The 72,089-nt window shown below is 44.0% G+C and overlaps 1 protein-coding gene and 1 pseudogene across 1 annotated transcript; both read left to right on the top strand.

Annotated features, from left to right (window-relative positions):
• Positions 1–59,906: 59,906 nt before the first annotated feature.
• LOC123450360 lies at positions 59,907–60,926 on the top strand (annotated as a pseudogene).
• Positions 60,927–61,750: 824 nt separating this feature from the next.
• Positions 61,751–69,101, top strand: LOC123446251. Its single transcript, XM_045122925.1, has 6 exons — positions 61,751–61,870; positions 62,150–62,258; positions 67,852–67,937; positions 68,064–68,228; positions 68,592–68,696; positions 68,894–69,101. Exons 1-6 carry the CDS (start codon positions 61,751–61,753, stop codon positions 69,053–69,055), a joined length of 747 nt encoding a protein of 248 aa, XP_044978860.1. The 3' UTR covers positions 69,056–69,101.
• Positions 69,102–72,089: the final 2,988 nt, after the last annotated feature.

Here is a 72,089-nt window from a genome sequence, read left to right as displayed (position 1 = left end):
ACTTAATACACTAGATGCATGCTGGATAGCGGTCGATGTGTGGAGTAATAGTAGTAGATGTAGACAGTATCGGTCTACTTGTCTCGGACGTGATGCCTATATGTATGATCATTGCCTTAGATACCGTCATGACTTTGCGTGGTGTTATTTGAATTGCTCGACAGTAATTCGTTCACCCACCGTAATATTTGCTATCATGAGAGAAGCCTCTAGTGAACACTATGGCCCCCAGGTCTACTTCACATCAAATTTTTAGCCCTACACTTTTACTTTGTTGCACTTTCCGCCTTCAGATCTCACCTTGCAGTTAACCGCGAAGGGATTGACAACCCCTTTGTAGCATTGGGTGCAAGTTTGCTGTTGTTGCGCAGGTACTTTGGAGTCTTGCCTTGATACTCCTACTGGATTGATACCTTGGTTCTCAAACTGAGGGAAATACTTACTGCTACTGTGCTGCATCACCCTTTCCTCTTCAAGGGAAAAACCAACGCAAGATCAAGAGGTAGCAAGAAGAATTTCTCGCGCCGTTGCCGGGGAGGAGGATCAAGTCAAGAATAGTCTCCCGTCAACGTGCCAATTTCTGGCGCCGTTGCCGGGGAGCGTCAAGTCAAGAATAGTCTTCCTCCAGCGTGTCAATTTCTGGCACGAGGGATTATTCTAAGTGAAGCTTATCCAAGTAACTATCGCAAACTCATCTCTTGCATTTACTTTTTTGCCTCTCGTTTTCCTCTCCCCCACTTCTGAAAAACAAAAATTACAAAAAAATATTTTCCTTTTTCGTTTGCCCTTTTCTTTCGCTTGCTTTCTGTTCGCTTGTGTGCTTGTGTGCTTGCTGAAGTCACCATGACTGAAAACACCAAACTTTGTGACTTCTTGAATACTAATAATAATGATTTTATTAGTACTCCGATTGCTCCCGCCACTAGTGCAGAATCATATGAAATCAATGCTGCTTTGCTGAATCTTGTTATGAAAGAGCAATTCTCCGGCCTTCCTAGTGAAGATGTCGCATCCCATCTTAATACCTTCATTGAGTTATGTGATATGAAAAAGAATAAAGATGTGGATAATGATGTGATTAAATTCAAGCTATTTCCGTTCTCATTGCGAGATCGAGCAAAAACTTGGTTTTCATCTTTGCCCAAAAATAGTATTGATTCTTGGAACAAGTGCAAAGATGCTTATATTCCAAGTATTTTCCACCGGCTAAGATTATCTCTCTCCATAATGACATCATGAATTTTAAGCAACTAGATCATGAACATGTTGCACAATCTTGGGAGAGAATGAAATTGATGATTAGAAATTGTCCCGCTCATGGCTTGAGTCTTTGGATGATTATACAAATCTTCTATGCTGGTTTGGATTTTGCATCTAGAAATATCCTTGATTCCGCCTTCGGTGGAACTTTCATGGAAATAACATTAGGAGAAGCCACAAAACTCCTAGACAATATCATGACAAACTATTCTCAATGGCACACTGAAAGGCCACCTACTAGTAAAAAAGTGCACGCTATAGAAGAAATTAACTCGTTGAGTGCTAAGATGGATGAGTTAATGAAATTGTTTGCTAGTAAAGGTGCTCCTTTAGATCCAAATGATATGTCCTTGCCTACCTTGACTGACAGTAGCAATGAGAGCTTGGACGTTAATTTTGTTGGTAGGAATAATTTTGGCCACAACAATGCTTTTAGAGGTAACTATATTCCTAGACCTTTTCCTAGTAATCCCTCTAATAACTTTGGCAATTCCAACAACAATGCTCATGGACATTACAATAAATTACCCTTTGATTTAGAGAGTAATATTAAAGAGTTTATCAACTCGCAAAAGATTTTCAATGCGTCCATATAAGAAAAACTACTCAAAATAGATGACTTGGCTAGGACCGTTGATAGAATGTCTCTGGACATTGATGCTTTGAAAGTGAGATGTGCTCCTCCCAAGATGAATATGGATGAAACTTTGAAAGCTATGTGTGTTCCCATGAATGAGAGTAAAGAAAGAACCGCCCAAATTCGTGCTAGACATGAATGGCTTAAAAAGGCATGTTCTCGTGATGAGAATCACGAGGATCTTAAAGTGCTTGGTGTGACTCCCATTGAATCCTTGTTTTCTAGTGTCAAACCTAATGATGACGGGGCTGGATATGAATCCACCTTGGTTGAGAAACGCCCCAATGATTCTGAGTCTATCTATCTTGATGCTAAAAGCATTGAAAGTGGAGTAGAGGATATTAAAACTTTGAGTAGTAATGAAATTACTACTTTGGATTTCAAGGAATTCAATTATGATAGTTGCTCTTTGATTGAATGTATTTCCTTGATGCAATTCATGCTAAAATCACCACACGCTTATAGCCAAAACAAGGCTTTTACCGATCATATCGTCGATGCTATGATGAAATCTCTTGAAGAGAAACTTGAGTTGGAAGTTTCTATTCCTAGAAAACTTCATGATGTGTGGGAACCTACTATCAAAATCAAGATCAAAAACTATGAATGCAATCCTTTGTGTGATTTGGGTGCTAGTGTTTCCGCGATTCCAAAGTCTTTATGTGATGTTCTAGGCTTCAATGAGATTGATGAGTGCTCTCTTAATTTGCATCTTGCGGATTCTACTGTTAAGAAACCTATGGGAATGATCAATGATGTTCTTATTATTGCAAATAGGAACTATGTACTTGTGGATTTCATTGTGCTTGATATTGATTGCAATCCCACATGTCCCATCATTCTTGGTAGACCTTTCCTTAGGACTATTGGTGCTATCATCGATATGAAGGAAGGGAATATTAGATTTCAATTTCCATTAAAGAAGGCCATGGAACAGTTTCCTAGAAAGAAAATAAGATTGCCTTATAAATCCATGATGAGGGCTACTTATAGTTTGAGCACCAAAGACGACGATACTTGATTCTATCGCCTTATGCCTAGCTAAGGGCGTTAAACAATAGCGCTTGTTGGGAGGCAACCCAATGAATTTATCTTTGCTTTTTGCTTTCTGTTTTGTTGCATCCACACCATCATAATTCTGTTATGATTGTGTTTTTGTGTTTCTTTCTGTGTTTGAGCCAAGTAAAACCTTATGACTAGTTTTGGTGATGGTTGTTTGATCGTGCTGAAAAAGACAGAAACTTTTCGCTTACGAAATCATTTTTCATTTTTATCCAAAAAGAGATTTTGAGTTGATTCTTTTTGCTACTGGTTGATATGCCAATTTCCCTAATTGTCGTAATTGTTCAGAATTTTGAGATACCAGAAGTATACGAAGTATACAGATTGCTACAGACTGGTCTGTTTTTGACATATTCTGTTTTTGTTGTGTTGATTGCTTATTTTGATTAAACTATGGATAATATCGGGGGGTACTAGCCATGGAAAAGTGAGAATAAAGTATTATAACACCAATATAAATAGAAATCAAGTTTGCTATAGTAATATAACACCAATATAAATAGAAATCAAGTGTGCTAATGATATCATGAGTTTCTGTTTAAGTTTTGTGTTGTGAAGTTTTCAAGTTTTGGGTGATGTTCTCATGGACAATGGGATAAAGAGTGGAAAGAGATCAAGCTTGGGGATGCCCAAGGCATCCCAAGCCAAATTCAAGGACACCAAAAAGCCTAAGCTTGGGGATGCCCCGGGAAGGCATCCACTCTTTCGTGTTCAATCCATCGGTAACGTTACTTGGAGCTATATTTTTATTCACCACATGATATGTGTTTTTCTTGGAGCATCATGTATCATAGGAGTCTTCTATTTTTGTTGTTTCACAATCATCCTTGCTGCACACGTTTTTGAGAGAGACACGCACACATCTTGAATTTGCTAGAATACTCATTGAGCTTCACTTATATCTTTTGAGTTAGGCAATTTAGCTCGCATGTGCTTCACTTATATCTTTTGAACTAGATAAATTTGCTCTAGTACTTCACTTAGATCTTTTTAGAGCATGGTGGTGTCATAATTTGGAGAAATAATAACTCTCGATCTTCACTCATATCTTTTTGAGAGTTCCCTCTTTGAGTAACTTGGTAGTTGGCTTGTGCTATGAAAGTAGTCCTAAAGATGATAGGCATCCAAAGAGGATATAATGAAGCTTCCATATTCATGTGCATTGATTAGTAAAGAGAAGTTTGATTCCTCTCAATTAGTTTTGAGACATGGATTTGGTAATATTAGAGTCATGTTAGTAGGGTGTTGTGAATCTAGAAATACTTGTGTTGAAGTTAGTGATTCTCGTAACATGCACGTATGGTGAACCGCCATGTTAGGAAGTCGGAACATAATTGATTTATTGATTGTCATCCTTTGTGTTGCGGTCGGGATCGCGTGATGGTTAACACCTACCAACCCTTCCCCTAGGAGTATGCGTTTAGCACTTTGTTTCGATTACTAATAAAACTTTCGCAATAAGTATATGAGTTCTTCATGACTACTGTGAGTCCATGGTATAGATGCACTTTCACCTTAAACCATTGCTAGCTTCTCTAGTGTCGTGTAACTTTCGACGGTGCACAAAACCACCATATACCTTCCTCAAAACAGCCACCATACCTACCTATTATGGCCTTTTCATAGCCATTCCGAGATATATTGCCATGCAACTCCCGCCGTTCCGTCTCATGACTTGTGTCGTCACTTACATATTGCCATTGCATGGTCATAAGATAGCTAGCGAGATGTTTCAACGTCATATACCAAGCTAGATCGTTGCACATCCCGGTACATTGCCGGAGGCATTTCCTATAGAGCCATCATTGCTCTAAGTGTTGAGTTGTGAGTAAATAAAAGTGTGATGATCATCCTTAGCATTGTCCCAAGTGAGGAAAAATGAAAAGAGGCCAAAGATGCCCACCAATAAAAATATATGAAAAAAGAGGCTAAAGAGCCCAAACAAAAAAAAGATAAAAAGAGAGAAGGGACAATGCTACTATCTTTTTCCACACTTGTGCTTCATAATAGCACCATGTTCTTCATGATTGAGAGTCTCTTGTTTTGTCACCACCATATACTAGTGGGAATCTTCATTATATAACTTGGCTTGTATATTCCAATGATGGGCTTCCTCAAAATTGCCCTAGGTCTTCGTGAGCAAGCAAGTTGGGTGCACACCCACTAGTTTTCCTTTTGAGCTTTCACACACTTATGGCTCTAAGTGCATCCGTTGCATGGTAATCCCTACTCATTCATATTGATATCTATTGATGGGCATCTCCATAGCCCGTTGATACGCCGAGTCGATGTGACCATCTCCTCCTTTTTGCCTCACAACCTCCACCACACTCTATTCCACCTATAGTGCTATATCCATGGCTCACGCTCATGTATTGCATAAGAGTTGAAAAAGTTTGAGAAAGTAAGAGTGCGAAAACAATTACTTGGCCAATACCGGGGTTGTGCATGATTTAAATTCGTTGTGTGGGGATGATGGAGCATAGCCAGACTATATGATTTTGTAGGGATAACTTTCTTTGGCCTTGTTATTTCTAAAGTTCATGATTACCTTGCTAGTTTGCTTGAAGTATTATTGTTTTCATGTCAATAGCAAACTATTGTTTTGAATCTTACGAATCTAAACATTCATGCTACATGAAAGAAGTTGCAAAGGACAAATATGTTAGGTAGCATTCCACATCAAAAATTCAGTCTTTATCACTTCCCTACTCGAGGACGAGCAGGAGTTAAGCTTGGGATGCTTGATACGTCTCCAATGTATCTATAATTTTTGATGGTTCCATGCTATTATCTTGTCAAACTTTGGATGTTCTGTATGCATTTTATATCTTTTTTGGACTAACTTATTAACTCGGTGCCAAGTGCCAGTTCCTGTTTTTTCCGTGTTTTGACCTTTTTCAGGGGAGAATATCAAACACAGTCCAAACGGAATAAAACCTCCGAAAAGATTTTTTCCGAAACAGAAGATATGCAGGAAGCTTGAGAACCAAGGCAAAGGCTCACGGGGGAGGCCACAAGCCCCCTAGCCGCGGCCTGGGGGGTGATACGTCTCCAAAGTATCTATAATTTTTGATCGTTCCATGCTATTATTTTAAAACTTTGGATGTTAAGTATGCCTTTTATACTTTTTTGGGACTAACTTATTAACTTAGTGCCAAGTGCCAGTTCCTGTTTTTTTCGTGTTTTTGACCCTTTTAAGAGGAGGATTTTAAACGGTGTCCAAACGGAATAAAACTTCCGAAAAGATTTTTTCCGGAAGAGAGGATACGCACAGGACTTGAGAACCAAGGCAGAGGCCACCAGGGGACCCCACAAGCCCCCTAGGCGTGGCCAGGGGGGCCGCGCCTAGCAGGCTTGTGGGCTCCCTGTTGCTCGTCTGCCCTACCTCTTCCGCCTATAAATTCATGAAAAATCCAAAACTGCCGAGCAGATCCACGAAAATACTTTTCCGTCGCCGCAAGCTTCTGTTTCCGCAAGATCCCATCTGGGGCATGTTCTGGTGCCCTGCAGGAGGGGGGATTCGGATACAGAGGGCTTCTTCATCATCACCATAACCTCTCCGATGATGCGTGAGTAGTTCACCATAGACCTTCAGGTCCATAGCTAGTAGCTAGATGGCTTCTTCTCTCTCTTGGATCTTCAATACAAAGTTCTCCATGATATTCATGGAGATCTATCTGATGTAATCTTGTTTTGCGGTGTGTTTGTCGAGATCCGATGAATTCTGTATTTATGATCAGATTATCTATGAATCTTATTTGAGTTTCTTCTGATCTCTTATATGCATGATTTCATATCCTTGTAATTCTCTTCGAGTTGTGGGTTTTGTTTGGCCAACTTGACCTATGATTCTTGCAATGGGATAAGTGCTTGGTTTTGGGTTCATACCGTGCGGTGACCTCACCCAGTGACAGAAGGGGTAGCGAGGTACGCATCGCGTTGTTGCCATCAAGGGTAAAAAGATGGGGTTTACATCATTGGTTTGAGTTTATCCCTCTACATCATGTCATCTTGCTTAAGGCGTTACTCTGTTCATCATGAACTCAATACACCGGATGCATGCTGGATAGCGGTCGATGTGTGGAGTAATAGTAGTAGATGCAGAAAGTATCGGTCTACTTGTCTTAGACGTGATGCCTATATGTATGATCATTGCCTTAGATATCGTCATGAATTTGCGTGGTTCTATCAATTGCTCGACAGTAATTTGTTCACCCACCGTGATATTTGCTATTTTGAGAGAAGCCTCTAGTGGACACTATGGCCCCCGGGTCTACTTCACATCCTATTTTCAGCCTTACACTTTTACTTTGTTGCACTTTCCGCCTTCAGATCTCACTTTGCAATCAATTTTGAAGAGATTGACAATGCCTTTATAGCGTTGGGTGCAAGCTCGTTTGTGTTTGCGCAGGTACTGTGGACTGCTACTGCGACAACATACCTTCCCTGGAAACGGTGCCAGGAATCCTTCTGCTACGGCTACGCCTATAGGGACTTCCTTGGAAATTTGCAAAGGATTTCCCCGCGGCCTTGGAGCCTTGCGTTGGTGTTCCCTTGAAGAGGAAAGGGTGATGTAGCACAGCGGCGGTAAGTATTTCCCTTAGTTTGAGAACCAAGGTATCAATCCAGTAGGAGGAGCGTTCAAGTAACAAGTACCTGCACAAACACAAAGAGCTTGCACCCAACGCTGTGAAGGGGTTGTCAATCCCTTATAGATTGTTTGCAAAGTGAGAAATGAAAGCAAAGAGTAAACAAAGCAAAGTAAAAGTGAAAGTGGAAACGATAGTTGTGAATAGACCCACGTGCCGTAGTGTTCACTAGTGGCTTCTCTCATGAAAGAAACTAGACGGTGGGTGAATGAATTACTGTCGAGCAATTGATAGAACCGCGCAAAGTCGTGACGTTATCTATGGCAATGATTATATCTATAGGCATCACGTCCAAAACAAGTAGACCGATACTGTCTGCATCTACTACTATTACTCCACACGTCGACCGCTATCCAGCATGCATCTAGTGTATTAAGTTCAAAAGAACAGAGTAACGCCTTATGCAAGATTACATGATGTAGATGAAAAATCTCAAATCTATGATGAAATTCCATCTTGTTACCCTTGATGGCAACAACATGATGCGTGCCTTGCTGCCCCTTCTGTCACTGGGAAAGGTCACCACACGGTATGAACTCAAAACCAAGCACTTCTCCCATTGCAAGAATCATAGATCTAGTTGGCCAAACAAAACCCAAGACTCGGAGAGACTTACAAGGATATCAAATCGTGCATATAAGAAATCAGCAAAGACTTAAATATAATTCATAGATAATCTGGTCACAAATCTACAATTCATCGGATCTCGACAAAACACCGCCAAAGAGGATTACATCGGATAGATCTCCTTGAAGATCATGGAGAACTTTGTATTGAAGATCCAAGAGAGAGAAGAAGTCATCTAGCTACTATCTACGGACCCGTAGGTCTGAAGTGGACTACTCACGATTCATTGGAGAGGCGATGATGTTGATGTAGAAGCCCTCCAACTCCAAAGTCCCCTTCGGCAGGGCACCGGGAAGGGTCTCCAGATGAGATATTGCGGAAACGGAAGCTTGCGGCGGCGGAAAAGTGTTTTCGTGGATGCCCTGATTTTTTCTGCGATTTTAGGGAATATATAGGCCAAAGAGCTAGGGCAGGGGAGCGCCAGGGAGGCCACAAGCCTGGTTGCCGCGGCAACGGGGCTTGTGGGCTCCCTGTGGGCCCCCTGCCTTGGCCCTCACGTCCCCCGATCTTCTTCTGTTTTGGAAAAATAATTTCGGGGATTTTATTTCGTTTGGACTCCGTTCCAAAATCAGATCTGAAAAGAGTCAAAAAAACAGAAAAACAGGAACTGGCACTTGGCACTGAATTAATAAGTTAGTCCCAAAAATGATAAAAAAGGTATATAAAACATCCAAAGTTGACAAGATAACAGCGTGAAACCATCAAAAATTATAGATACGTTTGAGACGTATCAAGCATCCCCAAGCTTAACTCTTGCTCGTCCTCGAGTAGGGAAGTGATAAAGAATTAATTTTTTATGCTTTCATGCTACCTAGCATAGATGTCCTTTGTAACTCCTCTTATGTGACGTGAATATTGAGATCCATTAGATTCAAAACAATAGTTTGTTATTGACGTGGAGACAATAATACTTCAAGCAAACTAGCAAGGTAATCATGAACTTTCAAAATAACAAGGCCAAAAGAAAGTTATCCCTACAAAATCATATAGTCTGGCTATGCTCTATCATCCTTGCACAACGAATTTAAATCATGCACAACCCCGATATTGGCCAAGTAATTGTTTTCACACCTTTACTTTCTCAAACCTTTTCAACTCTCACGCAATACATGAGCGTGAGCCATGGTTTTAGCACTATAAGTGGTGTGCAGTGTGGTGGAGGTTGCAAGACAAACAAGGAGAAGATGGTCACATTGACTAGGCATATCAATGAGCTATGGAAATGTTCATCAATAGATATCAACGTGAATGAGTAGCGATTGCCATACAATTGATGCACTAGAGCTAAGAGTATGTGAAAGCTCTTAAAGAAAACTAGTGGGTGTGCATCCAACTTGGTTGCTTACGAAGACCTAAAGCAATTTTGAGGAAGCCTATAATTGGAATATACAAGCCAAGTTATATAATGAAAATTTCCCACTAGCTATACGGTGGTGACAAAACAAGAGACTCTCAATCATGAAGATCATGGTGCTTAATATGCACAAGTGTGGAAAGGTGGTAGCATTAGCCCTTCTCTCTTTTTCTCTCATTTTTTGGTGGGATATTTGGCCTCTTTTTATTTATTTATTTTTATTTTGGTGGGCATCTTTGGCCTCTTTTATTTCCTCACATGGGACAATGCTCCATCAATGATGATTATCACACTTACAACTCAAAACTTAGAGCAATGACGACTCTATATGGAATGCCTTCGGTAGTGTACCGTGACAATGATGTAGCATGGCATAGACATCTATGAGAACATCATGCTAGCTATCTTATGATCATGCAATGGCAATGTAGAAGTGGTGGCACATGTCATGGTGGTAGTTGCATGGCAATGTATCTCGGAATGGCTTTGAAAAGGCCATAGTAGGTAGGTATGGTGGCTGTTTTGAGGGAGGCTAATGGTGGGTTTTGTGCATCGGCGAAAGTTGGAGGGCACTAAAGAAGATAGTGATGGTGGAAGGCGAAAGTGCATCTAAACCATGGACTCATCATTAGTCATGAAGAACTCGTATACTTGTTGCAAAAGTTTTAGTAGTAATCGAAACAAAGCATTCAACGCATACTCCTAGGGGAACGGTTGGTAGGTATAAACCATCGCGCGATCCCGACCGCCACACAAAGGATGACAATCAATATACTAATCATGCTCAGACTTCATCACATAGCGGTTCACCATACGTGCATGCTACGCGAATCACTAACTTCAACACAAGTATTTCTAGATCCACAACACCTTACTAATATAACTTCAATATTACCACAACCACAACTCAAAACTAATTGAGATGAATCAAAACTTCTCTAACTATTCAATGCACATGGAGGTGGACGTTTTCATATCCCTTTGGATAAATACCCCTTTTGAGACTACTATCATAGCATATGTCAACTACCAAGCCACGCGCTTCCGTGCTCTAAAAGATATAAGTGAAGCACACAGAGCAAAATCAACTAGCTCAAAAGATATAAGTCAAGCACATGTGAGCTGAATTGTCTAACCAAAGGATATAAGTGAAGCTCGACAAAATCACGGTGAGTGTATGTCTCTCTATCTAGGTGTGCAGCAAGGAAGATTGTGACACAACAAAAATAAAAGACTCCTATGATACAAGACGCACCAAGCAAAACACATAACATGTGGTGAATAAAAATATAGCCCCAAGTAACATTACCGATGGATTGAAGACGAAAGAGGGGATGCCTTCCCGGGGAATCCCCAAGCTTAGGCTTTTACGACATCCTTGAATCAACTTTGGATGCCTTGGGCATCCCCAAGCTTGAGCTCTTGCCACTCTTTATCTCTTTGTCCACAAGAACTTCACCCAAAACTTGAAAACTTCACAACACGAAACTTAAACAGAAACTCACTTCCTTAGGTACAGTAGCAAACTTAAATTCTACTTATGTTGATGTTGGGTTACTGTATTTTCAATCTTCCATGGCTAATACCCCCCAATACTATCCAAAGTTTCATCAAAATAAGCAACCAACTCAACAAAAACAGAATCTCTTAACAACAGACCAGTCTGTAGCAATCTGTATACTTCGTGTACTTCTGGTACTTCACAAATTCTGAAACATTACGACAGTCTGAAGAATTTGCGTAGCAATCAGCAGCAAAAAGAATCAACTCAAAATCTCTTACAGAAAAAAATGAAAATTATTTTCGTGAGCAGAAAGTTTCTGTCTTTTCCAGCATGACAAATGATCATCCCCAAGACTAATCATAACGGTTTTGCTTGGCACAAACACAAAAAGAAACACAAAAAACACAATCATAACAGAATTATTAAAGTTTGGAAAACACAAAATAGAAATAAAAAGGATAGATTCGTTGGGTTGCCTCCCAACAAGCGCTACTGTTTAACGCCCTTAGCTAGGCATGAGGTGATGGAATCACGTATAGTCATATTTGGTGCTCAAACCATAAGTAGCGTGATCATTTATCATCTTAAGATTTTCGTCTTTATTGGATGACTCACCACTAGCTTTAGGAACAAAAACAGAATTGACGGTCTTTTTGAGAGTGAGATTCGGAGTATTTTTCATAGCGGCAAAAGCGGAACCCAAGTTGGTTATGACATCTTCTAGTTTGCCAATTCTAGAGGAATTGTTAACTATAGGTTCCTTCTGCCTTCAATTTTTCGAAACCATTCCCACTTTGGATCCGTACTGACTGATTTGATTGTGGATCTTTCTATCCAAACTCTCAATAAGTTCAATTGTGGCAATTTTGTTTTCAATAGCGTCAAGCCTTTGCATCACGTGTTCCAAGGTCAAGGTAGTTCCATTAACCATGAGCGGGGTGAGCCTACCAAATTCATGATAGCTCCATAGGAGTCAACAGTATGGCTCCCCAAAAAATTCCCGCCTACGATGGTATCAAGAATATACCTATTCCAAGGAGAGATTCCAACATAAAAACTGCGAAGAAGAACGGTAGTGGATTTCTTACGAGCAGATCTACTTTGAGCATTGCAAATCCTGTACCAAGCGTCCTTTAAATTTTCTTCCTCAACCTGCTTGAAATTGAGAACTTCGTTCTCAGGGGTATCGTTCGGAGTGGTGGGTCTAGCCATTGATGGACTATCCCACACACAAACGAGTAGGAAGTAAGCGAGTGAAACGGGCAAAAGAGAACGACAAAAGGCAAAAGAAAACGGCAAGGGAGAAAGGCAAAAAGGGCAAATGAAAACGGCAAGGGAGAAAGGCAAATGAAAATGGCAAATGTGAAGTGGGGGAGAGGAAAACGAGAGGCAACTGGTAGAAAAGGTAAATGCAAAAGATGAGTTTGTGACACCTACTTGGATAGATCTTGACTTGATCTCTCCTCCCCGGCAACGGCGCCAGAAATCCTTCTGCTACTGCGACAACAGACCTTCCATGGCAACGGCGCCAGGAATCCTGCTGCTACGACTACGCCTATAGGGACTTCCTTGGCAAATATGCAAAGGATTTCCCCGCGGCCTTGGAGCCTTGTGTTGGTGTTCCCTTGAAGAGGAAAGGGTGATGTAGCACAGCGGCGGTAAGTATTTCCCTCAGTTTGAGAACCAAGGTATCAATCCAGTAGGAGGAGCGTTCAAGTCACAAGTACCTGCACAAACACAAAGAGCTTGCACCCAACACTATGAAGGAGTTGTCAATCCCTTATAGATTGTTGGCAAAGTGAGAACTGAAAGCAAAGAGTAAACAAAGCAAAGTAAAAGTGAAACTGTAAACAATAGTTGTGAATAGACCCGGGGGTCGTAGTGTTCACTAGTGGCTTCTCTCATCAAAGCAAGTAGACGGTGGGTGAACGAATTACTGTCGAGCAGTTGATAGAACCGCGCAAAGTAATGACGTTATATGTGGCAATGATTATATCTATAGGCATCACATCCAAAACAAGTAGACCGATACTTTCTGCATCTACTACTATTACTCCACACGTCGACCGCTATCCAGCATGCATCTAGTGTATTAAGTTCAAAAGAACAGAGTAACGCCTTAAGCAAGATGCCATGATGTACATGAACAATCTCAAATCTATGATGAAAGCCCATCTTGTTACCCTTGATGGCAACAACATGATGCGTGCCTTGCCGCCCCTTCTGTCACTTGGAAAGGTCACCACACGGTATGAACCCAAAACCAAGCACTTCTCCCATTGCAAGAATCATAGATCTAGTTGGCCAAACAAAACCCAAGACTCGGAGAGACTTACAAGGATATCAAATCATGCATATAAGAAATCAACAAAGACTCAAATATAATTCATAGATAATCTGATCACAAATCCACAATTCATCGGATCTCGACAAACACACCGCCAAAGAGGATTACATCGGATAGATCTCCATGAAGATCATGGAGAACTTTGTATTGAAGATCCAAGAGAGAGAAGAAGTCATCTAGCTACTAACTACGGACCCGTAGGTTTGAAGTGGACTATTCCCGAGTCATTGGAGAGGCGATGATGTTGATGTAGAAGCCCTCCAACTCCAAAGTCCCCTCTGGCAAGGCACCGGGAAGGGTCTCCAGATGAGATCTCGCGGAAACGGCAGCTTGCGGCGGCGAAAAAGTGTTTTCGTGGATGCCCTGATTTTTTCTGCGATTTTAGGGAATTTATAGGCCAAAGAGCTAGGGCAGGGGAGCGCCACGGAGGCCACAAGCCTGGTTGTCGCGGCCCCCCTGGTCGCGGCAACAGGGCTTGTGGGCTCCCTGTGGCCCCCCTGCCTTGGCCCTCACGTCCCCCGATCTTCTTCTGTTTTGGAAAAAATTATTTCGGGGATTTTATTCCGTTTGGACTCCGTTCCAAAATCAGATCTGAAAAGAGTCAAAAACACAGAAAAAACAGGAACTGGCACTTGGCACTGAATTAATAAGTTAGTCCCAAAAAAGATAAAAAAGGTATATAAAACATCCAAAGTTGACAAGATAACAGCGTGAAACCATCAAAAATTATAGATACGTTTGAGACGTATCATGGACACCTAGCTTGATTCTCCTAGTGGATTGATACCTTGGTTCTCAAACTGAGGGAAATAGTTACTGCTCGTGTGCTGCATCACCCTTTCCTCTTCAAGGGTAAAACCAACGCAAACTCAAGAGGCAGCAGAAGGATTTCTGGCGCCGTTGCCGGGGAGGATCAAGTCAAGAACTCATCCAAGTAAGTGTCGCAAACTCATCTCTTGCAATTACTTTTTTGCCTCTCGTTTTCCTCTCCCCCACTTCTGGAAAACAAAAAATTACAAAAATATTTGCCTTTTTCGTTTGCCCTTTTCACTCGCTTGTTTTCTGTTCGCTTGTGTGCTTGTTTGCTTCCTGAAGTCACCATGACTGAAAACACCAAACTTTGTGACTTCTCGAGTACTAATAATAATGATTTTATTAGTACTCCGATTGCTCCCACCACTAGTGCAGAATCATACGAAATCAATGCTGCTTTGCTGAATCTTGTTATGAAAGAGCAATTCTCTGGCCTTCCTAGTGAAGATGCCGCATCCCATATTAATACCTTCATTGAGCTTTGCGATATGCAAAAGAAGAAAGATGTGGATAATGATGTGATTAAATTGAAGCATTTTCCATTCTCGTTGCGAGATCGAGCAAAAACTTGGTTTTCATCTTTGCCCAAAAATAGTATTGATTCTTGGAACAAGTGCAAAGATGCTTATATATCCAAGTATTTCCGTCGGCTAAGATTATCTCTCTCCATAATGATATCATGAATTTTAAGCAACTTGATCATGAACATGTTGCACAATCTTCGGAGAGAATGAAATTGATGATTAGAAATTGTCCCGCTCATGGCTTGAGTCTTTGGATGATTATACAAATATTCTACGTTGGTTTGAATTTCGCTCCTAGAAATATCTTGGACTCCGCCTCAGGTGGAACTTTCATGGAAATCACATTAGGAGAAGCCACAAAACTCCTAGACAACATCATGACAAACTACTCTCAGTGGCACACTAAAATGTCACCTACTAGTAAGAAGGTACACGCTATAGAAGAAATTAACTCATTTAGTGCTAATATGGATGAGTTAATGAATTTGGTTGCTAGTAGAAGTTCTCCTTTAGATCCTAATGACATGCCCTTGTCTTCCTTGATTGAGAGTAGCAATGCGAGCTTGGACGTTAATTTTGTTGGTAGGAATAATTTTGGCCACAACAATGCTTTTAGAGGAAACTATGTTCCTAGTCCTTTTCCTAGTAATCCCTCTAATAACTTTGGCAACTCCTACAAAAATACTCATGGAAATTACATAAAATTACCCTCTTATCTAGAGAGTAATATCAAAGAGTTTATCAACTTGCAAAAGGATTTCAATGCGTCCATAGAGGAAAAACTACTCAAAAATGACGATTTGGCTAGGAGCGTTGATAGAATGTCCAGTGATATTGATGCTTTGAAAGTTAGATGTGCTCCTCCCAAGATCAATATGGATGAAACTTTGAAAGCTATGCGTGTTTCCATGAGCGAGAGCAAAGAAAGAACCGCCAAAATTTGTGCGAGACATGAATGGCTTAAAAAGGTGTGTTCTCGTGATAAGAATCACGAAGCTCTTAAAGTGCTTGGTGTGAATCCCATTGAATCCTTGTTTTCTAGTGTCAAACCTAATGATGACGGGGCTGGATATGAATCCACTTTGGTTGAAAACGCCCGAATGATTCGGAGTCCATCTATCTTGATGCTAAAAGCATTGAAAGTGGAGTAGAAGTTATCAAAACTTTGAGTAGTAATGAAGTTACTACTTTGGATTTCAAGGAATTCAATGATGATAGTTGCTCCTTGATTGAATGCATTTCCTTGATGCAATCCATGCTAAACTCTCCACACGCTTATAGCCAAAACAAGGCCTTTACCGATCATATCGTCGAAGCTATGATAAAATCTCTCGAAGAGAAACTTGAGTTGGAAGTTTCTATTCCTAGAAAGCTTCATGATGAGTCGGAACCTACTATCAAAATCAAAATCAAAAACTATGAATGCAATGCTTTGTGTGACTTGGGTGCTAGTGTTTTCGTGATTCCAAAGTCTTTATGTGATGTTCTAGGCTTTAATGAGATTGATAAGTGTTCTCTTAATTTGCATCTTGCGGATTCTACCGTCAAGAAACCCATGGTAAGGATCAATGATGTTCTTATTATTGCAAATAAGAACTATGCACCCGTGTATTTCATTGTGCTTGATATTGATTGCAATCCTACATGCCCTATCATTCTTGGTAGACCTTTCCTAAGGACTATTGGTGATATCATCGATATGAAGGGAGGGAATATTAGATTTCAATTTCCTTTAAAGAAGGGCATGGTGCATTTTCCTAGAAATAAAATAATATTGCCTTATGAATCCATGATGAGGTCTACTTATGGTTTGAGCACCAAAGACGACGATACGTGATTCTATCGCCTTATGCCTAGCTAAGAGCGTTAAACAATATCGCTTGTTGGGAGGCAACCCAATGAATTTATCTTTTTCCATCTGTTTTGTTGCGTCCACACCATCATGATTCTGTTATGATTGTGTCTTTATTGTTTCTTTTTGTGTTTGAGCCAAGCAAAACCTTTATGATTGGTTTGGTGATGGTTGTTTGATCCTGCTGGAAAAAGACAGAAACTTTTTGCTCACGAAATTATTTTTCTTTTTTATTCAGAAAGAGCTTTTGAGTTGATTCTTTTTGCTTCTGGTTGATATGCCTTTTTCCTAGTCTGTCGTAAATTGTGAGAATTTTTGAGGTACCAGAAGTATATGAAGTATACAGATTGCTACAGACTGGTCTGTTTTTGACAGATTCTGTTTTTTGTTGTGTTGGTTGCTTGTTTTGATGGAACTATGGATAGTATCGGGGGGTACTAGCCATGGAAAAGTGAGAATACAGTAATCTAACACCAATATAAACATAAATCAACATTTCTACAGTACCTAAAGAGGTGGTAGTTTGTTTTCTTGTGCTAATGATATCACGAGTTTCTCTTTAAGTTTTGTGTTGTGAAGTTTTCAAGGTTTGGGTGATGTTCTCATGGACAAAGGGATAAAGAGTGGAAAGATCTCAAGCTTGGGGATGCCCAAGGCATCCCAAGCCAAATTCAAGGACACCAAAAAGCCTAAGCTTGGGGATGCCCTCGGAAGGCATCCCCTCTTTCGTCTTCAATCCATCGGTAACATTTCTTGGAGCTATATTTTTATTCACCACATGATATGTGTTTTGCTTGGAGCGTCTTGTATCGTAGGAGTCTTTTCTTTTTGTTGTGTCACAATCATCCTTTCTGCACACCTTTTTAGAGAGACATGCACTCATCGTGAATTTGCTAGAATACTCTTTGTGCTTCACTTATATCTTTTGAGTTAGGCAATTTTGCTCTATGTGCTTCACTTAGATCTTTTAGAGCACGGCGGTGCATAACTTGGTAGTTGGCTTGTGCTATGAAAGTAGTTCCAAAGGTGATAGGTACCCAAAGAGGATACGATAAAACTTCCATCTTCATGTGCATTGAGTAGAAAGAGAAGTTTGATTCCTCTCAATTAGTTTTGAGATGTGGATTTGGTCATATTAAGAGTTATGTTAGTAGGGTGTTGTGAATCTAGAAATACTTGTGTTGAAATTAGTGATTCTCGTAACATGCACGTATGGTGAACCGCTATGTTAAGAAGTCGGGGCATAATTGATCTATTGATTGTCATCCTTTGTGTTGCGGTCGGGATCGCACGATGGTTAACATCTACCAACCCTTCCCCTAGGAGTATGTGTTTAGCACTTTGTTTCGATTACTAATAAAAACTTCCGCAACAAGTATGTGAGTTCTTCATGACTAATGTGAGTCCATGGTATAGATGCACTTTCACCTTCCACCATTTCTAGCCTCTCTAGTACCGCGCAATTTTCGCCGGTGCACAAACCCACCATATCCCTTCCTCAAAACAGCCACCATACCTACCTACTATGGCATTTTCATAGCCATTCGGATATATATTTCCATGCAACTCCCACCGTTCCGTCTCATGACTTGTGCCGTCACTCTCATATTGCCATTGCATGATCGTAAGATAGCCAGAGAGATGTTTCAACGTCATACGCCAAGCTAGATCGTTGCACATCCCGGTACACTGCGGGAGGCATTTCCTATAGAGTCATCATCGTTCTAAGCTTTGAGCTGTGAGTAAATAAAAGTGTGATGATCATCATTATTAGAGCATTGTCCCATGTGAGGAAATAAAAAAAAGGCCAAAGTTGCCCACAATGAAAAAAGAAAAAAAGAGAGGCCAAAGAGCCCAAACAAAAAAAAGAGAAAAAGAGAGAAGGGACAATGCTACTATCTTTTCCACACTTGTGCTTCATAATAGCACCATGTTCTTCATGATTGAGAGCGTCTCAATTTGTCACCACCATATACTAGTGGGAATCTTTATTATATAACTTGGCTTGTATATTCCAATGATGGGCTTCCTCAAAATTGCCCTAGGTCTTCGTGAGCAAGCAAGTTGGATGCACACCCACTAGTTCTCCTTTTGAGCTTTCACATACTTATAGCTCTAGTGCATCCTTTGTATGACAATCCCTACTCATTCACATTGATATATATTAATGGGCATCTTCATAGTCCTTTGATACGCCGAGTCAATGTGACCATCTCCTCCTTTTTGTCTCACAACCACCACCACACTCTATTCCACCATAGTGTTATATCCATTGCTCACGCTCATGTATTGCGTGAGAGTTGAAAAATGTTTAAGAAAGTAAGAGTGCAAAACAATTACTTGGCCAATACCGGGGTTGTGCATGATTTAAATTAGTTGTGTGGGTTTGATGGAGCATATCCAGACTATATGATTTTGTAGGGATAACTTTCTTTGGCCTTGTTATTTCGAAAGTTCATGATTACCTTGCTTGTTTGCTTGAAGTATTATTGTTTTCATGTAAATAGCAAACTATTGTTTTGAATCTTACGGATCTGAACATTCATGTCAGATGAAAGAAGTTACAAAGCACAACTATGCTAGGTAGCATTCCACATCAAAAATTCAGTCTTTATCACTTCCCTACTCGAGGACGAGCAGGACTTAAGCTTGGGGATGCTTGATACGTCTCCAACGTATCTATAAATTTTTATGGTTAGATGCTATTATCTTGTCAAACTTTGGATGTTTTGTATGCCTTTTACGTCTTTTTTGGGACTAACTTATTAACTCAGTGCCAAGTGCCAGTTCCTGTTTTTTCCGTGTTTTTGACCCTTTTTAGAGGAGGATTTTAAACGGTGTCCAAACGGAATAAAACTTGCGAAAAGATTTTTTCCGGAACAGAAGATACGCAGAGGACTTGAGAACCAAGGCAGAGGCCACCAGGGGACCCCACAAGCCCCCAAGGCGCGGCCAGGGGGGCCCGCGCCTATCAGGCTTGTGGGCCCCCTGTGGCTTGTCTGCCCTACCTCTTCTGCCTATAAATTCCTGAAAAATCCAAAACTGCCGAGGAGATCCACGAAAATACTTTTCCATCGCCACAAGCTTCTGTCTCCGCAAGATCCCATCTCGGGCACATTCTGGTGCCCTTCCGGAGGGGGGATTCGGATACGGAGGGCTAATTCATCAACACCATGACCTGTCCGATGATGCGTGAGTAGTTCACCATAGACCTTCGGGTCCATAGCTAGTAGCTAGATGGCTTCTTCTCTCTCTTGGATCTTCAATACAAAGTTCTCCATGATCTTCATGGCGATCTACCCGATGTAATATTCTTTTGCGGTGTGTTTGTCGAGATCTGATGAATTATGGATTTATGATCAGATTATCTATGAATCTTATTTGAGTTTCTTCTGATCTCTTATATGCATGATTTCATATCCTTGTAATTCTCTTCAAGTTGTGGGTTTTGTTTTGCCAGCTTGATCTATGATTCTTGCAATGGGAGAAGTGCTTGGTTTTGGGTTCATACCGTGCGGTGACCTCACCCAGTGACAGAAGGGATAGCGAGGCACGCATTGTGTTGTTGCCATCAAGGGTAAAAAGATGGGGTTTACATAATTGGTTTGAGTTTATCCCTCTACATCATGTCATCTTGCTTAAGGCGTTACTCTGTTCGTCATGAACTCAATACACTAGATGCATGCCGGATAGCGGTCGATGTGTGGAGTAATAGTAGTAGATGCAGAAAGTATCAGTCTACTTGTCTCGGACGTGATGCCTATATGTATGATCATTGCCTTAGATATCGTCATGACTTTGCGCGGTTCTATCAATTGCTCGACAGTAATTTGTTCACCCATCGTGATATTTGCTATTTTGAGAGAAGCCTCTAGTGAACACTATGGCCCCCGGGTCTACTTCACATCCTATTTTCAGCCTTACACTTTTACTTCGTTGCACTTTCCGCCTTCAGATCTCACTATGCAATCAATCTTGAAGAGATTGACAACCCCTTTATAACATTGGGTGCAAGCTCGTTTGTGTTTGCGCACGTACTCTGGACACCTGGCTTGATTCTCCTACTGTATTGATACCTTGGTTCTCAAACTAAGGGAAATACTTACTGCTCCTGTGCTGCATCACCCTTTCCTCTTCAAGGGAAAAACCAGTGCAAGCTCAAGAGGCATCAGGGGCCACGCCTAGCAGGCTTGTGTGCCCCCGTGGCTCCTTTGCCCTACTTCTTCCGCCTATAAATCCCTGAAAAATCTGAAACCACGAGAGAGAGCCACGAGAAAACTTTTCCGCCACCGCAAGCTTCTGTCTCCGCAAGATCCCATCTGGGGCACGTTCTGGTGCCCTGCCGAAGGGGGGATTCGGACATGGAGGGCATCTTCATCAACACCATTGCCTCTCCGATGATGCGTGAGTAGTTCACCACAGACCTTGGGGTCCATAGCTAGTAGCTCGATGGCTTCTTATCTCTCTTGGATCTTCAATACAAAGTTCTCCATGATCTTCATGGAGATCTATCCGATGTAATCCTCTTTTGCGGTGTGTTTGTCAAGATCCGATGAATTGTGGATTTATGATCATATTATCTATGAATCTTATTTGAGTTTCCTCTGATCTCTTATATGCATGATTTCATATCATTGTAATTCTCTTCGAGTTGTGGGTTTTGTTTGGCCAACTTGATCTATGATTCTTGCAATGGGATAAGTGCTTGGTTTTGGGTTCATACCATGCGGTGACCTCACCCAGTGACAGAAGGGGTAGCGAGGCACGCATCGTGTTGTTCCCATCAAGGGTAAAAAGATGGGGTTTATATCTATTGCATGAATTTATCCCTCTACATCATGTCATCTTGCTTAAGGCGTTACTCCGTTTGTCATGAACTTAATACACTAGATGCATGCTGGATAACGGTCGATGTGTGGAGTAATAGTAGTAGGTCGAGACAGTATCGGTGTACTTGTCTCGTATGTGATGCCTCTATGTATGATCATTGCCTTAGATGTCGTCATGACTTTGCACGGTTCTATCAATTGCTCAAAAGTAATTCATTCACCCACCGTAATATTTGCTATCATGAGAGAAGCCTCTAGTGAACACTATGGCCCCCGGGTCTACTTCACATCATATTTTCAGCCCTACACTTTTACTTTGTTGCACTTTCCGCCTTCAGATCTCACCTTGCAGTTAACCGTGAAGGGATTGACAACCCCTTTGAAGCGTTGGGGTGCAAGTTTGCTGTTTTTGCGCAGGTACTTTGGAGTCTTGCCTTGATACTCCTACTGGATTTATACCTTGGTTCTCAAACTGAGGGAAATACTTACTGCTACTATGCTGCATCACCCTTTCCTCTTCAAGAGAAAAACCAACGCAAGCTCAGGAGGTAGAAGGTTCCAGGACGGCAACCTGGGATAGCAAGGATGGACGTCGTTCTTTTCTCATTTGTTTTCTTCCCTAGTTGGACCCTGCTCTTCCTCGTGATATTTATGTATTGTACTGATATGACTCTGATGTAGCTTGTGGCGAGTGTAAGCCAATTCCATATACTCTTCTCTTCAGTACAAGTACTTGTAACGATATCCATTCTTGCGAAACGACGAGATGCATTTCTGTCCCTCTCGAGGCCTTTGCACCAAAATAAGGATAGGATCGCATCTTGGGCGTTACAAGTTGGTATCAGAGCAGTACCGACCTAGGAGCCCCCTTGATTGATCGAACTTGGCCGAGTTGAGTCTAGTGAAAAACTACTTTGAGTCTAGTTATATATCGGAGAGTAGGATTCTTTTTTTCTCCTCTTCTTTGCTCTAGTGAAGAATCTTGACGTAATAATTTTAATTCTACTCCTCTTCTGACTCAAAAAAATTTAGGATCACACGGATATTTTTGGAATCTATATGATGTCGATGTGACGGAGTTCTGTCTTGGTGCCTCCTGTCTGACTTGATTTCTTCCAGGGAGTTGAGCTCCAGGGGATTCTCGAGCACATCATTATCATTCAGATTTCTTAGTTTCTCATGATGAAGGATGTTCAAAATTGCTTCAATACTAGTAGTGGCGATAGGAGTCCGAATTCCCGAGTACTCGTGCAGATAGATCCGGATGTATCGCCACACTTAGTATCCTTGTGATTACGAGGGTCTCAGATAGATGAGTTTCTGAGGTCTCTGGTTATGTGTTGATGGATGTGATACACTGGACGGGTTAGTATAGGAGTTGAGTGATATATTACTCCTTGTATCCGTGGACCAGATTGCATGACCAGAAATTTCGGGAGTTCTTAGGTGGGAATTCAAGTAGTTACTTATAGTACAATCTTCCAACAAATGCATGATGTTAGGTTGGGGTTCGACATCTAGTGGATTCGTTTGTTCATAGTCATTTTACAGTGCTTCTCGTTGTGTCTTAAACAGCCTTGTATCTTGCTACGACTCAGGGACGCTTCGTATGTCATGGGCACTGCCTTGTACATGATGGCTACTGTAGGATAGAGCCCGTGCGAGCCTCATCCACGAAAATATCGGACGGAATCTCTCTCATGAATTTGTTTTGGCTTGTTTCATAAGCCTCATCCCTTTGTTTTGTTGGAGTATGGTAATTCGAGTTGCTTCGATCAAGTGGTGATTTCAGATCTTCCCTAAGCAGTGTTCTCATATTCATATGAGAGTGCTAATTCTTTTGCTCAATCAGTTACCTTATCAATTCTTTCAACCAAAGTTGTCTTGTCAATTCTTTTCCAACTGGTGTGCTTCTCTTCAGTGAATTCAATCCTCTCAAATATTTGCAAGATCAATCTCTCTTTTCTTTCCGGAGTTGTCTCATCTGTCCCAAGTTGTCTTTGTTTTCCTCGCCCTCCCACCCTTTTCTTCAATGATTCAATTATCATCCAAGTGTCTTCTTTTAATTGTTGCTTCCGCTATCTTTTCTTCCGTGTCCTATCCGGTGATTCATTGAGAAGATTCTTCAAGAGTTCGTGTTCATCATTTCTTCATGTTGTTTTCCTACCCGGTGGATTCTATTTAAGCTTCCGATGTTCATCTTATCCTTTTCAATTGTCCAATGATTCCTGTGTTGAAAATTCTTATCAAGTCTTCTTGTTGTCATTTCTCTCTATTCTATCCGGAGCGTTTTCGTTATCTCACAAGTTTCTTGTTTTCAATCCTTTCAATTATTTCGAGGGTCTCACTCTCCAAGCTTTCATTTGTACCGGTGCAATATCTCTCTTGCTGAGCAATTCGTTTCAACGGTGTTTCTTTTGAGTGGGCCCATAACCCACAGGTTCTTTCCAGGATCTTTTCTGCCTCTTGTAATCTTTCCGGAGTCCTCTAATTCTTTTCAACTATGATGTAAGTATGAATTTCATCAGTCATATTCCTTCTTCAAGATCAATTTGAATTAATTCTCATATTTGGCTCAACCTTTCATTCTTCATTATTCCGGAGTGTCTCATTAATTCTTGATGGTGCTCTTGCCATGTTTTCAGTTTGGAAGACCGAAGGAGTGTTTCTCTCAAGTCTTTCTCCATTCTTGTGAAGATTGTCATCTCAGCTTCATGTTATCCTTTCATTTGTTTCCAATCATGAGAATCCCTTTCTTGCTATCCAGTGCATTTCTGAGTTGTTTTCATTCTTGATCCTGTGAAGGCCATCATTTCAGAAGATTTCTTCGTTCTCAGCCTTCAGCTTTCGTTCTCAAATTCTTGTCAATTGTTGTCTCTTCGTTCGTCTCTCAAACATTCCGGTGCCTCATTCAGTTTTCTGTTAGGCAGCTCAAGATCTCTTCATTCTCAAGGTGCTCTTCAAGATTCTTGTGGCAGTAGTTCTCATTTTCTTCTTCATTGTTTTCTTTTCAAGATAAAGTTTCTATTCTGTAACGGAAGCCCTGTGATGTTGCTCTCTTCAACCTATCATTTTGTCTTTTCAAGATCATATTCTTTCTGTGCTTATCAATTTAGTTAGTTTGTTGTGAATCTTCTCAAGATCTTTCCATTGTATCGAATTTTGTTACCTTTTCCTACCGAAGTGCTACCGAAATTTTGTGTGAATTCTTGCATGTTGCTCATGTCATTCTTCATCTCTTTGCAAACTTCAAGATTCATTGGTTTCACGCGTTTGTCATAGAAGCAACTAAGTTTTACCTCTTGTTCTTTCTCTTCCTCTTCCCCTTTCATTCTTGGATCTTGGGTCGAGATCCTCTTGGAGTGTAGGAGATTGTGACAGCCCGAGACCGACGCTCCAGAAGATTCCCCTCTTTTCCGTTGCTCGCGTGTGTTTATTTTTATTTGTCGCATCATCATCAGATCATGCGCATCATCCGCATTGCATCGGCACTCCGGTGCCGCCAGTTTTCAAAATTTGCATATGTTATTAGTTGCCGGTTCTCTCCATTATAGACGTTGTCCGTTTTGAGTCCAACCACACTCGCACGCGCCCGCGACATCGTCAAATCCTTGTTTTTAAAAGTGTGTATAAAATATTCTCTGATTGGGTTGAAACTTGGTGTGCGGCCTAATTTTAATATAGGTAGCTCGCCTGCCAATTTTCGTCGCAATCGGAGTCGGTCTGGTACCCGAACGGTCAATCATAGCGGCACCGTATTCAGTTAATCGTCGGACATTTTTTGGTGTTTTAAATTGCGTTCTCGGGTGCTCATTTTCCCTCTCGTCTCCGGCTAGCCAATCTACACAGCCCACCTAGCCATTCCCGTGTCCGTGGCAGTCCGATCGCGATCACATGGTCGAAAACGGAGCTGGATTCGGATAACCCTAGCCCCATTTGCTATAAATAGACAACTCCCCCAATCCCTCCCTCGTTTCCCGTGCCCCTCAAACCCTAGTCGCCACCTCCCACCTCTCTCTCCTCAGCCCAGCAGACCAGGGCCCGCCTGATCCCATCGCCGGCCCTCCCCGGGCCCGGTCGCGCCGCCGCTCGCCCACAGCCGCCCCGAGCGCTACTCGCACTCGGCCATGGCCGAGGCAGCGCGAGCGCCTACAGCTCTCGTCGCCTCCTCGGTCGGCTGCATCGCCGAACCGCCGCGCCGCCTCGTGCAACGCCTCCGCCGGCGGTGGCCTCCCCAGCCGCGCCCCGGCACCGCCTCAAGATGCGCCGCCATGCCCCACCAGACGCGCACCGCAAGCTCCGCTGGTCGCCCTCGCCGGAGCTCGACTAGCGGCCCGCCGATGTCTGCTTCCGCGCTGCAGCAGCCCCTCGCCGGTCGGCCGCCACCCCAGCATCCGGGTCCGCCACCTCCTGGCCCCGTCAGCTGCCCTGCCGCCTCGCCGGCGCGGCACCACGCTTCCTGCCGCCGCCGCCCGGCCTCCCGATCCAGGTGGGACCGTGGGAGGCTCGGCCTCGCGAGCAACCTGGGCCACCTCACCCTTGGCCCAAGCTGCCGAGCGCCGACCTCCAACCGCAAGCAGCCTTGGCCCATGCCTAGTCCCCACCGACCAGGCCCAGCTCCAGCCGGGACGAAGACCGTCGGTGAGCTTCCCCCCCCCCCTGCGCCCTATCATGTGCCTAGGCGTCAATTAGCTATTGTGCGCGTGCATTTTCGGCCCGTTTAGAATTTAGGATTTTCCTGTGATTAATTTGTTTCACAAAAATATTAGATATTAGAACGTCCGTATCTTTTTATTCGTGCGTCGGATCGAGGCAAATTATATATGTAACATGATTAGTTTTTCGCGTAGAACATTATTTTGCATCCTGCATGCATGTTTGGAGTGGTTTGACCCGCTGTTTTCCTAGTTTTGTGCGCTCTCCTAATATGTTAGATATTCCGTAGATATTGTGTGCGTGTCCGGATTGTTCCAACCCCGTAGATAAAATGTTCATGTTGTCCGGGACCCTTTGCCATGTATTTTAGATAGTGTCTCACTATTTTGCACGTAGGTGCCGTCAATAGTTTTTCTTTGTCGTGTTTAGGACATATTCTCGCATATACGTGTGGCGCTAGTTTATTTTTCGAACCCCACATAATACATATGTTTTCGGGGTAGAAAAATCCATATATTTTAATTGTGCAATTAGTTTTGCCTTTCGAGTAAGTTAGTGCGCGTGATATTTTGCCATGTTGCCCTTTTGTTTATTTTGTGGGATTTATTTCGTTCATGATATGAATTGGTTTTGAACTAGAGATATGCCCTTGGATATGTATGCTAGCCCCTGGTAATTGTGGCTGCTTTAGAAATCCATGTTTAGGTGTTGTTTGCTTGTTGTCAACATGCTAGAAAATAGTGCTGATTTGGAGATGCTGAAATATTTCTAAGTGTGCAATCTGTTATATTTTGTTGTTGTCTTGCCATGAGTTTTTCTAGTGATCTGCAGCTCCTTTGAGGTTGGTGCAATGGAGTTATTTATAGTCCTTAATATTCTCTAGCATGATGTATATTTTCATGCCATTTGGTACCCTATAGCATATAGGTTTTCTATTGTCAATATGCCTTCAGATTGAAAACTGCACTGTCAAAACTGATATTTTCGCAAAGTCTGAAACTGTGTGTGAGATGCCATTTTGTGAGTTCTTTTCCCAGTGATCCATGCTACCATGCTAGATGTTATTAGTAGGATGTTGAAGTGCATCTTGCCCTCTATTGTCTCATGCCTTGTTTGAGCTTTTTACATTTATGTAGCTTGTTGTTTTGTGGTGTAGAAAATACCATGTTGCTGTTTTGGGAAGATTGTAGCTATTCATTGTGTAGCTTGTATTTGTTGAACCATTGCTCCGTTTTCATCGTGTCCTATATGAAACTTCTTGTTTCATATATTATCTTCTTGTTTGGATGTTTTGGGATGCTTGTGGCTGTCATTGCATACATATTGCATTCATGCCATCATATCTTGCGGTTCGTATCTTTTGAACTGTAGCTCCGTTGGAGATGTTCCATAGATGTAAATGGACTAGAACGACGAGTAGAATCACGTGAACAAATATTAAAACGTGTTAGTTCAGATCTGGACAGAACTGTAAATTAACGTATGAGGTCAGTTCGGAGATGCTATATGTCGTTTCTGACCTCATTTAAAATGCCTAGATAGGTAGCTTAATTACGCTTCACATCTTTCCATGTTTAACAAACATTTAAAATTGCTGTGTACTTAATCGGGATAGAACTAAATAATTCGTATGTGAAGTTTCATCAATATGCAACTCGTTGCATATTGAACTTCACTTAATGTGTAGTATTTGTTTGTTGTGAATTGACATGCCATGTCTTGCATATATTCAGCTGATCATGCATCATATGTGGATTGCATCTTGTCATGCATGTGCCATGGTGAATATCTGTGTTAATGCTTGTTTCCGGTTTGCTTCGTCTCGATAGAGTTTCGCAAGCGTGTCGGAATGTGAGGACCAGTTCGACTACATCGGTTCGTCTGCTTCACGGAGTCGTTCTTCTTCCAAGCGTGATCTCAGGCAAGATGACCATTTCCCTAGATACCATTACTATCATTGCCATGCTAGTTATTTCGATTCTATCGTTATGTCTCACTGCCTACCACCTGTTAAATATCAGCCTCCCAACATTGCCATGAAAACCTTCAACCTGTTCACAACCTAGCAAACCACTGATTGGCTTTGTTACCGTTGCTTATCCATGTGTTAGTGTTGCTGGTTATAGGTGCACTTGCTTCCATGTGATAACATGGGTTCCTTGTTATATCACCATATTAATGCTATTTAAATTAATGCACCTATATACTTGGTAAAAGGTGGAAGGCTCGGCCTTTCTAGCCTGGTGTTTTGTTCCACCTTTGTCGCCTTAGTTTCGGCTACCGGTGTTATGTTCCATAAATGAGCGGTCCTAACATGCTTGGGGTTGTTATGGGGACCCCCTAGATTCTTGTTTTAGGATAAAGCTCGTCTGGCAAGGCCCAACATTGGTGCTATATTTGCCAACATAATATTTTTGTTAATTCTGAAAAACATAGGGCGTCATGAACCCGAGGAGTAATTCAACATAATACAGGGAGGGCCAGTGCTGATGGTGCTGGTCCAAAACAGAGCCACTTGCGGGGCCACCCGGGGCAACTCGGGGGATTTCTATCCGGCCGCCGTACGTATTGATCATCCTTCATGTCTTGAGAACGAGATACGCGGCTCCTATAGGGATCGTCGACACGCCGAGCGGCCTTGCTGGACTTGTTTTATCTTTATCGAGCGTCTTGTGCGAGGGATTTCGAGGATGCTTTGAGCTAACTCGAGGTTGAGTTTTTCCAATAGGAACCCGAGGAGATCACGGGTTTCCCTGATCGAGGTCATTCCGTCACAGCGTGTGGTAGTTTGTGATGGACTAGTTGGAGCACCCCTGTAGGGTTAAATCTTTCGGAAAGTCGTGCCCACGGTTATGTGGCAACGTGGAAACTTTGTTTAACATCCAGTTCTAGATAACTTGAAGTAAGCTTAATTAAAATATGCCAACTGAGTGCGTAACCGTGACTGTCTCTTTCGTGAGATCCTTCTCCGATTGAGGACACGGTGGGGTTATGTTTGACGTAAGTAGGTGTTCAGGATCATTATTAGTTCACGTCCGACTGTGCGTAGATCACCCCCCTCTTATTCTTGTACTTGTAAATTGGCCACCTCATATAAATGCTTAGTCGCTTGTTGCAGCCTCACCACTTAACCTTACCTCACTCATTAAGCTTTGCTGGTCTTGATACCTTTGGAAATGAGATTGCTGAGTCCCTTGTGGCTCACAGGTTACTACAACACCAGCTGCGGGTACAGGTAAGGGATATTAAGATGTGAGCGCGATGATTGTTCATTTAGAGCTTCTTATTCTTCTTCTTCTTCTTCATCGATCTAGGATGGGTTCTAGGCCGGCAGCCTGGGATAGCAAGGATGGACGTCGTTCTTTTCTCGTTTGTTTTCGTCCGTAGTCGGATCCTGCTCTTCCTCATGATATTTATGTATTGTACTGATATGACTCTGATGTAGCTTGTGGCGAGTGTAAGCCAATTCCATATACTCTTCTCTTCAGTACATGTACTTGTAATGATATCCATTCTTTTGAAACGACGAGATGTGTTTCTATCCTTGTCCAGGGCTTCGCGCCAAAATAAGGATAGGATCGCATCCTGGGTGTTACAGGCACCTACACCAGTTAAAGTAGAAGTTGATGATGGTGATCATGAAGCTTCAGATCAAGTTACTACCAAACCTCGTAGGTCGACAAGGACATGTACTGCTCCAGGGTGGTATGGCAATCCTATCTTGGAGGTCATGTTGCTCGACAACAATGAACCTACGAGCTAGGAGAAGCGATGGTGGGCCCGGATTCCGACAAATTGTTGGAGGCCATGAAATCCGAGATAGGATCCATTTATGAAAACAAAGTCTTGACTTTGGAAGAACTACTTGATGGTCGTAAAGTTATTAAAAGGAAGACACACAATGATGGTAAATATCATCATTTAGAAAGCTCGACTTGTTGCAAAGAGGTTTCCAACAAGTTCAAGGAGTTAAATACGATGAGACTTTCTCACTCGTAGCGATGCTAAAGTCTGTTGGAATTATATTAGCAGTTGTTGCATTTTCGATTATGAAATCTGGTAGATGGATGTCAAAACATTGTTTCCTTGAGGAAAGGTTGTATGTGATACAACTAGAAGGTTTGGTCAATCCTAAGGATGCTAACAAGTATGCAAGCTCCTGCAATCCTTCTATGGATTGGAGAAAGCATCTCGGAGTTGGAATATACGCTTTTATGTGATGATCAAAGGTTTTGGGTTTATACAAAGTTTATGAGAAACTTGTATTTCCAAGAAAGTGAGTGGGAGCACTATAGAATTTCTGATGAGTATATGTGGTTGACATATTCTTGATTGGAAATAATGTGGTTGACATATATGTGGTTGACATATTCTGATGAGCATATAGGGTTGTTTGAAATGAGTTTTTCAAAGGAAAACCTGGATTAAGCTACTTGAACATTGAGCATCAAGATCTATGGAGATAGATCAAGATGCTTGATAAAACTTTAGATGAATACATACCTTGACAAGTTTTGAAGGAGTTCAAAATAGATCGGTCAAAGAAGGAGTTATTGGTTGTGTTGTAAAGGTGTGAAATTTGAGTAAGACTGGAAGCTCGACCACGACAGAAGAAAGAGAAAGGACGAAGGTCATCCTCTATGCCTTAGTCGTACGCTCTATAGTACGCCATGCCGTGTACCGAAGTTGTTGTGTGCCTTGCCATGAGTCGATCAAGGGGTACAATAGTGATCCAGGAATGGATCACTGGACATCGGTCAAAACTGTCCTTAGTAATTTGAGGACTAAGGAAATGTTTCTCGATTATGGAGGTGATAAAAGAGTTCGTCGTAAAGGGTTACGTCGATTCAAGCTTTGGCACCAATCCAGATGACTCCGAGTAGCACACCGGATTCCTATAATGGAGCAGCCCTTTGGAATAGTTCCAAATGGAGCATCGTAGCATCATCTATCGCATGACATGGATATTTGTAAAGCACACACGGATTTGAAAGGTTCATACCCATTGACTAAAACCTCTCTCGCAAGGAAAACATGATAAACCCCGGAACTTATTGGGTGTGAATGACATAGTGATGTGAACTAGATTATTGACTCTAATGCAAGTGGGAGGCTGTTGGAAATATGCCCTAGAGGCAATAATAAATTAGTTATTATTATATTTACTTGTTCATGATAATCGTTTATTATCCATACTATAATTGTATTGATTAGAAACTCAAATACATGTGTGGGTACATAGACAACACACTGTCCCTAGTGAGCCTCTAAGGACTAGCTCGTTGATCAAAGATGGTCAAGGTTTTCTCACCATAGACATGAGTTGTCATTTTATAACGGGATCACATCATTAGGAGAATGATGTGATGTACAAGACCCAAACTATGAACGTAGCATGTGATCGAGTCAGTTTATTGTTATTGTTTTATACATGTCGAGTATCTGTTTCTATGACCATGAGATCATGCAACTCTTGGGAATCGGAGCAGTACCTTGTGTGTATCAAACATCACAACGTAACTGGGTGACTATAAAGGTGCTCTATAGGTATCTCTGAAGGTGTCTATTGGGTTGACGTGAATCGACACTGGGATTTGTCACTCCATATGATGGACAGGTATCTCTAGGGCCCACTCGGTAATACAACATCATAATGAGTTTGCAAGCAATGTGACTAAGGAGTTAGTCACGGGATCTTGTATTACAGAATCATTAAAGAGACTTATCGGTAACAATATTGAACTAGGTATGGAGATACCGACGACCAAATCTCGGGCAAATAACACACCGATGGACAAATGGAACAGTATACGAGATTGATTGAATCCTTGACATCGTGGTTCGACCGATAAAGATATTCATAGAATATGTAGGTGATAATATGGGCATCCAGGTCCCGCTATTGGTTATTGACCGGGGAGTGTCTCAGGACATGTCTACATAGTTCTCGAACCCGTAGGGTCTGCACACTTAAGGTTTGGTGATGTTTCAGTATAGTTGATTTATGTATGTTGGTGACCGAAGGTTGTTCGGAGTCCCAGATGAGATCTTAGACGTCACGAGGAGTTCCGGAATGGTATGGAAACAAAGATTGATATATAGTAAGGAGGTATACGGGTTCCAGAAGGTTTCGGGCATTATCGGTAAAGTACGGGGAGTGACGAATGGGTTCCGGGGGTTCACCGGGAGGGGACACCGACCCCGGGGACACATAAGCCTAAGAGGTGGCGCACCAGCCCATGGTGGGTGATACGTCTCAAACGTATCTATAATTTTTGATGGTTTCATGTTGTTCTCTTGTCATCTTTGGATATTTTATGTACCTTTTATATCTTTTTTGGGACTAACTTATTAATTCAGTGCCAAGTGCCAGTTCCTGTTTTTTCTGTGTTTTTGGCTCTTTTCAGATCTGATTTTGGAACGAAGTCCAAACGGAATAAAATCCCCGAAATGATTTTTGCCCGAACGGAAGAAGATCAGGGGGCATGTGGGCCAAGCCAGGAAGGCTCCAGGGAGCCCACAAGCCCCCACTCCGCCACCAGGGGGAGGTGGCAGTGGCACGGCTTGTGGCCTCCCTGAGCGCCCCCTGACCTAGATCTCTGGCCTATATATTCCCAAAAATACAGCAAAAAATCAGGGGAGCCTCGAAAATACGTTTCCGCCACCGCAAGCTTCCGTTTCCGCGAGATCTCATCTGGATACCCTTCCCGGCACCCTGCCGGAGGGGACTTTGGAGTTGGAGGGCTTCTTCATCATCATCATCATCATCACCCCTCCAATGACTCGTGAGTAGTTCACTTCAGACCTACGGGTCCGAAGATAGTAGCTAGATGGCTTCTTCTCTCTCTTGGATCATCAATACAAAGTTCTCCATGATCTTCATGGAGATCTATCCGATGTAATCTTCTTTGGCGGTGTGTTTGTAGAGATCTGATGAATTGTGGATTTGTGATTAGATTATCTATGATATATATTTGAGTCTTTGCTGATTTCTTATATGCATGATTTGATATCCTTGTAAGTCTCTCCTACTCTTGGGTTTTGTTTGGCCAACTAGATCTATGATTCTTGCAATGGGAGAAGTTTTTGGTTTTGGGTTCTTACCATGTGGTGACCTTTCCCAGTGACAGTAGGGGCAGCAAGGCACACATTGAGTGGTTGCCATCAAGGGTAACAAGGTGGGCTCTGTCGTTGATATGAGATTGTCCATCTACATCATGTCATCTTGCTTAAGGTGTTACTCTGATCTTTTGGACTTAATACACTAGATGCATGCTGGATAGCGGTCGACGTGTGGAGTAATAGTAGTAGATGCACAAAGTATCGGTCTACTTGTTTTGGACGCGATGCCTATAGATATAATCATTGCCATAGATGACGTCACGACTTTGCGCGGTTCTATCAATTGCTCGAGAGTAATTTGTTCACCCATCGTCTACTTGCTTTCATGAGAGAAGCCACTAGTAAACACTACGGCCCCCGGGTCTATTCACATCTATCGTTTACACCTCCGCTTTTACTTTGCTTTGTTACTTTGTTGCTTTCAATTATCACTAGGCGAACAATCTATAAGGGATTGACAACCCCTTCATAGCGTTGGGAGCAGGATTCTTTGTGTTTGTGCAGGATCGTGTGATACTCCTTCACTGGATCGATACCTTGGTTCTCAAACTGAGGGAAATACTTACCATCGCTGTGCTACATCACCCTTTCCGCTTTGAGGAACACCAACGCAAGGCTCCAAGGCCACGGGGGAAATCCTTTGCATATTTGCCTAGGAAGTCCCTTAAGGCGTAGCCGTAGTAGAAGGATTCCTGGTGCCGTCGACACACTTATTTCTGGCGCCATTGGAAGGTCTTTTGTTGCAGTAGCAGAAGTATTTCTGGCGCCGTTGCCGGGGAGGAGAGATCAAGATCTATCCAAGTAGGTCTCACAAACTCATCTCCTGCATTATCTTTTTTGCGAGTTGCCTCTCGTTTCCCTCTCCCCCACTTCACATTTGCCGTTTTCATTTGCCTTTCTCCTTTGCCGTTTTCTCTTGCTTTTGTCGTTTTCCTTTGCCAGTTTTCTTGCTTGCTTGTGTGCTTGTTTGTTTGTTGAAGTCATCATGGCTGAAAACACCAAACTTTGCGACTTCTCGAGCACTAATAATAATGATTTTATTAGTACTCCCATTGCTCCCGCCACTAGTGCGGAATCGTATGAAATCAACGCAGCTTTGCTGAATCTTGTTATGAAAGAGCAATTCTCTGGCCTTCCTAGTGAATATGCCGCATCCCATCTCAATACCTTCATTGAGCTTTGCGATATGCAAAAGAAAAGAGATGTGAATAATGACGTGATTAAGTTGAAACTTTTTCCTTTCTCGTTGTGAGATCGCGCAAAAACTTGGTTTTCTTCTTTGCCTAAAAATAGTATCGATTCTTGGGATAAGTGCAAAGATGCTTACATATCCAAGTATTTTCCGTCGGCTAAGACCATCTCCTTACATAACGATATCATGAATTTCAAGCAACTTGATCATGAACACGTTGCACAATCTTGGGAGAGGATGAAGCTTATGATTAGAAATTGTCCCGCTCATGGCTTGAGTTTGTGGATGATTATACAAATCTTTTACGCTGGCTTCAATTTCGCTTCTCGCAATATCTTGGACTCCGCCTCAGGTGGAACATTCATTAAAATCATGTTAGGAGACGCTAGAAAACACCTAGACAATATCATGACCAACTACTCTGAGTGGCACACTGAAAGGTCACCTGCTAGCAAAAAGGTACACGCTATAGAAGAGATTAACTCGCTTAGTGCTAAGATGGACGAGTTGATGAATTTGGTTGCTAGTAGAAATGCTACTATAGATCCTAATGACATGCCACTATCTTCTTTGATTGAGAGTAGCAACACTAGTTTGGACGTGAATTTTGTTGGTAGGAACAATTTTGGCAACAACAATGCTTTTAGAGGAAACTATGTTCCTAGCCCTTTTCCTAGTAACTCCTTTAACAATTATGGCAATTCCTACAACAACACTTATGGAAATCACAACAAATTACCCTCTGATTTAGAGAGTAATATCAAAGAGTTCATTAACTCTCAAAAGATTTTCAATGCGTCCATAGAGGAAAACTACTCAAAATAGACGATTTGGCTAAGAGCGTTGATAGGATGTCTTGTGATATTGATGCTTTGAAAGTTAGATGCGCTCCTCCCAAGGTCAACTTGGATGAAACTTTGAAAGGTATGCGTATCTACATGAATGAGAGCAAAGAAAGAACCGCCCAAATTCGCGCTAGACATGGATGGTTTAAAAGGGTGCGTTCTAGTGATGCAAATCACGAGGATCTTAAAGTGCTTGGTGTGTCTCCTCTTGAATCTTTGTTTTCGCGTGTCAAACCTATTTATGGAGGGGCTGGATATGAATCCACTTTGGTTGAAAAACGCCCCAATGATTCGAAGTCCACCTATCTTGATGATAAAGGTGTGGAGAGTGGAGTAGAATAAATCAAAATAATGGGTAGTAATGAAACTCCCACTTTGGATTTCAAGGAATTCAATTATGATAATTGCTCCTTGTTTGAATGCATTTCTTTGATGCAATCCATTGCAAACTCTCCACATGCTTATAGCCAAAGCAAAGCCTTTACCGCGCATATCGTAGATGTTATGATGAAATCTCTTGAAGAGAAGATCGAACTAGAAGTCTCTATACCTAGAAAACTTCATGATGAATGAGAACCTACTATCAAAATCAAGATCAGAAACTCTGAGTGCAATGCATTGTGTGATTTGGGTGCTAGTGTTTCCGCGATTCCAAAGTCTTTATGTGATATTCTTGGTTTTCATGAGATTGAAGAGTGTTCTCTTAATTTGCATCTTGCGGATTCTACTGTCAAGAAACCGATGGGAAGGGTCGATGATGTTCTTATTGTTGCAAATAAGAACTATGTACCCATGGATTTCATTGTACTTGACATAGATTGTAATCCTTCATGTCCCATTATTCTTGTTAGACCTTTCCTAAGGACAATTGGTGCTATCATCGATATGAAGGAAGGGAATATTAGATTTAAATTTCCTTTGAAGAAGGGCATGGAGCACTTTCTTAGAAAGAAAATAAGATTGCCTTATGAATCTATGATGAGGGCTACTTATGGTTTGAGCACCAAAGATGACTATACGTGATTCCATCACCTTTTGCCTAGCTAAGGGCGTTAAACAAAAGCGCTTGTTGGGAGGCAACCCAACGAATCTATCCTTTTTCTTTCTGTTTTTTGTTTTCCACACTTTCATAATTCTGTTATGATTGTGTTTTTTGTGTTTCTTTTTGCGTTTGTGCCAAGAAAACCTATTATGATTAGTCTTGGGGATGATCGTTTGGTCATGCTGGAAAAGACAAAAACTTTCTTCTCACGAAAAGAATTTTCATTTCTTTTTCTGTAAGAGCTTCTGAGTTGATTCTTTTTTGTGATGATTGCTATGCAAATTCATCATACTGTCGTAATTTTTCATAATTTTTGAAGTACGAGAAGTATAGGAAATATACAGATTGCTACAGACTGGTGTGCTGTTAACAGATTCTGTTTTCGTTGTGTTGGTTGCTTATTTTGATGAAACTATGGATAGTATCGGGGGGTATTAGCCATGGAAGATTGAAAATACAGTAAACCAACATCAACACAAGTAGAATTTAAGTTTGCTGTAGTACCTAAGGAAGTGGTGGTTTGCTTTCTCATACTAATGTTATCACGAGTTTCTGTTTAAGTTTCGTGTTGTGAAGTTTTCAAGTTTTGGGTGAAGTTCTTATGGACAAAAGGATAAAGAGTGGCAAGAGCTCAAGCTTGGGGATGCCCAAGGCACCCCAAGAGATTCAAGGATGCCGTAAAATCCTAAGCTTGGGGATGCCCCGGGAAGGCATCCCCTCTCTCGTCTTCAATCCATCAGTAACGTTACTTGGGGCTATATTTTTATTCACCACATGTTATGTGTTTTTGCTTGGAGCGTCTTGTATCATAGGAGTATTTTATTTTTGTTGTGTCACAATCATCCTTGTTGCACAGCTAGAGAGAGATACATGCACTCACCATGATTTTGTCGAGCTTCACTTATCTCTTTTGGTAGACAATTCAGCTCACATGTGCTTCACTTATATATTTTGAGCTAGATACTTTTGCTCTATGTGCTTCACTTATATCTTTTAGAGCTCAACGGTACGTGGCTTGGTAGTTGATCTATGCTTTTAAAGTAGTCTCAAAAGGGGTAGTTATCCAAAGGGATACGAAAACTTCCACCTTCATGTGCATTGAATAGTTAGAGAAGTTTGATTCATCTCAATTAGTTTTGAGTTGTGGTTATGGTAATATTGAAGTCATGCTAGTAAGGTGTTGTGGATCTGGAAATACTTGTGTTGAAGTTAGTGATTCCCGTAGCATGCACGTATGGCGAACCGCTATGTGATGAAATCTGAGCATGATTAGTCTATTGATTGTCATCCTTTGCATGGCGGTCGGGATCGCGCGATGGTTTATACCTACCAACCCTTCCCCTAGGAGTATGCATTGAATGCTTTGTTTCGATTGCTAATAAAACTTTTGCAACAAGTATACGAGTTCTTCATGACTAATGTTGAGTCCATGGTTTAGATGCACTTTCACCTTCCACCATCCCTATCTTCTTAGTGTCGTGCAACTTTCGCTCGTGCACAAAACTCACCATTAGCCTCCCTCAAAACAGCCAGCATACCTACCTACTATGGCTTTTTCAAAGTCATTCCGAGATATATTGCCATGCAACTACCACCATGACATGTGCCACCACGTCTACATTGCCATTGCATGATCGTAAGATAGCTAGCATGATGTTTCCATTAATGTCTATGCCATGCTAGATCATTGTCACTGTGCGCTACCGAAAGCATTCCGTATAGAGTCATTGTTGCTCTAAGTTTTTAGTTGAAAGTGTGATGATCATCATTAATGGAGCATTGTCCCATGTGAGGAAATAAAAGAGGCCATAGAATCCCAACAAAAAAATAAAAAAAATAAGAAGAGGCCAAAGAGCCCACCAAAAAAAAATGAGAGAAAAAGAGAAAAGGGACAATGCTACCACCTTTTCCACACTTGTGCATATTAAGCACCATGATCTTCATGATTGAGAGTCTCTAGTTTTCTCACCACCATATAGCTAGTGGGAAATTTTCATTATATAACTTGGCTTGTATATTCCAATGATAGGCTTCCTCGATTGCCTTAGGTCTTCGTGAGCAAGCAAGTTGGATGCACACCCACTAGTTTTCTTTAAGAGCTTTCACATACTCGTAGCTCTAGTGCATCATTTGTATGGCAATCCTGTTGGAATTATGCCCTAGAGGCAATAATAAATATAGTTATTATTATAATTCCTATATCAAGATAATCGTTTATTATCCATGCTATAATTGTATTGAATGAAGACTCATTTACATGTGTGGATACATAGAAAAAACACTGTCCCTAGCAAGCCTCTAGTTGGCTAGCCAATTGATCAAAGATAGTCAGTGTCTTCTGATTATGAACAAGGTGTTGTTGCTTGATAACTGGATCACGTCATTAGGAGAATCACGTGATGGACTAGACCCAAACTAATAGACGTAGCATGTTGATCGTGTCATTTTGTTGCTACTGTTTTCTGCGTGTCAAGTATTTGTTCCTATGACCATGAGATCATATAACTCACTAACACCGGAGGAATACTTTGTGTGTATCAAACGTCGCAACGTAACTGGGTGACTATAAAGATGCTCTACAGGTATCTCCGAAGGTGTTCGTTGAGTTAGTATGGATCAAGACTGGGATTTGTCACTCCGTGTGACGGAGAGGTATCTCGGGGCCCACTCGGTAATACAACATCACACACAAGCCTTGCAAGCAATGTGACTTAGTGTAAGTTGCGGGATCATGTATTACGGAACGAGTAAAGAGACTTGCCGGTCAACGAGATTGAAATAGGTATGCGGATACTGACGATCGAATCTCGGGCAAGTAACATACCGAAGCACAAAGGGAATGACATACGAGATTATATGAATCCTTGGCACTGAGGTTCAAACGATAAGATCTTCGTAGAATATGTAGGATCCAATATGGGCATCCAGGTCCCGCTATTGGATATTGACCGAGGAGTCTCTCGGGTCATGTCTACATAGTTCTCGAACCCGCAGGGTCTGCACACTTAAGGTTCGACGTTGTTTTATGCGTATTTGAGTTATATGGTTGGTTACCGAATGTTGTTCGGAGTCCCGGATGAGATCACGGACATCACGAGGGTTTCCGGAATGGTCCGGAAACGAAGATTGATATATAGGATGACCTCATTTGATTACCGGAAGGTTTTCGGAGTTACCGGGAATGTGCCGGGAATGAGGAATGGGTTCCGGGAGTTCACCGGGGGGGGCAACCCACTCCGGGGAAGCCCATAGGCCTTGGGGGTGGCACACCAGCCCTTAGTGGGCTGGTGGGACAGCCCAAGAAGGCCCTATGCGCCATAGGAAGAAAATCAAAGAGAAAAGAAAAAAAAGGAGGAGGTGGGAAAGGGAAGAAGGACTCCACCTTCCAAACCAAGTTGGATTCGGTTTGGAAGGGGAGACCTTTCCCCCTTGGCCCGGCCGAAACCCTTAGGGGTCCTTGGACCCCAAGGCAAGGCTCCCCCTCTTCCCCCTATATATACGGAGGTTTTAGGGCTGATTTGAGACGACTTTTCCACGGCAGCCCGACCACATACCTCCACAGTTTTTCCTCTAGATCGCGTTTCTGCGGAGCTCGGGCGGAGCCCTGCTGAGACAAGATCATCACCAACCTCCGGAGCGCCGTCACGCTGCCGGAGAACTCTTCTACCTCTCCGTCTCTCTTGCTGGATCAAGAAGGCCGAGATCATCGTCGAGCTGTACGTGTGCTGAACGCGGAGGTGCCGTCCGTTCGACACTAGATCGTGGGACTGATCGAGGGACGGTTCGTGGGGCGGATCGAGGGACGTGAGGACGTTCCACTACATCAACCGCGTTCACTAACGCTTCTGCTGTACGGTCTACAAGGGTACGTAGATCACACATCCCCTCTCGTAGATGGACATCACCATGATAGGTCTTCGTGCGCGTAGGAAATTTTTTGTTTCCCATGCGACGTTCCCCAACAGTGGCATCATGAGCTAGGATCATGCGTAGATGTCTTCTTGAGTAGAACACAAAAGTTTTTGTGGGCGGTGATGTGCGTTTTGCTGCCCACCTTAGTCTTTTCTTGATTCCGCGGTATTGTTGGATCGAAGCGGCTTGGACCGACATTACTCGTACGCTTACGAGAGACTGGTTTCATCGCTACGAGTAACTCCGTTGCTCAAAGATGACTGGCGGGTGTCAGTTTCTCCAACTTTAGTTGAATCGGATTTGACCGAGGAGGTCCTTGGATGAGGTTAAATAGCAACTCATATATCTCCGTTGTGGTGTTTGCGTAAGTAAGATGCGATCCTACTAGATACCCATGGTCACCACGTAAAACATGCAACAACAAAATTAGAGGACGTCTAACTTGTTTTTGCAGGGTATGCTTGTGATGTGATATGGCCAACGATGTGATGTGATATATTGGATGTATGAGATGATCATGTTGTAATAGATAATATCGACTTGCACGTCGATGGTACGGCAACCGGCAGGAGCCATAGGGTTGTCTTTATACTAACGTTTGTGCTTGCAGATGCGTTTACTATTTTGCTAGGATGTAGCTTTAGTAGTAATAGCATGAGTAGCACGACAACCCCGATGGCAACACGTTGATGGAGATCATGGTGTGGCGCCGGTGACAAGAAGATCGTGCCGGTGCTTTGGTGATGGAGATCAAGGAGCACGTGATGATGGCCATATCATGTCACTTATGAATTGCATGTGATGTTAATCCTTTTATGCACCTTATTTTGCTTAGAACGACGGTAGCATTATGAGGTGATCTCTCACTAAAATTTCAAGACGAAATTGTGTTCTCCCTGACTGTGGACCGTTGCTACAGTTCGTCGTCTCGAGACACCACGTGATGATCGGGTGTGATAGACTCAACGTTCACAAACAACGGGTGCAAAACAGTTGCGCATGCGGAACACTCGGGTTAAGCTTGACGAGCCTAGCATGTGCAGACATGGCCTCGGAACACATGAGACCGAAAGGTCGATCATGAATCATATAGATGATATGATTAGCATAGGGATGCTTACCACTGAAACTATACTCAACTCACGTGATGATCGGACTTGAGCTAGTGTAAGTGGATCATGAACCACTCAATGACTAGAGAGATGTACTTTTTGAGTGGGAGTTTAGCAAATAATTTGATTAAGTTAAACTCTAATTATCTTGAACATAGTCTAAGTCCACTTTGAATATATTTGTGTTGTAGATCATGGCTCACGCGACAGTCACCCTGAATTTTAATACGTTCCTAGAGAAAGCTAAGTTGAAAGATGATGGAAGCAACTTTGTAGACTGGGCTCGTAATCTTAAGCTAATCTTACAAGCTGGGAAGAAGGATTATGTCCTTAATGCTGCGCTAGGAGATGAACCACCCGCTACGGCTGATCAGGATGTTAAGAATGCTTGGTTAGCACGTAAGGAGGACTACTCAGTAGTTCAATGTGCAGTCTTGTATGGCTTAGAACCGGGACTTCAACGTCGCTTTGAGCGTCATGGAGCATTTGAGATGTTCCAGGAGTTGAAGTTTATCTTTCAGAAGAACGCACGGATCGAGAGGTATGAGACCTCCGATAAATTTTATGCTTGCAAGATGGAGGAGAACTCGTCTGTCAGTGAACATGTGCTCAAAATGTTTGGGTACTCAAACCGTCTAGCTGAGCTGGGGATTGAACTCTCGCAAGAAGCTATCACTGACAGAATCCTTCAATCACTGCCGGCAAGCTATAAAGGCTTTGTGTTGAACTACAACATGCAAGGGATGAACAAGTCACCCGGCGAGTTGTTTGCGATGCTGAAAGTCGCAGAGTCTGAACTCCGTAAAGAACATCAAGTGTTGATGGTGAATAAGACCACTAGTTTCAAGAGAAACGGCAAAGGAAAGAAGGGTAAATCAAAGAAGAGCGGCAAGCCTGTTGCCAATCCAATGAGGAAACCCAAAGCTGGACCTAAGCCTGAAACAGAGTGTTACTATTGCAAGGGTATGGGTCACCGGAAACGCAATTGCCCCAAGTATCTGGCTGATAAGAAGGCGGCCAAAGAAAAATCAGGTATATTTGATATACATGTTATTGATGTGTACTTAACCGGCTCTTGTAGTAGTGCCTGGGTATTCGATACCGGTTCTGTTGCTCATATTTGCAACTCGAAACAGGAACTGCGGAATAGACGAAGGCTGGCGAAAGATGAAGTGACGATGCGCGTAGGAAATGGTTCCAAGGTTGATGCAATCGCCGTCGGCACAGTTTCACTTCAGTTACCATCAGGATTAGTTATGAACTTGAATCATTGTTATTTAGTGTCTGCGTTGAGCATGTACATTATATCTGGATCTTGTTTATTGCGAGACGGTTACTCTTTTAAGTCAGAGAATAATGGTTGTTCTATTTCTATGAGTAACATCTTTTATGGTCATGCACCCAATGTGAGAGGATTGTTCATATTGAATCTTGATAGCGATACACACATACATAACATTGAGACCAAAAGAGTTAGAGTTAACAATGATAGCGCCATATTTTTGTGGCACTGCCGCTTAGGTCATATTGGTGTAAAGCGCATGAAGAAACTCCATGCCGATGGACTTTTGGAGTCACTTGACTTTGATTCACTTGACACGTGCGAACCATGCCTCATGGGCAAGATGACTAAAACTCCGTTCTCCGGAACAATGGAGCATGCAAGTGACTTGTTGGAAATGATACATACCGATGTGTGTGGTCCGATGAGCGTAGAGGCACGCGGCGGATATCGTTATTTTCTCACCTTCACTGACGATTTGAGTAGATATGGTTATGTCTACTTAATGAAGCACAAGTCTGAAACATTTGAAAAGTTCAAGCAATTTCAGAGTGAAGTTGAAAATCATCGTAACAAGAAGATCAAGTTCCTATGGTCTGATCGTGGGGGTGAATATCTGAGTTTCGAGTTTGGTGCTCACTTAAGACAATGTGGAATTGTTTCACAGTTGACACCGCCTGGAACACCACAGCGTAATGGTGTGTCCGAACGTCGTAACCGTACTTTATTAGAGATGGTGCGATCTATGATGTTTCTTACCGATTTGCCGTTATTATTTTGGGGTTATGCATTAGAAACAGCTGCATTCACTTTAAATAGGGCACCATCAAAATCCGTTGAGACGACACCATACGAACTGTGGTATGGCAAAAGACCAAAGTTGTCGTTTCTTAAAGTCTGGGGATGTGATGCTTATGTCAAAAAGCTTCAGCCTGAAAAGCTGGAACCCAAAGCGGAAAAGTGCATCTTCATAGGTTACCCAAAAGAGACAGTTGGGTACACCTTCTATCTCAAATCCGAGGGCAAAGTGTTTGTTGCTAAAAACGGAGCTTTTCTCGAGAAGGAGTTTCTCTTGAGAGAATTGAGTGGGAGGGAGATAGAACTTGACGAGGTTGTCGAACCTCTCATCCCTCTGGATGGTGGCGTAGGGCAAGGGGAAACCTCTGTCGTTGCGACGCCGGTTGAGGAGGAAGTTAATGATGATGATCATGAAACTCCGGTTCAAGTTTCTGTCGAACCACGCAGGTCGACGAGACCACGTGCTGCTCCAGAGTGGTACGGTAATCCCGTCTTGTCAATCATGTTGTTAGACAACAATGAACCTGCAAATTATGAAGAAGCAATGGTGGGCCCAGATTCCAACAAATGGCTAGAAGCCATGAAGTCCGAGATAGGATCCATGTATGAGAACAAAGTGTGGACTTTGGAAGTACTGCCTGAGGGCCGCAAGGCCATTCAGAACAAATGGATCTTTAAGAGGAAGACGGACGCTGATGGCAATGTGACCGTTTATAAAGCTCGACTTGTGGCAAAGGGTTTTTCACAAGTTCAAGGAGTTGACTATGATGAGACATTCTCACCCGTAGCGATGCTTAAGTCCGTGAGAATCATGTTAGCAATAGCTGCATTTTTCGATTATGAAATCTGGCACATGGATGTAAAAACGGCGTTCCTTAACGGTTTCCTTAAGGAAGAGTTGTATATGATGCAACCCGAAGGTTTTTTCGATCCTAAGAATGCTAACAAGGTGTGCAAGCTCCAGCGATCCATTTATGGACTGGTGCAAGCATCTCGGAGTTGGAACAAACGCTTTGATGAGGTGATCAAAGCATTTGGGTTTATACAAGTGGTTGGAGAATCTTGTATTTATAAGAAAGTGAGTGGGAGCTCTGTGGCGTTTCTAATATTATATGTGGATGACATATTGCTGATTGGAAACAACGTACAGTTTTTGGAGAGCATAAAGGATTACTTGAATAAAAGTTTCTCTATGAAGGACCTAGGAGAAGCTGCTTACATTCTAGGCATTAAGATCTACAGGGATAGATCAAAACGCCTGATAGGACTTTCACAAAGCACATACCTTGATAAAGTTTTGAAGAGGTTCAAAATGGAACAGTCCAAGAAAGGGTTCTTGCCAGTTTTACAAGGTACGAGATTGAGTAAGACTCAGTGCCCAGCAACTGATGAGGATAGAGAGCATATGCGCACCGTCCCCTATGCTTCAGCCATAGGTTCTATCATGTATGCAATGTTGTGCACTAGACCGGACGTTAGCCTGGCCATAAGTATGGCAGGTAGGTTCCAGAGTAATCCAGGAGTGGATCACTGGACGACGGTCAAGAATATCCTGAAGTACCTGAAAAGGACTAAGGAGATGTTTCTCGTGTATGGAGGTGACGAAGAGCTCGCCGTAAAAGGTTACGTCGATGCAAGCTTTGACACAGATCCGGACGACTCTAAATCGCAAACCGGATACGTATTTATTCTTAATGGGGGTGCGGTAAGCTGGTCCAGTTCCAAGCAAAGCGTCGTAGCAGATTCTACATGTGAAGCGGAGTACATGGCTGCCTCGGAGGCGGCTAAGGAGGGTGTCTGGATGAAGCAATTCATGACGGATCTTGCAGTGGTGCCAAGCGCACTGAATCCACGACTACGTCGAAGGGGAGGACGTAAATATATGCAAAGTGCACACGGATCTGAATGTAGCAGACCCGCTGACTAAACCTCTTCCATGGGCAAAGCATGATCAACACCAGAACTGTATGGTGTTAGATTTATTACAATTTAATTCGCATGATGATGTGAGAGCTAGATTATTGACTCTAGTGCAAGTGGGAGATTGTTGGAATTATGCCCTAGAGGCAATAATAAATATAGTTATTATTATAATTCCTGTATCAAGATAATCGTTTATTATCCATGCTATAATTGTATTGAATGAAGACTCACTTACATGTGTGGATACATAGACAAAACACTGTCCCTAGCAAGCCTCTAGTTGGCTAGCGAGTTGATCAAAGATAGTCAGTGTCTTCTGATTATGAACAAGGTGGTGTTGCTTGATAACTGGATCACGTCATTAGGAGAATCACGTGATGGACTAGACCCAAACTGATAGACGTAGCATGTTGATCGTGTCATTTTGTTGCTACTGTTTTCTGCGTGTCAAGTATTTGTTCTTATGACCATGAGATCATATAACTCACTAACACCGGAGGAATACTTTGTGTGTATCAAACGTCGCAACGTAACTGGGTGACTATAAAGATGCTCTACAGGTATCTCCGAAGGTGTTCATTGAGTTAGTATGGATCAAGACTGGGATTTGTCACTCCGTGTGACGGAGAGGTATCTCGGGGCCCACTCGGTAATACAACATCACACACAAGCCTTGCAAGCAATGTGACTTAGTGTAAGTTGCGGGATCTTGTATTACCGAACGAGTAAAGAGACTTGCCGATAAACGAGATTGAAATAGGTATGCGGATACTGACGATCGAATCTCGGGCAAGTAACATACCGAAGGACAAAGGGAATGACATACGGGATTATATGAATCCTTGGCACTGAGGTTCAAACGATAAGATCTTCGTAGAATATGTAGGATCCAATATGGGCATCCAGGTCCCGCTATTGGATATTGACCGAGGAGTCTCTCGGGTCATGTCTACATAGTTCTCGAACCCGCAGGGTCTGCACACTTAAGGTTCGACGTTGTTTTATGCGTATTTGAGTTATATGGTTGGTTACCGAATGTTGTTCGGAGTCTCGGATGAGATCACGGACATCACGAGGGTTTCCGGAATGGTCCGGAAACGAAGATTGATATATAGGATGACCTCATTTGATTACCGGAAGGTTTTCGGAGTTACCGGGAATGTGCCGGGAATGACGAATGGGTTCCGGGAGTTCACCGGGGGGGCAACCCACTCCGGGGAAGCCCATAGGCCTTGGGGGTGGCACACCAGCCCTTAGTGGGCTGGTGGGACAGCCCAAGAAGGCCCTATGCGCCATAGGAAGAAAATCAAAGAGAAAAGAAAAAAAAGGAGGAGGTGGGAAAGGGAAGAAGGACTCCACCTTACAAACCAAGTTGGATTCGGTTTGGAAGGGGAGACCTTCCCCCCTTGGCTCGGCCGAAACCCTTAGGGGTCCTTGGACCCCAAGGCAAGGTTCCCCCTCTTCCCCCTATATGTACAGAGTTTTTAGGGCTGATTTGAGACGACTTTTCCACGGCAGCCCGACCACATACCTCCACGGTTTTTCCTCTAGATCGCGTTTCTGCGGAGCTCGGGCGGAGCCCTGCTGAGACAAGATCATCACCAACCTCCGGAGCATCGTGACGCTGCCGGAGAACTCTTCTACCTCTCCGTCTCTCTTGCTGGATCAAGAAGGCCGAGATCATCGTCGAGCTGTACGTGTGCTGAACGCGGAGGTGTCGTCTGTTCGGCACTAGATCATGGGACTGATCGCGGGACGGTTCGCGGGGCGGATCGAGGGACGTGAGGACGTTCCACTACATCAACCGCGTTCACTAACACTCCTGCTGTACGGTCTACAAGGGTACGTAGATCACATATCCCCTCTCGTAGATGGACATCACCATGATAGGTCTTCGTGCGCGTAGGAAATTTTTTGTTTCCCATGCGACGTTCCCCCACAAATCCCTACTCATTCACATTGATATCCATTGATGAGCATCTCCACAGCTCATTGATATGCCTAGTTAATGTGACTATCTTCTCCCTTTTTGTCTTGCAACCTCCACCACACTCTACACCACTTATAGTGCTAAAACCATGTCTCACGCTCATGTATTGCGCGAGAGTTGAAAAGGTTTGAGAAAGTAAAGGTGTGAAACAATTACTTGGCCAATACCGGGGTTGTGCATGATTTAAATTCATTGTGCAATGATGATAGAGCATAACCACACTATATGCTTTTGTAGGGATAACTTTCTTTTGGTCTTGTTATTTTGAAAGTTCATGATTATCTTGCTAGTTTGCTTGAATTATTATTGTTTCCACGTCAATAGCAAACTATTGTTTTGAATCTAATGGATCTGAACATTCACGTCACATAAGATGAGTTAAAAAGTACATATATGGTAGGTAGCATGAAACATCAAAAATTCATTCTTTATCACTTGCCTACTCGAGGACGAGCAGGAGTTAAGCTTGGGGATGCTTGATACGTCTCAAATGTATCTATAAATTTTGATGGTTTCATGCTATTCTCTTGTCATCTTTGGATGTTTTATGTACCTTTTATATCTTTTTTGGGACTAACTTATTAATTCAGTGCCAAGTGCCAGTTCCTGTTTTTTCTGTGTTTTTGGCTCTTTTCATATCTGATTTTGGAACGGAGTCCAAACGGAATAAAATCCCCGAAATGATTTTTTTCCGAACGGAAGAAGATCAGGGGGGCCGTGGGCCAAGCCAGGAGGGCTCCAAGGAGCCCACAAGCCCCCACTCCGCCACCAGGGGGAGGTGGCGGTGGCACGGCTTGTGGCCTCCCTGAGCGCCCCCTGACCTAGATCTTTGGCCTATATATTCCCAAAAATACAGCAAAAAATCAGGGGAGCCTCGAAAATACTTTTCCGCCACCGCAAGCTTCCGTTTCCGCGAGATCTCATCTAGATACCCTTCCCGGCACCCTGCCGGAGGGGACTTTGGAGTTGGAGGGCTTCATCATCATCATCATCATCACCCCTCCAATGACTCGTGAGTAGTTCACCTCAGACCTACGGGTCCGAAGATAGTAGCTAGATGGCTTCTTCTCTCTCTTGGATCATCAATACAAAGTTCTCCATGATCTTCATGGAGATCTATCTGATGTAATCTTCTTTGGCGGTGTGTTTGTCGAGATCTGATGAATTGTGGATTTGTGATCAGATTATCTATGATATATATTTGAGTCTTTGCTGATTTCTTATATGCATGATTTGATATCCTTGTAAGTCTCTCCGACTCTTGGGTTTTGTTTGGCCAACTAGATCTATGATTCTTGCAATGGGAGAAGTGCTTGGTTTTGGGTTCTTACCATGTGGTGACCTTTCCTAGTGACAGTAGGGGCAGCAAGGCACACATTGAGTGGTTGCCATCAAGGGTAACAAGGTGGGCTCTGTCGTTGATATGAGATTTTCCATCTACATCATGTCATCTTGCTTAAGGCGTTACTTTGTTCTTTTGGACTTAATACACTAGATGCATGCTGGATAGCAGTCGACGTGTCGAGTAATAGTAGGAGATGCAGAAAGTATCGGTCTACTTGTTTTGGACGCGATGCCTATAGATATAATCATTGCCATAGATGACGTCACGACTTTGCGCGGTTCTATCAATTGCTCGACAGTAATTTGTTCACCCACCGTCTACTTGCTTTCATGAGAGAAGCCACTAGTAAATACTACGGGCCCCGGGTCAATTCACATCTATCGTTTACACCTCCGCTTTTACTTTGCTTTGTTACTTTGTTGCTTTCAGTTCTCACTTGGCGAACAATCTATAAGGGATTGACAACCCCTTCATAGCGTTGGGAGCATGATTGTTTGTGTTTGTGCAGGCTCTTGTGATACTCCTTCACTGGATCGATACCTTGGTTCTCAAACTGAGGGAAATACTTACCATCGCTGCGCTACATCACCCTTTCCGCTTCGAGGGAACACTAATGCAAGGCTCCAAGGCCACGGGGGAAATCCTTTGCATATTTGCCTAGGAAGTCCCTTAAGGCGTAGTCGTAGCAGAAGGATTCCTGGTGCCGTCGACACACTTATTTCTGGCGCCATTGGAAGGTCTTTTGTTGCAGTAGCAGTGGGCTGGACGGACAGCCCTATGGGCCTATGCGCCCAAAGTGAGGAGGTGGAGAGGAGTCCGAATAAGAGGAGGACTCCTCCTAGCACCTCCACCACCCCAATTGGAGGAGGAATGCTCCTCTCGTAGGCGCCGGCCAATCCTAGGGATTTTCCCTAGGGCGCCATACCTTCCCTTCCCTCCTATATATATTGGAGAGGAGAGAGGGCAGTCGCACCCGAAAAGTCCATGGCGCGCAACCGCACCCAAATAGGTCATGATATAGCTCTCTCTCTCCCTTCTCTAGTTCGTTCCACCTCTAGTTCGGTTCGGTAGCGCATGGTGCAGCCCTGCCGGATCAGCTCCACCAACAACGCCGCCATGCCGTTGTGCTCATGTAGAACTCCACTACATCCACCCCTCTTGCTGGATCAAGAAGGCGGACAACATCATCGAGTTGTATGTGTGGTGAATGCGGAGGTGCCGTCCGTTTGGCACTAGATCGGGACGAATCATGATGGGATCGCGGGACAGATCGTGTTGAGATCGTGGGACGGATCGTGATGAGATCGCAAAGATGTTCGACTACATCAACCATGTTATATACGCTTTCCCTTAGCGATCTACAAGGGTATGTGAATCCGATCTCTCCTCTCGTAGATGTTCATCACTATGAATAGATCTTGTGCGTGCGTAGGAATTCTTTTGTTTCCCATGCAACGTTTCCCAACAAGCCTTTGTTAAGCCAAAGGCGGGTGAACCTTCTTCCACTGCCGAGGAAGAAAATATCAAAAATCCTTCTTTTGTTGAGGAGATGGCTCAGACTGAGGTGTTTGTTCAAGGTGGCCCGTCTTTGACTGCCGAGCAGCCTATTGCATAGAGATGATTCCCATTAGTGAGCCAGCTACCAAGGAAGTAGCTGGTGATCAGAAAGGCGCTACTGATGAGCCCGTCGTGCAACCTTCCAGTTCAAACGCTCCTCCAAGTCCGGTTCCTTGTATGGATGATATCGCTTAATTGGATGGTTTGGAAGATACAGAAGTAGTTGTTACCGGCCAGTTTTTCAGGCTCTCGGCCCGTCAACTGCTGTGACCAAGGTTGTGCCCAAGAACGACTCAAGGCATGAAGATAAAAGGAAAGCAAAGCTTGAGCTTCCCGAATTTGAAGACCTTGACCTTCAAGGTTTTTATCAGCAATATGTGACCCGGCTATGTGAGAGCCGGGATTTTGAAGCAAACTTGGTCAATGAAGACCAAGTATGTGGAAAACAATTTGCTCCTTAATTATTGTACATAGCTCAGTAGCCCTCAAGATCTAATTTAGTACATATAAGTGGTGAATTGAATCTTTGAATAATTGTGTGAATAACCATTAGTAGCCCCCAAGGGCCGAGTCATTACTATAATGAGTCAGTACTTCCTCTAGAGATCAATAATTGTTTGATGGTAGCCCCCAAGGGATGGCTTGTCTCCATGAGACAACCGGGCCTTTAATGTATACCTTTTAATTTTGTAAATCCAGCTGAATGTCGTAGCCCCCAAGTGTCGAGTTGCATGCTTGGAGCATCCTTGGAATTTTTAGATTTTTTTTGAACTGAGATGTGTAGCCCCCAAGTGCCTGGTCGTTTTTGCGTGTAGCGACTCATGACTTTATATGTTGTTCTGTTTTTTGAAAAGAGATCTATATGTCGTAGCCCCCAACAGCTGGCTATTCTCTTTGAGATGGCCATGTCTTTATATTGTAGAACAAAGAAAGTGGTGCATTAGCCCCCAAGTGTCATGTGGATTGCTTGCAACTGCATGAGACTTGAATCAATATGATCCTAGTTTTTAGAATCATGTAGCCCCCAAGTGTTGAGGAGCCTTTCTTCCAGGGGACTTAAAACTTGTGTTTATTTGCTCTATGCTTTTGCAGGAATTTTTGCAAGACTCTGAGTCCATTATAGTCGACCTTCAAAGGCAACTTGTGAATGAAAAGAGCCTAAAACGGCTGCATAGGAGACAGTAACCCGTCTTGAGGCTAAGAAGAAACACACGTAGATCTCCTTGAGCAAAAAAGGTTGATTTTGAGAAGGAAAGATCGCCTTGTTGCAAAGTGTTGTGGATATTGAAATCCGGCTTCAACCTGTTACACAAGTTTTGCGGAGTTTGACGAAGCAACTTAATGACATGATCACTACAATCTTTGGTATGATGCATGAACTGTTCTCTTAACTTCTGGGTTGAAAGGTTTTCCAGCTTATCTCCTTGCTTATTGTTTTGTAGGACGAAATATTGTAAACCAGGTCCAGTCTCTTATCGTGAAGTTGAAGGCTATATTCACTTATATTGAGCGGGTGTTCATCGGGTCTCTTACTCCCATCAGGGCGGCCAAAGATTTGCATGACCCGCCCCTGAACATAAGGGATATGCTTAAGAAATTGTCAATAGATCCTCAATGGATCGATGAATACAAAAGATCGTCGACTCAGAGAGGAGCCAACTTGGCGCTTTCCCGTGCCAAGGCTTATGTTCCCGAATTTGATGTTGAAGCAGCCGCAAATGGTTTTCCAGAATTGAAGGCGGAGGGCTCAAAATTCACCAGGGAAGATTTTAACAAATGCATAAATTAGACCATCCCCTTGCAACTGTTCTTGCAAAAGAGATGAACATCAAGAAGTATCATCTGGCTTATGATGTGGATAATCGTTGCATCAGTGCACCACAAGATTAGCCGTTTGAAATTATTCCTCCTCATCATACGCTTCACCTTTTCCCTGATGTTGATTCATCTGTAATTGTCCCTGGTACTTCAGAATTCTCAGCGTTGTGCTCAATTGGGTGGACTAAAGAACAACATATGGAAGTAGACGATCCGACTGCTCTAGACCCGGGCACAGAGCACCAAGAAAAGTCCGCTGAGGGAGAAACCGCCTAAGCCGTCGACGAGGGGTAATATTTTATTACCGGCAGTGTAAAAAACTTGATATATTTTTTGTGTCTCTTGAGAGCTTGGAATAGAGGGTAGTAATTTTAACCCATGAGCCATACCATTGTGCATGAAAAAACTTCAACTTCTCAATCTGTTGTAGGATATTTGGCAATTCTGGTGCTTTGCTTGACTTTGTGATAAGTCGCCCCTTTTTCTGTGTGGGACAAGCTGACAAAATCAATATTCCGCTCATATCTTAACGAGGAAAATAAGTGGTCATTTTTGGACCCAGTAGAATAACCCTGTAATTTGTGAATAACGGGGCAATAATTTCGTCCAAGAAAACAACTGATCATCTTTGTGGCGGTGAACAAAAAGATGAAGGATGACTAACATGAATATATGGTGTGGCGGCGTGACATGCATAGAATAATGCAAAAATAATTATAATTTATAGTAAATGGATGACTCGCTTGTGTGGCAGATTTTGCATGGCTTAGTGGGATAGAAGAATTAAATGGATTGTTGTAGTGGGACGTTGAGATGGACACTTTGCATGTTGAGAATGCTTATGTGGAAGATTTTGCATTGCTTAGTGAGAGGGAATAATTAAATGCCTTGCTTAATGGAATGTTGAGGTGGACACATTGCATGTTAAGAATTCTTATGTGATGGATTTTGCATCGCTTAGTGGAAGAGAATATTTAAATCCATTGCTTAGTGGAACGTTGAGGTGGACACTTTGCATGTTAAGAGAACTCACACAATTATTTTAAGAATGTAAGATACCTCAGCATGACAATTTTTTAGCTATCATTCTTGTCCACATGACATGCTACTATTCTTTATTGCCACTTGTATTTTCATGATGACAAGTCTGAATAACTACATTAATGTTTTTGTACCATGGTAGTTTTACCCCTTGTTTTTGCACACCTTCTACGCTAGTGTGTTTGTCGTGGTTTCCCGTATTAACCTTCCTTTTTATAGTTGCACCATCTTCTCGTGGAAAATTTATCTTATTTGCAAGTTAACCCACGTAATAGGGGTCCCATGAACGCTTGCCTACACTCCTTGAGAAATCTAGCGATGATCAAAAAGCTATTATTGGGGACATGGGATGCATTTGTTGATGAGCATTTGATGCAAACATTTTCACAAGCCAGTTTTTGACCGTCTTGCGAAGAAATACAACCCTGATTCTAGAAGCTTTGTCAGTTTTGGGTGCGGTAGCATTCGTGTGGACGAGTAATATGTGTTCAACATGCTCTGAGCGCCTCGTGGTGGAATGGAGGTGCCTTACATGATGGGTAGAAAAATTGAGGAGTGGTTGTTTGTAAGATGTTCCGGGGTAGGGAAAAGCTGCACCTCACGATCGCTTTGGGCGACATGGTTGGTGAAATGAAAACCTTGTGTGTCGACTTCACACAAAAGCATCTAATGTTTCTAGTGGCATTCATCTTTGCTCCAACCAATTCAGCACGAAGCCAAAAACAGATGTTTCCCAATATTATTATGCACATTGACTCCCCTTTTCAAACCGATATGTTGGTTCTCTTACCGAATGGTCTTACTTTTTTGTTTTTCCTTTATTTTTCAATTTTGCAGGAACGGGTAGACAATGTGAAGGACATGAACTGGTGTGATACGTCCATTTTGCATCATGTTTTCCTACTATTATTTACAATGTTTTAGGTCATTGTTCCATTTTTATAATGCAATTCTAATACCTTTCTCTTTGATTATGCAAGATTTATATGAAGAGGGAAAGTGCCGCCAGATGGAATTATGGACCTGAAAAGGATACAATACATACAATAGAGAACGATATTCTCCGGAGCTCCAAATGATCCAAACATTTATGGTGCATTGTTTTAGAATTAATAAAAAATACTGGAAGAAGAATCACGAGGGAGCCGTGAGTGGGTCACAAGCTCACGTGGCACCCCCTAGGGCGCGCCATGTGAGCTTGTGGGCCCCAAACAGGCCTTCGGCCCCCCTTCTCCTATATGGTGCCATTTTCCCTAGAATAATAATACAGAGATCACTTTAGGGACGAAGCACTACCCTCTCGAGGCGGAGCTTGGGCAGGGGCACTTTTGCTCTCCGGTGGAGCGATTCCGTCGGGCATACTTCCCTCCGAGAGGGGGAAATCAAAGCCTTCGTCATCACCAACGCTTCCTACATCTTGGGTGGGCCCATATCCATCAACATCTTCACCAACACAACCTCATCTCAAACCCTAGTTCATCTCTTGTATTCAATGTTTGTCCCTAAACCTGAGAATAGATTTGTGGGTTGTTAGTTGTGTTGATTACATCTTGTAGTTGACGTTAGTTAGTTTACTTGGTGGAAGATTGTATGTTTAGATTGTTAATTACATATTTATCATCGCTCATCATGAACATAAATATGCTTTATGAGTAGTTTCATTTGTCCTCGAGGACATGGGAGAAGTCTTGTTATAAACTATCATCTGAAGTTGGTATTTTTTCAATATTTTGATGACATGTATGTTGTGTTTTCTCTAGTGGTGTCACATGAACATCTCAAAGGACATGGATGTTGCCTAGAGGGGGTGAATATGAGCTTTAAAATAATTACGGTTTAGGCCTGAACAAATGCGGAATAAAACTAATGCTTAATTAGTCAAGCACAAAACCTAAAACAACTTGGCTCACCTATGTGCACCAACAACTTATGCTAAGTAAGATAACCAACTAAGTGATATCAAGATATACATAACAAGAAACAATATGGCTATCACAAAGTAAAGTGCATAAGTAAAGGACTAGGGTAAGAGATAACCGAGGCACACAGAGACGACGATGTATCCCGAAGTTCACACCCTTGCATATGCTAATCTCCATTTGGAGCGGTATGGAGGCACAACGTTCCCCAAGAAGCCATTAAGTCCATCGTAATCTCCTCACGCCCTTGCACAATGCATGATGTCGTGATTCCACTAAGGGGCCCTTGAGGGTGGTCACTGAACCTGTACAGACAAGGTTGGGGCAATCTCCACAACTTAATTGGAGGCTCCCAACAACACCACGAAGCTTCAACACAATGGATTGTGCCTCCGAGATGACCTCAAATGATCAGGGCATCTCCACAACCTAATTGGAGACCTCGACACTTGCCCAGAGCTATACACCACAATGATTGAGCTCCGAGACACCACCAAGCTTCTAGGACGCCAAAGCACCCAAGAAGAAGAAGCTCTAGAGTACCAAGCACCCAAGAGTAATAACCTTCTCAAACTTCACTTCCACGTATCACCATGGATAACTCAAACCGATGCAACTAATGTAATGGAAAGAACACACGAAGTGATCAAGTCTCTCACACTCAAATCCTCCACAACAACAAAAGCTATGCAGGAATATGAGAGGAACAACAAGGAGCTCACAAAGAACTCCAAGATCGAGATCCAAGGGGTTCCCCTCACATAGAGGAGAAAGTGATTGTTGTAAATGTGGATCTTGATCACCTCTCTCTCTTCCCTCAAGAACTAGAAATAATCATTGGAGGGATTGAGAGTTAGAAAGCTTGAAGAAGGTCAACAATGGGGAAGAACACGAGCTCGAGTGATGGAAAACCATTGGGGAAGAAGACCCCCTTAAATACGTCTTCCCAAATCCAACCGTTATGTGCACACGTCGTGCACAAGCGGTAGTACCGCTTGGCTGAGCGGTACTACCGCTCGCTGCTAGCGGTACTTTTTCTCAAAACGATCACATGCACCGATGGCACCACAGAGAAAAACTAAGCGGGAGAGATGCGGGAAGGGGAGGGCGTTAGTACCGCTCGGCCCCCAGTGTTACTTCCGCTCAAAATGGGCAAAAGGCGTCGAAGATGCGAGGGAGAAAAAATGAGTGGAAGACGGGAAGGAAGGGGAGGGATCCAGTACCGCCAGAGAGGTACTACCGCTCTGCCCCCATCGGTACTTCCGCTTGAGAAAGAAAACCTGTCCTCGCACTAAAACCACCATAACTTTCGCATACGAGCTCCAAATTGAGCAAAGTCAAGGTTGTGGGATAGCACAATACTTGTTGAAAACCGCGTATCAAGTCCTTGTGCTCCTCGTTGGATTAGACACTCTTACTTATCGACATGACTAAGGTTTATCTCATATACTTGTGGATCATTAATGACCCGCCGACTCGCACTGCCCAAACCAATTGCTCCGGCCACCAGTGATCAACGTCGCTTCCTGCCACCTTGTAGTCCCTTCCTGCCCTTGCAACATCCTCTAATGGTCCACAAACACCACGTCATTCCCTCTATTCATCCTTCTCTAATGTTAGTGACCCACACCCGCATCGATCCCCATCACGTCCACGTCCTCAACATGCGCCGATGTAGGTCGTCGATTCAACCGCACTTTTGCCCTCACCTTATCATGGTTCAACCTCTCGTCACCGACGACTCAGTATTAATGCTTTGTTCCACGTGTGTTTCTCCGCCGTCGCTCCATCCTCTCCTCGCCATTGTCACTTCCTAACCGGGCTAGGCTTAGTTTTTCTAGAAAGCCTTAGGTACCCACACACATGTGTAATGAGACGTTCTATTTGGCGCATGACGCGCTAGCTAACGAGCTAGCGCGCACGAAGTCCCCCTCCCCTCACCCTGTTGGGTTGGCCCATGAGCGGGGCTGGATGCCCTCTATTTTTTGTTTCATTTTTTGCTATTTGCTATTTTCCCTATTGTTCTTATTTAAAATAATCCAGGATTTGAAAAGTTCCAATTTTTTTTGAAAAAATGAATTTAGAAAAAAGTTCCAGCAATTATAAGAAGTTTGTGGATTAAAAAATGTTTGTGATCTTGGAATAAATGTTCGCATATTCAAAAGATGTTCATGAATTTGAACAAAATGTTTGTGAATCCAAAAATATTCATAAACGAGAAGCTAACGTTGAGTTGGCCGGACGTTAGTGAGAGATCTGCACGTTGTGGTGAAAATCGTAGTATGTTTTGTTCACATAAAAATTGGCGCGCACAACAGGATTCGATCCTTATACCCCTCATGAGGTAACTCAACTAGCCAACCAGCTCATCTATGTTCCTTTTTCTTGACAAAAGAAACCAAATAGACAATTTAATTTGTCTCCTCTTCTACATTTGCACAAAATTTAATACAATGTCCAATCTTTTCCATACTTAAGTAGACTATTTTTACCAACTCATCTAGAGTTGATGACACCGTGGTAATTTTGGTGACCATGGGGGTACACCCCGGTCACTTTTATGTGAATATCATGGTAACTCACATATCACAGACCTGATAACTTATATAACCCAATCTTGATAACTTTGGCGTGGTGGTGGGGGTTGATGAATTATCTCCGGGTAACTTTGGTGTGAATAGCATGGTAACTCACACATCGGTGATTTGATAACTTATGCAGCCCGATCCTCGTAACTTTGACGAAGAGAGGTGATGAAATATATCCCCAATAACTTTTATGTGAATATCACAGTAACTCACGCATCACTGACAACTTATGTACCTCGGTCTTGGTAAATTTGGCAATCAGGTGGAGGGAGGCACATTGATGAAATACCCTCGGTTAATTTTTGTGTGAGTAACTTGATAACTTACAATCACATACGTGATAACTTTTGGGAGAAAAAGATATTGGAATAAATCTTGGTGCTATCAGTTTCCATACTTATAGTTTTATAGCCTAAAAAAACATGCTAAAGCTGAGAATTGAAGTCAAGAATTCAATATTGAGATCTTAACATACTAACCAACTCACCCACTACATGGCTCCTCACAAGTTTAAATAAAGTACCACTTTTTGACCATCCGAGGTGAAAAAGTTATTGAAACATACCCCCGATAACTACAGTGTAATTAAGATGATAGCTTACGAACAACTAACCTGATAACTTACATATAAACAAACTGATAACTTTTCACCTTGGGCGAAAAGTTCTAGAAATATCCCCTGATAATCTAGTGCAAATAGCATGGTAATTTACGCACGAGTTACCCGATAACTTACATACAACACATTGATATTTTTTTACCCATGGGAAAAACATTACTGAAACATGCTCCGGTAACTTTTGTGTAAATAGTGTGGTCATTTATGCATCGAGGACCTCATAACTTACGTTCAATCACCATGTTAACTTTGACTTCGAGGAAAAAACATTGAAACATAACTTCTCCGGTAACTTTCATGTAAATTTATGACAATTTTCTGCATCACATACCTAATATCTTACGTTTAAACAGCATGGTTTCTTTCATCCAAGGAAAAAAAGTTTTTGAAACATTTCACTAGTAATTTCTGTGTTAAATTACCATATTGCCCCATGCTTTAACATTTTCGTACTGTAGTTACCATCCTTATCATGGTATAATTATTATGTTGCTCGTATTATATTTATCACGCTAGTCATGTCAAAGTTATCAAGCCAATCTTTCTTTCTAATATGATAGAAATAAGAAAGGTTCAAATAACATTACTTATCTATAATAAACATCAACAAAAGATGGCTTAGTTGGTTACTATGCTCAATAGCTATCCCATGGACTTGGGTTCGAATCCTCTTTCAAGCACTTTTTTTTCTTCTCATATTATGCAGCGAAAAACCACTAGTGATTCACTATGGTTTTTGAGTGAAGGAAAAAAAATCAGTGCACACGAACATGGGATGATAGCGATCACGTACTGAAGGAATCGTGTAGATCTGTCGCTAACCTAAAGTCGACTCGAAATTAGCACAGTCCATTCATAGATTTTGTTAAAATGTTCACAAAAATCAAAAAAAAATCGTCAATTACAAAAGGCCAGTGCTGCGCCGGCGCGTCGACCGAAACTTTCGGCCGGCCGCACGATCCGCCAACCGCCGCGCGTCCACACCGTTAGATCTTCACGCAACACTTTTTCCCCGATGCAGCAAAATTTCAACGCGATGCAGCAATTTTCGTCAACGGTTGCAACAAAAAAATTTGTAGAAAAAAAATATCTACGTGATCGTAGCAAAAAAAAACAAAGTTGATGGTGCGTGGTAGCAAAAGTCAAACGCCGGTTGTAGCAAAAATCTACGTGAACGTGTATGCAACTTTTTTAGTGAACGGTTACATCAAAAAATGATGCCGGTTGTAGCAAAAATTAACACGGTTGTAGCAAAAGTCAAAACGTCGGTTCTAGCAAAAATCCAACGAACTTGAGTTGCAACCAACCGTGGATGCAGCTTTTTTAGCGGACAGATGTAACAAATGAAAAACACTAGTAGCAAAATTAAACAGTAATTACAGCAAATTTACATGGTATAAAAGTTGCATCCACTAACCAGCAAAATGCGCACACGAAAAATGTTGCATGACCCCGCGCGAGCGAACGAGCTACCGACGCGTCGTATTGAAACGTTTCCCTTCTTCCCTAATAATAAAGCGTTGAGCGCTTCTGTCGTCCGTCGCTGGCGTTTTTGCAGAAAAGTCCTTCTGTTCTTTCGAAATCAACCCGCACTCCTATAGTAAGTGAAAAAAACGTTTCGGGTCGTGGCGCGGATCTCGGTGGGGAACGGTTGCAGAGGTTGCAGCTCTGGCCGAACTAGGCCATGCAGAGGGCGGCGGCGCGCGGATATCGACGGGGAACGGCTGCAGAGGTTGCAGCTCTGGCCGAGCTAGACCATGGGGAGGGGCGGCGGCTCGCGGAGGCGGCGGCTCGCGGATCTCGGCGGGCGACAGGCGGCGCGATGGCTGGGCGCGGGGGCTTCGGCCCTCGGGGCTTCGATCTGATTACAGACGAGATCTTTGAGGACTACGAGGCGGCCGTGCCCTTCTACGCGCTGGCCGGCCTGGGCGTCGCCGTCCACTGCGCCCCGCCGGGCAAGACACCCGGCGACCCCTGCCCCACCGCCGTGCATGACTTCCTCGGCTACGAGCTCTACACGGAGCTCCCCGGCCACCGCTTCCGCGTCACCGCCGCGGCGGCCGACCCGTCCTTGTACGACGCGCTCGTCGTCTCGGGCGACCGCTTCGTGGAGCAGCTCAGCGTTGACCCCGAGGCGGTCGTGGTCGTCCGGGCGTTCGCTGGCGAGCTGCGCAGGACGGTCGTGCTCACGTGCCAGAGCCAGGTCCTGCTCGCCGCCGCGGGCGCCATGGGCAGCGTCCGGTGCACCGCCTTCTTCAGCCTGCGGCCCCTGGTGGAGCTGGCCGGCGTCCAGTGCACCGCCTTCTTCAGCCTGCGGCCCCTGGTGGAGCTGGCCGGCGGGACCTGGGTCGAGCCCGATCCCTTCAGCCTCTGCGTCGCCGACCGCCATCGCGCAGCTCCTGCGTGCCACCTATCAAACGCGTCCTACAACTAGCCACATCTCCCCCCTCCCCTCCCTCCGTTCTTGAAACATCTGGAATTACTAATTGTGGTGTGATGAACTGATGATCGGCACAACAGGACTACGAGGCGAATGTGCCCTTCCGCGTGCTGGACGCCGTGGGATGCCGCGTCCCCGACGAACCGCAAGGGCGAGGCGTGCGGTCGCCGACGGGAAGCTCGTGACGGCGGCGAGCTAGCCGGACCTTGCCGAGTTCATAGCTCACCTCGTGGATCTCTCTTGGGCATCACTGTCTCCTTCTGAATCTGAAGATGCAATGCATCTTCTCCTCCGTCCGTAATAACTTGAGTGTGAACACTGATCACTGTCACACTCTGCAGAGTTCAGATATTGTCCACGAGCTGTTATTAATGACGCGAATGGTTCCTGTTAATTAACTCGTTTTGCTTGCGGCAATTCTATCTGAAAAAGATGCCCCCATCTAAACTGCTAGATCTTTAGTTGGCTAGCACCACAATAACACATATGGATTTGATCACCAGCAAAGGCCTACAAGATCAGTTTTTTGATTTGATGTCTGTGTCACGAGGAGGGAAATACAACAGAGGCAAGTTTACAATAACGTGCATATTTCCTTTGGTGGATCGGATCTAGGAGCATTCTGCAGTAAAATATACGGTGTGGTTTTGGTTCCGTGTGTGTGCTAACTGTACGAAGGTTATAGAAGCATAGAAACATCACGGTGTTTGCTAACACCAACCAACAGAGAAAGAAAGAGGAACTGAACTCTCGAATTAGTTCTGACTTGCAACTTTGATTATTGGCTGGAGGAGCAGGTGTTGTATCCATTTTTTCTATTCCATATGATACTGGAATCACAATTGTTATCCAATTCCATTTCTTGGCTGTTGTGCTAAAATTCAGAGAAAAATGATTGTTGGATGAAAAACCGGTGTTGTTTGTGGCAAATGAGAGAGAGAGAGAGAGAGAGAGAGAGAGAGAGAGAGAGAGAGAGAGAGAGAGAGAGAGAGAGAGAGAGAGAGAGAGAGAGAGAGAGAGAGAGAGAGAGAGAGAGAGAGAGAGAGAGAGAGAGAGAGAGAGAGAGAGAGAGTTCGTGCCAAGGATCCATGGTGGCTGCAGGCCTGCTGTGGAGGGAGAGGGACCAGTTCTCCTCTTCCCCCTTCATTGGACAGACGACGATCGAGACCAAGATCCAGGCCCTGGAAGACGACATTGGCACCACCAAGGTACACGGCTTGTTATGCTAACAATGTGAAAACTCGATGGTGCGTGAACGTGCCAATTCCATGTAGTTATTAGTCATGTAGTAGTAGTAGTACATACAGTTAATCAATACTCCTGTAGTACATGAAAGTAGTAGTATGAAAGTTCCAATTAACAAATTCCATGGAGTATGAAAGTTGCAGTTGATTAATTTGTGTGCATCAGGAATCATTCCTGCTGCTGGTAGTACATGGCTTACATTAACAAATGCCAAAACGCACCGTATATATTATTATGTGCAGGTTAGCAACAGGAGATCGTGCCGGTGGCTCAACGATCGCCTGCTGCTGGAGCTGGTCCCCCGTCTTGGCGCCGACGAGATCAAAGGCCTCTTCGCTCCGCCGCCATGGGGTAATCAATCAATCAATCAATCAATCAAACAAACAAATTCCAGTCCATCTGTGTGTAGTAATTAACCTAGTTGTAGTCTAAACGTACACGTGTGTCCTAATTTGGTTAGTATTGCAAACCGAGTAGGATTAGTAGTAGTATTGCAAACCGAGTCGGTTTGCGGTAGGCCTAGCTTAGTAATATATATACGTATACCCCTGTGTAGTCTTTGTACCAAGAAGATCAATACAAAGCCATAGCACGGCCGATACGGTCCTGTAGCCATCCAACTCGGCGTCTCGCGTGTGTGGGTCTCTCGGCGAGTTGTGGCATCGATCGAGCAATACGCTGGCAGGATTGATAAGCATGTGCATGCGGTAGTGTACGTGGAAATCCATCAACCTATGTGCTTGCTTGCTTGGTCTAGCTAGCTTCGGAGACATACGACGTTCTGGTCAAAAGCATCGGCTAGTTGCGTGTGTGGAAGTCAGCTTCGGTCAGTGACATCCGTCTCGTCGGAAGGTACTCGACGAGTCGGAGGGATCTGGGCCAACAATTGGTATCTAGAGCCTCAACGATCTACGATCTACGATGACGGACAGCGACGCTGAGTCGGTCGAGTCCGGCAGCGGCGGTGCCAAGGCGAACAAGAACGGCGACAAGGTGAAGAAGGGCGTCAAGTCAGCAACCAGTGGTGGAGGAACGAGCGGCGCTAACGTCCAGGCGCATCGCAACATCCCCATCCAGTACCCGATGCTCACCGACGCCAACTACGGCGTGTGGGCGGTGAAGATGAAGATTATTCTTCGACCCCTTCGAGTGTGGGAGGCCATCACGGACGACGACGTCGACGAGGAGCGCGACGAAGGTGCCATGGCCGCCATAGCCCAGTCTGTGCCGGATTCCGTACTAATGACATTGGCGAAGTTCGAGACGGCAAGAGAGGCGTGGAACGCACTCAAGGAGATGAGGATCGGAGAAGATCGCGTCACCAAGGCTCGAGCACAAGTGCTGAAGCGCCAATTTCACAAGTTGCAGATGGAGGAAACTGAATCGGTGAATGACTACGCCATGCGTCTTACTACTTTGGTGGGAGAGATCCGCGCGCTTGGTGCAAAGCTCGATGAGACCGAGATCGTGGAGAAGTTTTTCAGTTCTGTCACTTATAAATTCACGTACATCATCGGCACGCTCGAGCAGCTTTACGACATCGACGACATGACCATAACGGAGGCGATCGGACGATTGCGGACATGGGAAGAGAATACCCGTGGCTGTCGGAAAGGCAAAGGAGGAGGTAGTGACCAACTCATGTACTCGCGCACAGATTGGGAGGCCCCAAGTAGCAAAGGAAGGCGTGACGGTGGCGAAGGCTCAAGCAACACGAAGGGCGATGGACAAACCGGAAAAGGCAAAGGAAAAGGCAAACCACAAGGTCGTGGTAAGGCGGGCCAATCTAAAGAGCAGAAACCACGGAACTTGGACTTGTCCGAGGTCAAGTGCTATAACTGCAATAAGATGGGTCACTTTGCGAAGGACTGTTCAAAGCCTAACAAGCGGGAGATCAAGGAAAATTTGGCAAAGCAGGAAGACGAAGGTCCAGGTCTTCTGATGGCCGAAGTTTGTGATCTCGCTGAAACGGTGGTTGTAAAACCAAGCCGGAAGGTGCTACTTCATGAGGAAAAAGTGACACCAAAGTTATCCGGTGATCAGAACGTGTCGTGGTATCTCGACACGGGTGCCAGTAACCACATGACGGGGTGCAAGGAGAAATTCCTCGAGCTGGAATACGATGTTGAAGGCTCGGTCAAGTTCGGTGATGGTTCAGCTGTGGAGATTTGCGGGCAAGGATCTGTCCTCTTTGAGGGTCTCACAGGCGAACATCGCATACTCACCGGAGTGTACTACGTCCCACGGCTGCGCAACAACATCATCTCTATTGGGAAGCTTGACGAGAATGGATGCAAGGTGAATATAGAGAGCGGAGTGATGACGATCTTCGACAACCTCCGAAACGTGCTAGCTCGTGTTAATCGCACACGGAATAGGCTCTATATCCTCAACCTTGATCAATCTCAACCGGAGTGTTGGCTTGCCAAGAGTGATGATGATTCGTGGTTATGGCATGCTAGATTTGGACACGTTAACTTCTACGCCTTGAAGAAGATGTCAAAGATGCAGATGGTATCCGGGATGCCAGTTATCGACCATGTTGATCGAGTATGTGACGGGTGCTTGGTTGGAAAACAGCACCGCAGGCCATTCCCTGCTCAGTCTACCTATCGTGCAAGTGATGCACTCGAGCTGCTCCATGGTGATCTATGTGGCCCTATCACCCCGGCAACTCACGCTGGAAAGAAGTATTTCTTCCTTGTGGTAGACGACTACTCGAGATATATGTGGGTCATTCTCCTACGATCTAAAGATGAGGCGTTTGAAGCATTCAAGAAATTGAAGGCTGCAACAGAGATGGAACACAAGCTGAAGGTTCGCGCTCTACGGACAGATCGCGGCGGAGAGTTTACGTCGAATGAGTTCAACGACTACTGCGAGAAGATTGGCATAAAGAGGTTCCTCACGGCACCTTACACGCCGCAACAGAATGGGGTCGTTGAAAGGCGCAATCGAACCGTCGTTGACATGGCAAGGAGTTTACTCAAGAGCAAGAACCTGCCAGGGACTTTTTGGGGAGAAGCTGTCTCGACGGCGGTCTATCTTCTCAACCGGGCTCCAACAGAGGCGGTGATCGGCAAGACTCCGTATGAAGCAATTTATGGACGTAAGCCGAATGTGTCTCATCTACGGACATTCGGGTGCGTGGCACATGTGAAGACGGCGGAGCTGCACCTCTCAAAGCTTGCCGATCGTAGCACCAAGATGGTGTTCATCGGATACGAGAGCAGTTCTGGCACCAAGGCATACCGTTTCTACGATCCACAAACCAAGCGTCTACGGATTTCAGCGACGTCGTGTTTGAAGAAAACCAAGCGTGGAATTGGAGCGCCGCAGCCGATGATGCTCCAAACAGTAACATATTTGCAGTTGAATTTTCAACTGATGATGATGCAAGGGAGGATGTCCAGGTGATTGGCAAGACGCCCAACCAAGGTGACCACAATGGTAGTGATCATCATGGTGCCGACACCGACGACGACGCGCATAGGTCGCAAGGAGATAGCGACAACGCCGCGCACGACACAGGCGGAGATCTCGACGACAACATCGACAACGAGGCGCATAGTGACGACGACAATCAAGATGATGGTCACGGTCATCACGACTACGCCGACGACACGGATGTCGATGACACACCAAGGTCTCAGCCGTCTTCCTCAAGTGCATCAACACCGACACAATTTGTGTCGCCTCCTTCGCAAGCCACAACGGACTCCTCAGGGCCTCGTCGCTACAAGACCCTCAAGAAAGTCTACAAGTACACAAAGCCAGTTACGCTCGAGTACTCCGGACTATGTCTGTTCGGAGTTGAGGAGCCGGCGAACTTCATAGAGGCGAGAAAAAGTCCTAGCTGGACGCACGCCATGGATGAGGAGATGAAGGCAATTGAGAGCAATGGCACGTGGACTTTGGTAACCCGACCTCCAAACCAAAAGACGATAGGTTTGAAGTGGGTTTACAAGTTAAAGAAGGACACGGAGGGTGCCATTGTGAAGTACAAGGCAAGACTCGTTGCAAAGGGCTACGTTCAACGTCAAGGAGTTGACTATGATGAGGTGTTTGCACCGGTTGCTCGAATCGAGACGGTGAGAGTGCTCCTAGCTTTGGCAGCACAAGAGGATCGGAAGGTTCATCATATGGATGTTAAATCCGCTTTCCTCAACGGCGATCTCACAGAAGAAGTGTACGTGGAACAACCCCTCGGCTACGAGAAGAAAGGCGAAGAAGGAAAAGTTTACAAGCTCAAGAAGGCACTTTACGGGTTAAAGCAAGCGCAAAGAGCTTGGAACTCAAAGTTAGACCGAAGTCTGGTCTCGCTCGGGTTCAAGAGATGTCCCCTCGAGCACGCAGTCTATACGAAGAACTCCAAAGGGTCAAACCTGCTAGTTGGAGTTTATGTCGACGATCTGATTATCACCGGAGATAGCGTACAAGAAATTGAACGTTTCAAGGCGCAAATGAAGAACAAGTTTAGCATGAGTGATCTGGGATTACTCAGCTATTACTTGGGCATCGAAGTGAAGCAAAGCTCCGGAGAGATTTCCCTATGTCAATCGGCTTACGCGGTCAAGTTATTGGACAAGTGTGGCATGTCAGATTGCTACGCAACACAAGTTCCAATGGACCAACGTCACAAGTTGAGCAAGCGTAGCTCAAATCCGCCGGTGGACACCACAATGTATCGAAGCGTTGTGGGCAGCCTAAGATACTTGGTGCATACCCGACCTGACTTGGCTTATTCAGTCGGGATCGTGAGTCGTTTCATGGAGAAACCGACAACCGAACACATGAGCGCGGTCAATCAAATTCTACGCTATGTGAAAGGCATAATTAATCTTGGCTGCACGTACAGAAAGGGAAAGGAAGGATTGATCCTTGGTGGATATTCAGATAGTGACATGGCAGGTGATGTTGATGACCGAAAGAGCACAACGGGCATGGTTTTCTACCTTGGCCCGAGTCCGATTAGCTGGAATTCTCAGAAGCAAAAGGTGGTGGCACTGTCTTCATGCGAGGCAGAATACATAGCGGCAAGCACGGCGGCTTGTCAAGCAGTTTGGCTGAGAAGACTCCTAGCTATTCTTGCAAAGCGGGAGGTGCAGAAGGTGTCATTAAAGATTGACAACCAAGCTGCAATCTCATTGTGCAAAAATCCGGTTCATCACGAAAGGAGCAAGCACATAGATACCCGGTTCCATCATATCCGGGAGTGCGTTGAGGAAGGGATGATAGAAGTTCTGCACGTGAATACGAAGGACAAGCTTGCCGATATTTTCACCAAGTCCCTCGGTCGACAGAAGTTCATCGAGATGAGGAAGAAAGTCGGAGTGCAAGCAATGAAGACATATCAACAAGGTTAAGGAGGTGAATGTAGTAATTAACCTAGTTGTAGTCTAAACGTACACGTGTGTCCTAATTTGGTTAGTATTGCAAACCGAGTAGGATTAGTAGTAGTATTGCAAACTGAGTCGGTTTGCAGTAGGCCTAGCTTAGCAATATATATACGTATACCCCTGTGTAGTCTTTGTACCAAGAAGATCAATACAAAGCCATAGCAGGGCCAATACGGTCCTGTAGCCATCCAACTCGGCGTCTCGCGTGTGTGGGTCTCTCGGCGAGTTGTGGCATCGATCGAGCAATACGCTGGCAGGATTGATAAGCATGTGCATGCGGTAGTGTACGTGGAAATCCATCAACCTATGTGCTTGCTTGCTTGGTCTAGCTAGCTTCGGAGACGTACGACGTTCTGGTCAAAAGCATCGGCTAGTTGCGTGTGTGGAAGTCAGCTTCGGTCAGTGACATCCGTCTGGTCGGAAGGTACTCGACGAGTCGGAGGGATCTGGGCCAACACTGTGAAACTAGCCGACCTCACAGCTCGCTTGTAGAAGTATGTAGTGTATATTCTGATCGACCGTGTGCATGCGCGCATGTTATGTAGGTGAGGAGCTGCCCCTGTCTGCATTCTGCATGACAGGTTCTGCTGCTGCATGGGATGTCTTCAGGACCATCGACATGGATGTTCAGGTATGCCACCATATACTAGAATACAGTATATACCAGGCACAAATGCATGCGCGCAGAGATAGATTATACTCTACTCTACTACTAAGATGTGGGTTATTGATTACTTGCAAAATTTATGGTGTCTAGGCAAACTTGTTACAATTTCACGTGAGACAATCATGCACGGATCGGAAGAACAGTCGTTTGGACGAAGACGAGGCGAATGCGATGAACGCTTGGCACCGTATTGATCGCCAGACAAGAGAAGTTATCAAGAGGAACTTCCTACCTGACCTGCTTCGGATATACGAAGTATGTGTAGCTTCTTCTGTTTCCTTTTCTGAACCAAGTATATACAATGCACTTTCAGCTCTGTGCGTGAACACGCTTGGGACGATACAACACATAAGTTAGTGTCCTTTGGAAACTCTGAAATCTTTCAGCAATGTTACCCAAAGTAATTGCAGTAGTTACCAAACTGGAATAATTACATTAGTTACCTCCAAGTGGAAGCCATGTGCCCATGTCTATATATATGGAATAACTGGAAGCCATGTGCCCATGTCTATATATATGAAACAACTGGAAGCCATGTGCATATTATTTCTATGTCAGCGTTGATTCCATGGTTGTTTAGAAGTTAGCATTGAAGTGTCTCTGGTTCAATTTTTGCAGGAACGAGTGAGGGCCTTCATCCAAGACACGAGGGACGACACGGGCTTGCTTGCGCTGGACGTCCAGGACCCGTTCCAGAGGCTGCTCCTACACGGCGTGTGCGAGGTAACTAAAAACATCTGACGAAAGCCGTGTAAAATCAAGACTTAACCTGTCCATTATGAAGGGTACTTTGCTTAATCGCCACGTCATAATTTGCATACGAAGCTACAATGTACGTAGCGTCGACCGATTTTGAAGGCTGGCATATCTGTACTATCATCAATCAATCTAAAATGAGAAGTTAATTTGTACGCCTGTAGTTCTACAATGTGGCATCTGAGACGACGAGCAGCACCGTGAGAGAGCACGGCGGGGACAGGCTGTGGAAGACGACGACGATCAGGACGAGATCGAGCACGGACGCTCCACCGAGTATCACGTTGGTTGACTTCCTGACAATGAAGAAGAATGGGTGCCACTGAAATTTCATTTTGTGCCACAAGTTAGTAAAGTACCTTTGAGGCCAGGCACGGGCGCTCCATCCGGCTAGTTGTTATGCTTGATTTGTAGTACTTGTATGCCAGCTATAGCAAATCTGTACTGGCAGTCCCTCCTTAATTTGAAGTGCTACTTAATCACTGGAGTATAGTAGTCGTAGCTTATTTGATGATTAATTATATGACAGTACTAGCTGTACTATGATTGTCGGTCTTTGTCGTTTCATACATGGATCGATCTCGGTTGTACTACGCACACTAGCTGCTACACGACTGCACTGCTGGCAACAGTCTTTTACATCAGTAATTTAAGTAAGGGTCTACGGATCACGGGATCACTGCTGGCAACACTCTGGGGAGTTGAAAAAGTGAAAAACTGTCTCGTAGGCACGCAGGCCTGGGGCATCTGACCATCTGTTAGATCGTACTCCTATAATCTAGCATTACATGGCAACTTTACGACGTGCGGAATACAACATATGTACACACTAACACCCACCTTAGCAGAAACTCCGTTTGAAAGGATGTTCAAGCTCATATGAAACTCACAAAATACATGAGAGGGTAAACCTTTGATGAACAAATCCGCAAATTATGAGTTGGATGGAACGCGAAGAATACGAGCTTCACCAAGTGCCACATGATCCCGTACAAAATGAAGATCAATCTCAATATGCTTCGTACGTTGATGTTGGACCGGGTTGAAGGCGAGGTAAGTGGTAAAAACATTGTTGCAGTACACAATGGTTGCTCTAGTGGGTGGCCGTCGTAGCTTATGTAACAATTGGTGAACTCAACATGATACGGCAACACAATTAGCAACACCTTGATATTCAACTTCCGCGCTTGAGCCGGACACGATAGGCTAGAGGACCATTAGACCAATTTTGCTCAAAAAAAAAACAAAAGCCTAAGGTAGACTTGGGCGTGTTCGGGCAGCCGGCCCAATTCACGGAGAAGAGAGAGCTCATTGAGGAGGAAGAGCCGTGGTCGTCAGCCATGGCCAAGAGCTTGGATATCTCATACCAAGTTGAAGAGTTGTCTCATGTATTGATATTGTTGAGAAGAACCCGACTACATACAATGCACGCCCTCAATCGTAGGCACGTAGGCTTGGGGCATTTGTTAGATCCTATAATCTATGAGTATTACATGGCAATGTTATAACCTATGGGATACACCATACGCACACGCTAACAGGTGCTGGATCGGAAGCTAGGGCGACGACTTTGGATGATGGTGGCCGCGGTGGCCTTGCGGCTGGTGGAGATCTTTCCGGATGTGGGGTTCGGGAAGGTGCGGTCGATGATGAAAACCACACTGATTTCCCCATGACGGACGGCGATAGCGTATTTACGTTGTTACCTAGTTGAAGGCATCGTTGTAACATCTTGCTTTTATCGATGAAAATAAGGAAAATGTGAATTTCTAAAGTAATAACTAAATCCAAAGATTTCACTCAAACCATCAGCACCGAGGGAGGCCCCCGCGTCACCCACCTCCCAGGGCGACTCGGGCGGCGGTGAGATCTACTCCAACTAGGTCCCCCTCGCACCCTTCCTTCCCCTCGTCGCTGTTCTGTGGACTTGGCCGGGCTAACCCCGTGCAGATCCGGCGCCGGCGGGGTCCCTGGTGCCCTAGTGTGGCTCTCCTCGGGTGGGAGGCTCGAGCGACGGGTGGACGACGCAACGCTCCTCTGCCCGCGTCGCTAGGCCCGGTGGTGGTGGGAGGGGCAGTGGTCGCGGCTGTGCGCCCATGTGCTTCATCGCAACCTTTTTCTTCACGGATGGGATCTGCCCCTATCCATGGAGGAGGCGTGGTGATCGCGCACGGGCACACGCACGCGGATGGTGGCCAATCCAGCTGCATGATCAGCTATGATGGCGGCGGCGGCCTCCGGCCAATCCGGTTGCATGATCAGCTATGATGGCGGCGGCGGCCTCCGGTGGTCGTGTGTCCTTTGCGTTGATCTTGTCCGGCGGCGATCTGGATAGGCAAGGCCCGATCTAGTGGTCGCGACAACTCCGGGGGAAACCCCTGATCTCTTTGAGATCGAGCGATGGCGATGCTTCTGCGTCCGAGTCCCCTCTTGAGGGCATCATTTCTAGAGTATGCTCCGGTTGAAGGGACCGGGGTGGCAGTTCCGAGGTCGTGGCGGCCTTGTTTTCTTCGGGTCGGCGGGCCTTTGGAACGGGATCTGCACCAACTTGCGGCGGGGAGGCGATGGTTGTAGATTCTTATTGTTGCATGGCAGCACAATAGCCTACAGCCCATCCGATGGTGGCGCTCTGGCCGCATTCTTGCTCGCAGTGGCGTCGTGTGATGGTACCACACGAGTTGGCTATTTGTTCGGCGGCCCCTCTTCATCAATGGCGGCAGACGTCGGGGTCGTGTGGGTGACTCGGAGTCTGGATCTCGAGGTGGTGATGGTCTTTCTGAGGTTGGTGGCGGTATGAGACATACCCTCCACCATCATATCGGGTTTGATTCGGCTCCGCAGGTAACACATGTGCCTGTGTCAAAGTTGTCGGGCAGTGCTTGTCACCAGCAGGTGAAGGCACTCTTGGATGCTATGCACGACGTCTTATACGGAGACGTCAGGTCATGCTTCCTACCGGCAGGTGATGCACGGTGGCGCTGGCGGAGGTGTCATATTTAGCTTGTTGTTGTTGTATCGGAGGTGGTGTGACATGTTGGGGAACGTCGCATGGGAAGCAAAAAATTTCCTACGCTCACTAAGATCAATCTATGGAGATTAACATCTATGAGAGGGGGAAGTGCATCTACATACCCTTGTAGATCGCTAAGTGGAAACGTATATAACGTGGTTAATGTAGTCGAACGTCTTCGTGATCCAATCACGATCCGTCCCGCAATTTCGTCATGATCCGTCCCGCGATGCCATCACGATCCGTCTCGATCTAGTGCAGAACGGACGACACCTCCGCGTTCAGCACACGTACAGCTCGATGATGATCTCTGCCTTCTTGATCCAGCAAGAAGGAGCGGAGAGGTAGTT

The sequence above is a fragment of the Hordeum vulgare genome, chromosome 4H, assembly GCF_904849725.1.
Source record: "Hordeum vulgare subsp. vulgare chromosome 4H, MorexV3_pseudomolecules_assembly, whole genome shotgun sequence".
Taxonomy (NCBI): Eukaryota; Viridiplantae; Streptophyta; class Magnoliopsida; order Poales; family Poaceae; genus Hordeum; species Hordeum vulgare.
Note: the sequence above shows the minus strand (reverse complement) of the source record. Positions and strands in the feature narration are given on the sequence as shown.

Bases quoted from the DNA above. Each gene is read 5' to 3' on its own strand.
- LOC123446251 (XM_045122925.1), top strand. From the start codon at position 61,751: ATGGTGGCTGCAGGCCTGCTGTGGAGGGAGAGGGACCAGTTCTCCTCT. The intron at 62,259-67,851 runs GTAATCAATCAA...CATGTTATGTAG, and splicing joins CTTCGCTCCGCCGCCATGGG to GTGAGGAGCTGCCCCTGTCT. The intron at 68,697-68,893 runs GTAACTAAAAAC...GTACGCCTGTAG, and splicing joins TCCTACACGGCGTGTGCGAG to TTCTACAATGTGGCATCTGA.